The following is a 69729-nucleotide window of genomic DNA, read 5'->3' on the forward strand; positions in this document are numbered from 1 at the left end:
GGACTGATTATGTTTAATAATGTACGGTATCCTCTATACAGAGCGAACAAGTTGGAGCTCCAACTTCGATGGGGGTGGAGGACACAAACATTCTGAACTCATGAGGGGTCGCAGTCGCTCGTGGGTTTATTTACATGCTAACAATGGCCGTTTGCTTCTGTAGGCCCACTGTGGAACATGCGGGATTGCCCATGTATGGATTACCTATGGTTGACCCCGGGGGAACCACCATGTACCGACTGTGTGGAGAGGTCTACAGTGTGGAGAGGAGAGGTCTACAGTGTGGAGAAGTCTACAGTGTGGAGAGGAGAGGTCTACAGTGTGGAGAGGTCTACAGTGTGGAGAGGAGAGGTCTAAAGTGTGGCGAGGTCTACAGTGTGGCGAGTTCTACAGTGTGGAGAGGTCTACGGTGTGGAGAATTCTACAGTGTGGAGAGGAGAGGTCTACAGTATAGAGAGGTCTACAGTGTGGAGAGGAGAGATCTACAGTGAGGAGAGGTCTACAGTGTGGAGAGGAGAGGTCTACAGTGTGGAGAGGTCTACAGTGTGGAGAGGAGAGGTCTAAAGTGTGGCGAGGTCTACAGTGTGGAGAGGAGAGGTCTACAGTGTGGAGAGGTCTACAGTGTGGAGAGGTCTACAGTGTGGAGGGGAGAGGTCTACAGTGTGGAGAGGAGAGGTCTACAGTGTGGAGAGGAGAGGTCTACAGTGTGGAGAGGTCTACAGTGTGGAGAGGTCTACAGTGTGGAGGGGTCTACAGTGTGGAGAGGAGAGGTCTACAGTGTGGAGAGGAGAGGTCTACAGTGTGGAGGGGAGAGGTCTACAGTGTGGAGAGGAGAGGTCTACAGTGTGGAGAGGAGAGGTCTACAGTGTGGAGAGGTCTACAGTGTGGAGAGGTCTACAGTGTGGAGGGGTCTACAGTGTGGAGAGGAGAGGTCTACAGTGTGGAGATGTCTATATTGTGGAGAGGTCTAAAGTGTGGAGAGGAGAGATCTACAGTGTGGAGAGGTCTACAGTGTGGAGAGGAGAGGTCTACAGTGTGGAGAGGAGAGGTCTACAGTGTGGAGAGGAGAGGTCAACAGTGTGGAGAGGAGAGGTCTACAGTGTGGAGAGGTCTACAGTGATAGAGGAGGTTCGGTGGGGACTGTGGATTTTCAGGGACCAGTTGCCGGAGGTAAGATGTGGAAAGGTACAAAAAGCTTGAGGTACAGAGCACACCTCGCTGGGCTCACGAGGAGTGGGGTGACCTGAGAGAGCTGGAGGGAGAAGGATGGGATATACAGTGGGGGGAAAAAGTATTTAGTCAGCCACCAATTGTGCAAGTTCTCCCACTTAAAAAGATGAGAGAGGCCTGTAATTTTCATCATAGGTACATTTCAACTATGACAGACAAAATTAGGAGAAAAAATGCAGAAAATCACATTGTAGGATTTTTAATGAATTTATTTGCAAATTTATTGTGGAAAATAAGTATTTGGTCAATAACAAAAGTTCATCTCAATACTTTGTTATATACCCTTTGTTGGTAATGACAGAGGTAAAATGTTTTCTGTAAGTCTTCACAAGGTTTTCACACACTGTTGCTGGTATTTTGGCCCATTCCTCAATGCAGATCTCCTCTAGAGCAGTGATGTTTTGGGGCTGTTGCTGGGCAACAGAGACTTTCAACTCCCTCCAAAGATTTTCTATGGGGTTGAGATCTGGAGACTGGCTAGGCCACTCCAGGACCTTGAAATGCTTCTTACGAAGCCACTCCTTCATTGCCCGGGCGGTGTGTTTGGGATCATTGTCATGCTGAAAGACCCAGCCACGTTTCATCTTCAATGCCCTTGCTGATGGAAGGAGGTTTTCACTCAAAATCTCATAATACATGGCCCCATTCATTCTTTCCTTTACACGGATCAGTCGTCCTGGTCCCTTTGCAGAAAAACAGCCCCAAAGTATGATGTTTCCACCCCCATGCTTCACAGTAGGTATGGTGTTCTTTGGATGCAACTCAGCATTCTTTGTCCTCCAAACATGACGATTTGAGTTTTTGCCAAAAAGTTCTATTTTGGTTTCATCTGACCATATGACATTCTCCCAATCTTCTTCTGGGTCATCCAAATGCTCTCTAGCAAACTTCAGACGGGCCTGGAAATGTACTGGCTTAAGCAGGGGGACATGTCTGGCACTGCAGGTTTGAGTCCCTGGCGGCGTAGTGTGTTACTGATGGTAGGCTTTGTTACTTTGGTCCCAGCTCTCTGCAGGTCATTCACTAGGTCCCCCAGTGTGGTTCTGGGATTTTTGCTCACCGTTCTTGTGATCATTTTGACCCCACGGGGTGAGATCTTGCGTGGAGCCCCAGATCAAGGGAGATTATCAGTGGTCTTGTATGTCTTCCATTTGCTAATAATTGCTCCCACAGTTGATTTCTTCAAACCAAGCTGCCTATTGCTATTCAAACCAAGCTGCCTTACCTATTGCAGATTCAGTCTTCCCAGCCTGGTGCATATCTACAATTTTGTTTCTGGTGTCCTTTGACAGCTCTTTGGTCTTGGCCATAGTGGAGTTTGGAGTGTGACTGTTTGAGGTTGTGGACAGGTGTCTTTTATACTGATAACAAGTTCAAACAGGTGCCATTAATACAGGTAATGAGTGGAGGACATGGATTTTTTTTCTAATTTTGTCTGTCATATTTGAACCCGAAAGGTAGGTTGAAGAAAGGGCAATGGAACATGAACTTCCTCCAACCCCTCCTTTGACATCCTTCTGGAGATCGACAAGTACAACGAAAAATGGGGCTTGGGGGTGGGTGAGTCCAATATGGACCAGACATAACCAGTTTTGAAGTAGGAGTTAAAGGTTATGTCAGTATATAAATCATTGTTTGAGGGATAGAATCGCTTTCCTTTTGGGGTATTTTGCTTTAGAGGGGATTTGGATTATTTTGCTATTTTACTGCTGTTTTTAGATCAACTTTTTGGAACAAGGCTAACTGACACAGCAACCAGGGTTGGATTACATGTAATCCATTGCATGTAAGGATTATAAATTTAGCTATTTGCGCCTAACAGATTGTCGGTGTTGTGGATTGCTGTTCACCAATCTAAATGTGTATTTGAACCCAATAATGGTTGAATTCAAGAAGTTTAAGCTGCCAATCAATCATTGTTTTTGAAACCAGTGGACAGCCAGTGAAAAATGTGCTCTTGCAACAGCTGCATAGTGCAAATCCAAGCATATAGAATAAAAGTGTTTTTTTTATTGCTCAATCTAATTCATGGTGATAAAAAAAGGAATCCATAGGCCTAATGGACACATGCTCAAATTTGCACACTTTTGATAGACTTAAAGGGGCAATCTGTAGTTGCTACATCCATTTTTGGATTTATCATGGATGGTCAGTCTTTGCATCCATAGGTCTGTCTATTAATCTGAGAGTGGTTACATTTCTCCAGGCCCACCCCTCAGCTTTTTACCAAAACAGAGGCGGGGTGTGGTTTGTTATTTTTTCATCGGTGGATTTACCCTTTAAACAGCTGCATATTATCAAGATATCAAAGTGTCACCAACAAAAAGGTAAACAGTCCTATAGCAAATGCAGCATATGGCATTCATTTTTCACATGTAAACAGCACTTTTCAGTAGTGCTCAAAGCATGCCATTCCACGAGTGCAGCATTTATTTTCAACTCAAATCAATGAGCCAAATCAGTCCTCCATGACAACAAAATCATAAACAACAGAGTAGGGCTGGCTCCTTAGTTTTGGGGTCATGCTCCGGTAAAACAATTTGGCTAATCTATATTTCCATATTTTAATGTCCTTTTCTAGAAGATCAAGAGGTTTAACATTTATTGGAATGACTGGAATTTCTACTACATAATCATATGTAGTAGAAAGCGATGGGTTAGAGGAAGCCTACATAACCAACCCATAAAGTACAATTTAAAATCCATTTATGACCAGCTATGTAAACTTTAACATTGATTTATCCTGCAATAAAATTTATCCTGCAATAAAATTTAATTGGTAACATCCATTTTTGTCTTCTTCTAATGCCTGTTAAGAGGAAAGTAATCTAAAAGTAACAGAATGTAATCAGATTACGTTACTGAGTTTGGGTAATACAAAAGTTAAGTTACTGATTATAATTTTGGACAGGTAACTAGTAACTGTAACGGATTACATTTAGAAAGTAACCTACCCAACCCTGACGGTAACTATACCTCTCATGGAACAGTAGTTCCATTACAGGGAGTAACTCCAGGTCCTCAGGTGAAGGGTTTGTTGCGTGCACCTGTAGGTGTAAAAATTATTTTAATAATGACAGTTGCCGAGTGGAGAAAGTATCTTATAGTCCTAGGAGAGTCTGGGAAACTATTGGTCGTATGAGGGCAGAAGGCGAGACCCAGATGCAAAGACACAGAGTCTTTGTTGTTTTTTATAACCCGAAAGGAGTAGGCAAGAGAATGGTCGTGGACAGGCAAAAGGTCAAAACCAGTTCTGAGTCCAAGGCAGAAGGGTCAGGCAGGCGGGTACCGAGTGCAGAAAAACAGGCAAGGGTCAAAACCAGTTCTGAGTCCAAGGCAGAAGGGTCAGGCAGGCGGGTACCGAGTGCAGAAAAACAGGCAAGGGTCAAAACCAGTTCTGAGTCCAAGGCAGAAGGGTCAGGCAGGCGGGTACCGAGTGCAGAAAAACAGGCAAGGGTCAAAACCAGTTCTGAGTCCAAGGCAGAAGGGTCAGGCAGGCGGGTACCGAGTGCAGAAAAACAGGCAAGGGTCAAAACCGGGAAGACTAGAAAAAGAGAATAGAAAACAGGAGCACTGGAAGAACACGATGGTTGACTTGAAAACATACAAGACGAACTGGCACAGAGAGACAGGAAACACAGGGATAAATACACTGGGGGAAATAAGTGACACCTGGACGGGGTGGAGACAATCACAAGAACAGGTGAAATAGATGGCGTGACAGGTCGCCCTATCTCCTGAGTTAGTTGTCTTGCTGAGTGGTTTCTAATACAGGTTTCTCCCACTCTGGCGATCATTGACTGTAAGGCTGGTGCCGCAGCTGGAATCAGCAGGGCACTTACATCGGGACAAGACCTGTCAAGGCAACACCCGTAGGTAATAAACCTGAAGCAGGGGTAAACTAGGCTAGCTCCCTAATCACAAGGGAGAGGTGTGAGTCGAGCATGACACAGTCTCCACAATAACCATCATCACCGCTGCAAATCCCCATGACAGTACCATGGACAATGCTCCCTAATCTTGTGCATAGTTAGCAGGACAGTGTCTTATAAACATATAGTAAACATGTTTTATTAAGGTACCAATATGTTAACCAACCTACCACACATCATAAACACTACTGCAAAATTGCAAGACTACTACACGCTTTAGTGTAGTAGACGCAATCTTGACTTGTTTAATAGCTAAATAAAAGCATGGTAGACTACATGATGCTTGTGCACCTTACCCGTTGACCTCATAATACAGGCATAACAGCGCCATCATGTGGAAAGTACATAGCCCTGCGTGACACAGTCAGGACTTTGCACAGTTGATTTTATTAATGAAAGTGAGCATAATAATAATCATCATCATCATTTTGTTTGTTGTTTGTGTGCTATGAAAGGAATCCTCCTTATCTCAACTACATCATGTCCTTGTGGTAATACTATAGACTATAAGACATCTGGAAGAGAATCAGACATTTACAACATGAAGAGAATAGGGAGGCAGAAAATAAACCATATCAAACCGTACACATGGCATTTATATACATACAAACTTGTGCAGCATTGCATTAGATAAGACATATTCTAACACAGTAATGTATGTAATGATGACAGAGATGATTTGCATGGCTGACATGGAAGTAAGTGCAGGGCTGTGTTAGATCAGTTAGTATATCATATATACAGATGGGGAAGAGAATTTATACAACCTATTCCTTACGCCTCTGTCTATATCTTGCTTGAAAGCATGCACGCACACCCGCACACACAGTCACTCACTCAGACGCTCCATTGGAAGCCATTCTAGGCTGTCATTGCGATGTGCCATTAAAATTCTTCCCCGGTGCTCTTCCTGTCCTCTCATTTGATGGCCTGCCAGATGATGATAGCCAGGACGGTGACCACCAGAGACACCACCATGGCCAGCATACACATCCTCTTACGGGACTTCTTCTACAGGGGGAGGGAGCACAAACAGGCCGTGATTGGTGATTGGAAATAATAATTTGTTCTTAACTGATTCGCCTGATTAAATGAAGGACGCTGATCATCGACAGATCATTCGGACATATCTACATATCAAACACGGCCCATGTTGTGATGGTGTTGTGTTGATACCTGGTAGTAGGGCTGACACAATAATCGTATAATTGTGTAACCGACAATTATGGACAATAACCAAAAATATTGTCATAGTCGTCTTAATACATTCATTTTAGGAGGGGGGGTGAAACTTTATTTTCATTTACAAATAGTTCACCCAATAGCAGTTTTTCATTATTATATGAAGAGGGTAAAGTTATTTTACGAGCATAACGGCATGCTTGGGAGGAAAAGCTTCCTTTCCAAAAGCTCCAAATGGTCAAAACCACTAGTTTTTGAGACAGGGGTATCACCAAAGCTGTGTTGTATTCATTAGGTATAAAAACAACATTAGGTATATTCTCCATTAGTCAGCACCTCTACAGTCGTGGACAAAAGTTTTGAGAATGACACAAATATTAATTTCCACAAAGTTTGCTGCTTCAGTGTCTTTAGATATTTTTGTCAGATGTTACTATGGAAAACTGAAGTATAATTACAAGCATTTCATAAGTGTCAAAGGCTTTTATTGACAATTACATGAAGTTGATGCAAAGACTCAATATTTGCAGTGTTGACCCTTCTTTTTCAAGACCTCTGCAATCCGCAGTGGCATGCTGTCAATTAACTTATGGGCCACATCCTGACTGATGGCAGCCCATTCTTGCATAATCAATGCTTGTCAGAATTTGTGGGTTTGTGTTTGTCCACCCACCTCTTGAGGATTGACCACAAGTTCTCAATGGGATTAAGGTCTGGGGAGTTTCCTGGCCATGGACCCAAAATATCAATGTTTTGTTCCCTGAGCCACTTAGTTATCACTTTTGCCTTATGGCAAGGTGCTCCATCATGCTGGAAAAGGCATTGTTCGTCACCAAACTGTTCCTGGATGGTTGGGAGAAGTTGCTCTCGGAGGATGTGTTGGTACCATTCTTTATTCATGGCTGTGTTCTTAGGCAAAATTGTGAGTGAGCCCACTACTTTGGCTGAGAAGCAACCCCACACATGAATGGTCTCAGGATGCTTTACTGTTGGCATGACACAGGACTTATTGTAGCGCTCACCTTCTCCGAACAAGCTTCTCCGGATGCCCCAAACAATCGGAAAGGGGATTCATCAGAGATAATGTCTTTACCCCAGTCCTCAGTAGTCCAATCCCTGTACCTTTTTCAGAATATCAGTCTGTCCCTGATGTTTTTCCTGGAGAGAAGTGGCTTCTTTGCTTCCCTTCACCAGGCTATACTACAAAAGTCTTCACCTCACTGTGCGTGCAGATGCACTCACTCCTGCCTGCTGCCATTCCTGAGCAAGCTCTGTACTGGTGGTGCCCCGATCCCGCAGCTGAAACAACTTTAGGAGACGGTCCTGGCACTTGCTGGACTTTCTTGGGCGCACTGAAGCCTTCTTCACAATAATTGAACCACTCTCCTTGAAGTTCTTGATGATCCGATAAATGGTTGATTTAGGTGCAATCTGACTGGCAGCAATATCCTTGCCTGTGAAGCCCTTTTTGTGCAAAGCAATGATGACGGCACGTGTTTCCTTGCAGGTAACCATGGTTGACAGAGGAATAACAATGATTCCCAGCACCACCCTCCTTTTGAAGCTTCCAGTCTGTTATTCGAACTCAATCAGCATGACAGAGTGATCTCCAGCCTTCTCCTCGTCAACACTCACACCTGTGTTAACGAGAGAATGCCAGCTGGTCCTTTTGTGGCAGGGCTGAAATGCAGTGGAAATGTTTTTGGGGATTCAGTTAATTTGCATGACAAAGAGGAACTTTGCAATTCAATGCAATTCATCTGATCACTCTTCATAACATTCTGGAGTATATGCAAATTGCCATTATACAAACTGAGCCAGCAGACTTTGTGAAAATTAATATTTGTGTCATTCTCAAAACGTTTGGCCACGACTGTACACTAAATCATTTTCTCTGGGTGTGTGCTAGCTCATGTTTTTTTATTAGACTAGTATTCATTAGGTATGCCATAGCTAGTTTTCAAAGATGCATTATAAGCTCAAACATTTTTCAATAATGGTGGTCATTCCATAATTGTCACAGCCCTACCTGGTAGTAGGCGGCCCTTTGGAGCTGTCCGGTCCCTCTGTCTACATGGACCTCTGCACTCTCCACGTTAGCCTCAATGCTGTCTGTGAAACAGAGAGGAGAGGAGACACAGTGAAGGACAGGGTCACAGGAGCCAGGACTGATACAGTATCAGATGGAGTTCTAAACCTTCACAGACAGCAACCTTCTGAACCAGCATGTTATAAAACCAGAGAGGGAGAAAATCCATGTCAAGTCTACTAACCGATCATCTCTCCCTGGTCGTGGATCATCACTGCCAGGTCCTTAAAGATCTGGTTTACATCCATGATGTCAGACTGGAGGGAGAGGAGAAAGTCACCACGAGGGTTAGTTAGGCTGAAGTCCAAATCGAACCCTACTCCCTAGCCCCTACCCCAGTCCTGTCAGATCTACAGGAGTGGCTATACTCGGGAATAGGGGCTAAAGGTCAGGCTATACTGGAGACAGTGGAGGCTGGTGGGAGGAGCTATAGGAGGACGGGCTCTGTGTAATGCATTAATTGCCTATATTTGATGTGTTTGATATTGTTTCATTCATTCCATTCCAGCCATTACACAGAGCCCATCCTCCTATAGCCCCTCTCACCAGCCTCCACTGTCTAGAGAGTTTGGACAAAGGGTTGATTTGGAGTTCAACAGTATGCTACATGACTCAAATGTAAATGTAATATGGCTCTGTGATTCCTGTATGGAATGTGAGTGGAGCTGGTAGCTGTGAGTACCTCTAGCTGCCTGATGTTGGTCTCTCTCTCCTTGATGACCTCCAGGTCCTCCTCTGTGACCTCTGGCTCCTCCAGCTGCTGGGTCTGACTCTGACTCCAGTCATCATAATCTCTACACACACACACACCAAACACACACACGCACAAACCCACGGACACAGACACACACAAACACACAACTTTGTTACAACATAACGTTTTTATTCTAACAGTATATTTGATAGGATTCTACCTCCACTGTGTACCTACTTTTCAAATGTCACAAGTTGTTCATCGACGTTCCCCTCATCTTCCTGCTGAAATAAAAACAAACCCATCATTGAAACACTCTCATTCACATTGCATTACACTAATCAGTCATCATACTGTAATATGACAATGAAACTGTGTTTTATTTTGCCTTTTTAATAATACTATTGGTGAGTGACTATGACAGGCGGCTAATTCTAGGCCTATGAGAAAGCAGGGTGTTTACCGTGAGGCGGGACCCGGCCCGGGCCCTGGCCACTGATTCCCTCTCCTTCTCAGCCGCCTGTCGCTGGACTGCCTGGAAGTTGTTGAGCGCTGCAGAGAAGTCATTCATCAGTCGGTCCTTCTGGATCTTCTGCTGTCTCTGGAAGGATCAATCACACAATACAGTAAAGTTGATTAGAGCAGAGTACAGCAAAGTAGAGAGGAGAAGAGTACAGTAGAATGGAGTAGAGTACAGTACAGTAGAATAGAGTAAAGCAGAGCAAAGTAGTGCAGAGCAGAATAGAATAGATTCAGTAGAATATACTGTATGGTGAGATATTCTCACCAGAGTTAGATATGATTTACACATTTGGGTTGTTAGATAAGATGATATACTGTATCAGGAAATAGAACACAAGATTATCGACATACAGTTAGTTAAAATGTTAGCATTAGTAGGACTTTGATGTAGCCTGGTCCCAGATATGCTTACACAAACAGATCTGGGACCAGTCCATAGATGTGGAATTCTTCCAAAGAACTATAAAAAATATACAGTATCTATGCATATAACTTCCACTCACCTGTTCCGAGGGAGGGAGAGGCAGGGAGCCCAGATCTTTCAGGTGTCTGTTGGTCTCTTTGGCCAGCTGGTTGGTGTAGTGCTGTACCTGTTGGCTGTGAGTAGCAAACACACACATTCATATATTTCATTAGTGATGCTCTTGTTGTCCCCATCAGTGGTGGAAAAGGCTAAGTGTTGAAGTAGTCAGTTAGTGTTAGTAGTTACTTAGTTACTGAATAGCAGTCAGTAGTAATAGTCAGCAGTAGTGTCAGTAGTACTGAATAGCAGTCAGTAGTAATAGTCAGCAGTAGTGTCAGTAGTACTGAATAGCAGTCAGTAGTAATAGTCAGCAGTAGTGTCAGTAGTACTGAATAGCAGTCAGTAGTAATAGTCAGCAGTAGTGTCAGTAGTACTGAATAGCAGTCAGTAGTAATAGTCAGCAGTAGTGTCAGTAGTACTGAATAGCAGTAGTACTGAATAGCAGTCAGTAGTAATAGTCAGCAGTAGTGTCAGTAGTACTGAATAGCAGTAGTACTGAATAGCAGTCAGTAGTAATAGTCAGCAGTAGTGTCAGTAGTACTGAATAGCAGTAGTACTGAATAGCAGTCAGTAGTAATAGTCAGCAGTAGTGTCAGTAGTACTCACAGTCTGTCCTGCAGCTCTGGGGTCTCTTGCCTCGTCCCCATCTGGTACAGCATGTTTTTGATCTGCCCAGCTGTATAGCAAAACAAACACTGAGGTGACCTGAACTAAGAGAAGGGGGAACTGAGAAAGCAGGATAGAACAACTCTTCTCTCTCTTTATCTCTCTCTCTCTCTCTAAATAGAGCACTATATACTGTAGGCATACTCAGGCTATTCTTGTCTCAGAAGTTCATTTTTTTAACTTCAGACACCTCTGCCTAATATTAGTTAATCAAGAGAGGAGATCAGAAGTAGGTGGAAGACACAAATAGACCCAAAACATCAAGCCTCCTAGATTTATTTGTGATAGTCAATTGTCCAAAGTGTGGGTGTCTGGTGTTAGGGTAAGTTATAGAATAGAATATGCCTACTTTCTGGTGTTAGGGTAGGTTATATACCATATAGGGAAATGTGCATTGCAACATGTCACTCGCAGCAGTAGAACACTGGGTTCTGTCACTGTGTTGTTCATTTCACCACTCACTATTCTGTGTGATTTTCTGGATGTTGACACTGCATGTCTGGGTGAGGTTGCTGAAGTCTCGCGGCTGCGAGTGGTAGCTGTCTGTTCTCCCGTATGACATCCTTGCTCCTGGCGTCTGTCACACTCTGTAGTGGGGACTGAATTGTTGGACACACCTGTCATACAGTCACATATAGCAGCCTTCATATATTCAAACAATCACCATTGTCAGAGTGTATATAATATCATCACTTGACGCTACATAAGACTAAGTAAGGATGGAAAGACAGAGATAGTTGTGGTTTATCCTCCATCCGACCACATTGGTGGGCTATAATATATCGACGACTTACAGTGCACATTGCCGCATAGGCTAGGCCACATTTCGTCATGAGCGCAGGTTGTTTACAATCGGAGCGAAGGTTCGGCAGGCACCCGAGCCGACTGTAGGCTGGCTATCCATGTGCACATGACAAAAATGCCATTCTATTTGGCGCGCTACTTCATTGTAATGGCCCAAATAACAGTAGCTTACTGTTGCAAAAAAATATCCCAGAAACGTTATTTAGCGGGTCAACCATGACCAAGATATGAGGTCACGTTATAATTTGAACTGATTATTAATTACACAATTCTGTGAGCTGCTCATTTCATGATTGTAGGCTATAGTATAGCCCAATTCAACATGAATGACTATTTAAGAATAGCCTCGGTCTAACGCTATTATTCAGCCATAACATCTGAAATATCAGCTAAAAACTATAAAGTGACAGCGACAAGCCTGTATTACATTAAACATTTTTTATGGAGAGCCCTCAGTCAGTCTGACATGCTCATATAGGCTATTGGTTTCAATGGGTTGTGTAGCATATAGGCCACTAGGCTAATTCAAATCGAAAGGCAGAAGACAAGCATTCAACTTAATTAAGAAAACAGCTACAGCTACACAGAAACAACTGTAACCAGTTCCATACTATGTGTTGAACGCTGTAGATACAACGTAGCCTACCTATCCAGTTGAATCACTGTCAGTTATAGGCACTGGCAGTCGCAAAATAGCCTACTTTCTGGGTGGTTTTACCAGTGTAGACAATCAACATAAATCTGTTTTCTACTTACATATGTAAAATGGTTGATAAAATATTATGATAAAAACCCTTACTTTTCAATGCGATTGCAGTATAATGCGTCGTTTCCCGTTTATGTCTCCGTATTATGAGATTTCATCTAAGACCGAGCCCATAATGTGACGTCACACGTTGGTTGTTGGTCACAGTAATTCAGTGTGCGATTGTGATGTGATTGTGTCGAAGTCGCTACTCGGATCATATTCTGAGGCAGCAGACAAAAACGCATACGCTGAAACAACATACTAGATCTGTACTAAATAAGTAAAATAGTAACATCGGGTCAAGTGTATCCCTATAGAAAAGTAACTCATTTTATGAATTCTGATTAGTTTATGTTAGGTTATAGGCTACTTTCTCTGTTGATGAGAGATTCGTATCTCTGATATGAGGGCTGGGATATGATTGGAGTGCAGCTCAGTCTGCAGGTTCATTATTATCAGACCACTATGAGCAACATCCATCACTCAGTCCTAAAATCTAGGTCAACATAACTAACGATAGAATAACTAAGCCTTTTGGTTTAATAGAGACCAGTAGTAGTAGGCTGCCCTGTGCCTGTCCCATGACTTTCACACTGCTTCTTATAATGGATCCCAAAGGCTGCTGCACTGAGCTTCACTCACATGACCAGCTGGTGTCAGGCCCATTAGTAGGACATGAACAGATTGAGTGGGTAGGATTTTGCAACATGGTCTCAGAGCATTTTGTATTATTCTGTACGTAAATCTGTAACACTCCATTCAGTCAAAATGCAAGCGGAGATCTACCACTGACTTTTTAAATCATGACTTAAAAAACATAAGCCTATGCAACATTAACCAATTAAAACAGTACTGTAGCAATGAGGTTTGTGCAGTAGGCTATAGGCCCAATACATCATCACTGCGTATTGGCAATGCTGGAATTGCCCTGCCAATGTTGTTCTTCTCAGACCATTTTGGTGGGGGAAAAACAGGTAGATGATCAATTTGTTGTATTACTCGTGAAGCACCGCTAAGTGAGCATAATATACATTTATTTTACATTTTTATTGGACTGATGGCCTACATCTGACGGTCAGTCTGAGGGGAAGGACCAGCGGTGAGACTGCCTCTCATCCGACTCATTGTCCCTCTGTCCTCTGTCCTCCTTCCCCTCAGACTGACCATCAGATGAGAAAAGAGGACAGTCTTCCAGCTGATGGCAAAACTCAAGTCACACTGCATTATTTCTGCCTCATGCACCAATTCATGGTGTTAATCCTTTGACCAGAGAAAGTGAAATATTCCTCGATATTAAAAAAGATAAGCCACTAATAATAACAACCCAAGTTTATCGGAACACTTTACAAAACTCATTCATTGCAGCTGCAGTACTGTTTGTAGCGTTTGGAAATAGGGCGAACGCACATTTAATGGCTTATAACGGTGTTGAACAAAGTGTTGACAGTGCTGAATAACAACTTAAACATGAACTTACACATAAAAACAGCAGCTCTTTGCTGTATTCGTTGTCTCTCTCTAGTCCAGGTTGTAAAAGTTTTTAAATGTCAGTATCAACTTTGCTGTGCGTTCAATGCTTCTTTTTTTCCAGTCTATGGCTCGATAAACTGTGCAGACACAGTAATCTGAGCCATCTGATTGGCAAACTGTAGTCCTATAGATGCACTTGATTCGCTCTCTGGGCCTGCCGGGTAGGCAGAGTTCTGCCTTCAGACACATGAAATGGTTCAAAATGGGAACACTTTGCCTTCCCGGTGCTAGGGCTGTTGAATCAAGTGCACCTACCGCCAACAGAGTGAAACAAATACAAAAAATAGGAACACAAGGCTTTATCGTTGGCATTTTTACAGAAATGTTTGGTGATCGACTAGGAATGCCTTTGTAGATTGACCGGTTGGTGACCACTGATTTAGTATATGTTACGTTTCATATGGTATGTATTAGTTTGTTAATGTGCATCATCCATTTCGTATGTTACCAATTGAAAAACGTACAATATGTTGCGAATTTGCAAAACATATGTTACAAATTTCAATTTGTTGTGGCTAACGCTAATGTTAGCTAGCTCTAGGGGTTAAGGATAGGAGAAGGGTTAGCTAAAAGGATTAAGGTTAGGGGAAGGATTAGCTAAAAGGATTAAGGTTAGGGGAAGGGTTAGCTAACAAGCTAAGTAGTTGCTAATTTGCTAAAATGCTAAAGTTGTCCATGATGACATTTGAACATGCAACCTTCAGGTTGCTAGACGTTTACATTATCCACCCACCCCACCCATCCCGACCAACCTACTTTCATTTTTGCCATAAGAACCCTTCTATGTGAGCATACCAAACTAAACATAACATACTCATTTGAGTGTCCCAGATGTACGTACACTATGCTACATCTAGTCTATGAGAACAGTCTGCAACGATAGACACTCTCTGGGGCTGGGTGTGTGGAATGATTGAGGTACCTGGTTGCAACCTGAATGGCTCTGTTTCACTATTGTTTCACTTCAGGATTCTGATTCCAGCTTATAATTGAGGAGGATTCTAGGACGGAATACCCCCAATCTGGTGAATTGAAACTAGTAAAAGATGGATTTTCATGTACATGGAGCAAAAACATATATCATATTTTTTTGTGCTTCTCTACTCTGTTATTACAGGAGCAGGTTTTTAGTTCATCTTTTCAAATAGAGTAACAGATAATTTTAGGGCCCTAAAGTTTGTTTCGGAATTAGGTTGTTCCACATTGTCAAGACATAGCTACACTCCTGAAAAATAACAAATTAAAAGACAAAAAAATGCAATAAATTCACAACCAAATATGTTATATAATTAATTACATGTATCAGAATGAGCTTTTAATACATGTCGGTCTCAGAGCATCAATGTCACATGTATTTATCTTCAAAAGCAAGACATATGAACACTGGTGATGTGAGCTTGTAGATACAGATATTCTTTGCTGTAGTCAGCATGTGGTCTCGGAGCTAATTAACACTGAACAAGCTGATCTGATACTGTATTTCTACTACAGTAATATGAGGTGATCCGTAGACTAGCCTTAAAGAATACCATCATATCCTGCTAAACAGGACATTCCATTTGACATTGATGAAACAGTTCCACTTTATAATAACTCTAATGAATAAGCATTCATAACCTACTTAAAGTATTTCATTATATGAAAACACGAAAAAGCATATATATTAATTTATGAAGCTTTTATAACGTATTATTCATGTAAGTTATTATAAAGTGCTACTGATGAATTGAGAATGAATACACGCACCTCCACATTGTCTTCTGTTGAAGAATATTTACACAAAGCAGAATCAACAATCCTGTCTGTACCACAGCTTTCAAATTATAACATGGAGGAGAAAGGTTTAAAACACCCACTACACAGTCTTCCACTCCACAATAAAAAGCAAGTGACCCTAGATAGATAATCAATAGGTAGAATAGGGTGTCGAATAGGGATTATATTTCAATCTTATTCTATTTTCCGGTGTGGACAATAAATATGAAAAGGAAGCTATGTGAGGGAGGGAAAAGACAGAGGCTCATACTCGCACTGCGGTCCTTTAAGATGATTACAAAGACATCAAGCACCGAAACAAGCCTGTTCATTGGGCAATCAATTGGAGCAAAACCAGTGCCCAATAACCCAAAAGAAATGAGTGGGGGTGAGCAATAAAAATTCAAACATGAGGGGAGCATCCTTTCAGTCACTGGAGCTGGGTTCACACAAATCACACGAATCATACACTGTGGTCTGTTCGCTTAGCTTAGTCCATTGCAAGAGTACCATACACTGAAGACCAGCTACTCTTGGCAGGCAGGACGAGATGCCTTTACCCTTTGAACCTTCACACTGGGCTGTTCCAAACAATCCACATCGAGAGGTTGAGAGAGTCTGACTGTTGCTGTCTGTCGACCAGGGGGTCTGCTAGCTCTACTGTGCCTTGGATGGTGCAACAGCAGTAGGACCAGGAGGCTCCAGGGCAGGCCAGTGGCAGTCTGTGAGGGCATCATACAGCTCCTCACTCTCCTCCATGTATTGCCTGTTGGCAGCCACCACATCCAATGCCACCATGGGGTCTGCAGGAGGCACACACACAAGGCACACAGTCAGGCACACAGACAAAGGGGCACAGCCCGAGAACCTTAAAGATCAGACAGACTGGACAGTTTGAAGGCTATACTCCAGGCCTGGGATCAATACATTATGTCAAATAGTGTCAAATACTTAAGCTGCTTTTTTGAGAGAGAAATGAGAAAGAAAGAGAGAAATGAAAGAAAACAGAGCACTCACACTCCAGTCCATCATCTTCAGTCTCCCCATAACCCTAAAACAAAAAGAAAGGTCTTTACTCACAACAGCCATACCCTAACCCTGAGAACCACGGTTATTAACCTCTAACATCACATATTCAGTGGTCATTAGAATGGTACAGCTTATTTATATGTAAAGAGCGGTAGAGTAGAGGGGTTGGGAGAACACACCTGGTTGCTATAGTCATAGTGGTTGTAGTTGTAACCTCCGTAGCTGCCTATGTTCTGGTCATAGCCCCAGTTGGAGTAGTAGTCAGGGTACTGTTGGTAGTACTGGTTGTTGTTGTACGAGTATGGCTGACTGTACCTGTTGTCTGAGTAACCACCTCTGTTTTTACAGGAAAGAAAAATATCATGTTTATTCATAAAGGTTATTAAAAATCAATATGCTATTAATAATAAGTAATGAATGAAAAGTGTGGATTATTTGGGATATGTCCTACATCTGTGATGGGAGACAACAACTTGAACATACCAAACAAATGGAGTAAAAGCGTCTTCTTTCATCTACACACAACTACCTTTACTGTATGAAGGGAGGCTCTGTTAGTCCCTGGACAAAGTCAGTTCAGTGGCATGCAGTACATACCTGTTCTCTCCTTGCCTTCCGTACGTGGCGCGGTTTAGTTTGAACCTCTTTGGCTGTAGAGAAGAGAGTGTTTTGTTCAGAATGGATTATTCCAGACGTTATTTATCTCTAATAAAGTTAATGGGTATATCAATAGTTCACCATATGCCCTATACATATCCAATCCTCTCAGAGTGCCTGAAATAGGTGTAGTAGGTAGGGGCTATGGGTTGATTCGGGATTGGAAATCAATGTGGAATCATTAAGTGCTGTGTGTGTGTGTGTGGTGGCCCTGTACCGGTGTGGCTCCAGGGAGAGGCTTCCCGTTAACTTTCCTGAGACACCTCTCAGCAGTGGCCTCGTCTGCCAGCTCAACAAAGCAATAGCCTGCTGCACCCCTAGACAAGGTGGAGAAGGACCAAAACACATAGGTGTCGTGTTTGATGGTTGTGCAATTTATTGTTATTGAATAGTGATAGTAATACAGTAGCTACAAGACATCCCCAAAGACAAAAAAATCAGCATCAGTCATAACCCTCCTATTGTAGTAGCCTAATGTTCTCCCGTCTTACCAGTTCATTTTGTTCCGGATGATTCTCACCCCCACCACAAGCTCTCCCATGGTGGCGAATGCACGAGAGATGAACTTCTCGTCCATATAAGGCTCTAACTACAGGGGATGAGAGAAAAACACTAAGTTTAACAGAAAACCTATACTCTAGCTAGCTACTGTAAGTTGCCTACACTCTACACTCTAGCTAGCTAGATAGCTACATTCAACTGAACATATTCTCAAACGGTCAGGGTCACTGACTTGGTGTGGTCTTTATCACCTGGAAATGACAGTCTTCACTAGACTAGAGGCTCTTTGGGGCTTGTCAGTGAGGGTGCATCTATTAGCTAACGAGCTAGTTGTTATCACGGTGGTAGCACTGAGGGGAGGTAACACTAGCTATCCTAAAGTGGGAGTCACACAAGAGCTAGGATATGCTAATGCTTTTCTATGCATGCAAAGTTGTTATAATAACATATCAGGACTTACGTTACCCATCCATAAGCAACTCATTTTGTTTACAATTTTAGTTCACCAACGTAAACACAGCTTCATAACACAAGCTGCGATTGTTGCAAATTTGCAGACTGCCATCTAGAGGATTTGTGGATGGTGGTTGGGGGTGTTCCTTTTACTGTTGCATTGTGGGATAGTAAAGTCCTCCACATTGCGTCACATTTCCTAAAACCTATTGGCGCTTTTGGTGCGTTCAAGACAACTGGGAATTCGAAAAAAAAAAACGTCAGTGATCGGTCGGAATGACCGAGTTCGAGAAGGAGGCCGAAGTTCCCGCTTGGAATTCCGAGTTGGATGACCGTTTTCTCAGGCGGAGTTCGTTTTTCCGAGTTCCCAGTTGTCATGAACGCACTGAAGTCGGAAGTCTGAGATTTCCGGGTTGGCTGTTGTTTGAACACTGCATCGTAAGAAAACTGGAAACGCGGGAAAAAACGAGGTCAAATCATGAAGTCAGTGATATTCTGGTAGGAAATTTGGAGCCCTAGAAAGATGTCCGAGTTTCAGATTTGGAATTCCGAGTTGGATGACGTTCAAAACGATTTTTACAGTTGGAGCTATTTTTTTCCGAGTTCCCAATTATCTTGAACCCAGGGAAGTCGGAGGTTTCCGAGGTCTGAGTACCAGTTGTTTTGAACTGGGCATATCTGCTGCGAACTAGTCATTGGGAAGGTCGTGCCAAACATAAATGTAGCTTGTACCACATGACAAAAACGTGGGTCACTAAAACGCCTTAAAATATGATGTGGTTACTTCAAGTATGTGCCTTTTGGATTCCGGGATTAGATTTTACAGTAGCACGATAGCGTGCGCGTTCAGTTGAATCAATTCGGAAGCATCAAGTAACATTAGCTGACGTTAACTTCTAGCTAAATTCACAGAATAACTAGGTAAACATGAGTCCTGCTACAGGACTTCCTGCTTCTTCGGGATCCCCTGGAAGTAGCACACCTTTCTCCATAGCAGGACATATCCAGCAAGTCTATAGCCATGTCAAAATAGAGAATTTGGTTGCAGGACTCAGTGGAGGAGTCGTGTCAACACTGGTGCTTCACCCTCTTGACCTAGTCAAAATCAGGTTTGCAGGTAACTTATGTCAATGTGTGGCTCTAAAACTCTTAGCTACAAGGTGTTTATTTGTCCTGACTAATGTCCTGACGCAGCTAGCTAACTTCTACCTTTGACAGGTGTAAGAACCTGAAAATTATGCAATCATGGTAATGGTCATGGCACATGGTAATAACATAGGAGTAGCTTGCTACCTGGCTATAACTTGAATGGACAGTTGATGTTCTGTTGTCTGTTGACTCTGACAGTGCATGTTTTCCCCTGCCTTGTATTTTTCCTGCAGTGAGTGATGGACTGGACCTGAGACCTAAATATAATGGCATTATTCATTGTTTGAGAAATGTGTGGCAGCAGGAGGGGGTCCGAGGACTCTACCAAGGAGTCACCCCCAACATCTGGGGTGCTGGGGCATCATGGGGCCTCTACTTCTTCTTGTATGTATAACCAGAGAAGTAAAACTGGTCTACTTTCTCAGGGATAATAACTTTACAATATGACGCTGGATGACATGACAGTCCATTAGCTGACATATATTTTAATTTCAATAGTCTATCCCAGTTTAATTATTATTATTTTTTTTTAAACTTTTCTTCACCAGGTAAACTGCAGACATTTTTATTTTATTTTTACAAAATCAAATTTTCTGCAATTCTACAAATATTTCCATTGAGCTGACATAAAATGTTGAAGATTTGAAGCTAGTTTACAGCAATTCTACACAGTTTGGCATGGAGCTAAGAGACAATTCTGCAGTTTTAAAGCTAATTTCCAGCAATTCTATGCATTTTGCCATGCTCAATGCTGTGTTCTGCTGCTCAGACATTATAACAAAATCCCTGACTGTCTAGCTATTATTGGATTGTTAGTACTCAAATATGGTATTATTTAAAATATATACAGTACCAGTCAAAAGTTTGGACACATCTACTTATCTTTATTTTTTACTATTTTCTACATTGTAGAATAATAGTGAAGACAATAACACATAACACAATAACACATATGGAATCATGTAGTAACCAAAAAAGTGTTAAACAAATATATTTTATATTTGAGATTCTGCAAAGTAGCCACATTTTGCCTTGATGACAGCTTTGCACACTCTTGGCATTCTCTCAACCAGCTTCATGAGGTAGTCACCTGGGATGCATTTAAATTAACAGGTGTGCCTTGTTAAAAGTTCCATTGTGGAATCAAAAAAAAAATGTCTTTCCTTAATGCATTTGAGCCAATCAGTTGTGTTGTGACAGGGGTGGTATACAGAAGATAGCCCTATTTGGTAAAAGACCAAGTCCATATTATGGCAAGAACAGCTCAAATAAGCAAAGAGAAACGACAGTCCATCATTACTTTAAGTCATGAAGGTCAGTCAATCTGGAAAATGTAAAGAACTTTGAAAGTTTCTTCAAGTGCAGTCGCAAAAACCATCAAGCGCTATGATGAAACTGGCTCTCGTGAGGACCGCCATAGAAGACCCAGAGTTACCTCTGCTGCAGAGGATAAGTTCATTAGAGTTAACTGCACCTCAAATTGCAGCCCAAATAAATGCTTCACAGAGTTCAAGTAACAGACACATCTCAACATCAACTTTTCAGAGGAGACTGCGTGAATCAGGCCTTCATGGTTGAATTGCTGCAAAGAAACCACTATTAAAGGACACCAATAAGAAGAAGACACTTGCTTGAACCAAGAAACACAAGCAATGGACATTAGACAGGTGGAAATCTGTCCTTTGGTCTGATGAGTCCAAATTTGAGATTTTTGGTTCCAACCGCGGTGTATTGGTGAGACGTAGAGTAGGTGAACGGCTTATCTCTGCATGTGTGGCTGAAGCATGGAGGAGGAGGTGTGGGGGTGCTTCGCTGGTATTTAACATTCAAGGCACACTTAAGCAGCATGGCTACCACAGCATTCTGTAGCGATATGCCATCCCATCTGGTTTTGGCTTAGTGGGACTATCATTTGTTTTTCGCTAGGACAATGACCAAAAACACACATCCAGGCTGTGTAAGGGCTGTTTGACCAAGAAGGAGAGTTGCATCAGACGACCTGGCCTTCACGATCACCCGACCTCAACCCAATTGAGATTGTTTGGGATGAGTTGGACCGCAGAGTGAAGGAAAAGCAGCCAACAAGTGCTCACCATATGTGGGAACTCCTTCAAGACTGTTGGAAAAGCATTCCTCATGAAGCTGGTGGAGAGAGAATTTAAAAAAAATATTTTATTTAACTAGGCAAGTCAGTTAAGAACAAATTCTTATTTACAATGACGGCCTAGGAACAGTGGGTTAACTGCCTTGTTCAGGGACAGAGCAACACATTTTTACCTTGTCAGCTCGGGGATTCGATCTAGCAACCTTTCGGTTACTGGCCCAACCACTAGGCTACCTGCCGCCCCAGAATGCCAAGAGTGTGCAAAGCTGTCATCAAGGCAAAGGGTGCCTACTTTGAAGAATCTCAAAAATAAAATGAATGTTGATTTCCTTAACACTTTGTTGGTTATTACATTATTCCATATGTGTTATTTCATAGTTTTGATATATTCATTATTATTCTACAACGTAGAAAATAGTAAAAATAAAGAAAAACCCATGAATGAGTAGGTGTGTCCAAACTTTTGACTGGTACTGTATATATAGTTCAATATATTTTCTGCATGTTTTCTATCTGGTTTTGGTTGTTTAAGTTGACACTGAAACAGTTTTCCTGTCCTGAATATGACCACAGCCCGCCTAAGAATTTTCTATACAGAAAAAAACGAATTAGCTCCAATTACTGTTATTTCCTCAATTTTAAAGGGGTAGTTTGAGATTTTGGCAATGAAGCCATTTATCTACTTCCCCAGAGCGGGTTGAACAAAACAGTTAGCATGCTAACTGTTAGTGTAATCTTCAAGTCATTACGCTAACTCTAGTTGGCAAACTGCCTCTAACTTCCTTCATACTGGACACGGAGACGTAATTTTTTTTATCCATGATGGTATTCTGTTGCAGCTAGCGATATTCATAAAATAATTATTTTTCACATTAAACCCCCCCCAAAAAAAAAAAAATCCCCTGATCTATCCAATCAAATACGAACTCATAACTTAACATGACTGTTGATGATAGCACTTTTAAATAGCAATGGTAGCTTAGGGATTTGTCTATTGAAGTGTCCAATTAATTTTCTGTACTGTCTGTGTTACCTTCCCCCACAGTTACAATGCCATCAAGGAGTACACTAAGGAAGGGCGTCAGTCTGAACTGAGTGCCACAGAACACCTGCTGTCAGCCGCCCAAGCAGGTTAGTACTGCCTTTGTCTAGACCCCAGGGACACACACACTGATGGTGGCGTGAGGTCAATACAATGTCTATAACCATAACTTCGAAGGTCAACACTGTTTGATCTATCCGCATAGGTCCAGTGTGGATCGGTCCATGCTTTCATTCCAATCAAACAGTTACCGTTACACAGCTAAATAAACATATCATAGTCTGCTCCTCTAGTCCAGACTTTGATTAGTTGAATCAGGCATGTGACTGACTGGTTGGAACAAAATATTTGACTCTTCTGACTCAGGAAAAAGTACATATGTATACAGTTACTGGTCAATTTTCTGACCTTTTATTATTATTTTGGCTATATACAGTCATGTGATTTGATTTACCCTAGCCTAATGATGTTAGAGAGCTCAGTGGAAGTAACTAATGCACTGCACTCATTGCCAGACAATGGTAAAGGGAAGAAAGACACGGACTGCTCTGTGTCGTGTTCTACCAACCTCAAGTGACATTAATTCAACTTAATGAGATAGGGATGTCTTCACCAGCTCCATGCTTCACAGGCTCCATGTAATGTAGCGTAGAGCTTGTAGTTTGGTTTAATTCATGTTGTACACTTATGCAGCTGTGTGTGTGTGTGTGCGTGCGTGCGTGTGTGCTCGCGTGTGTGTGTGCGTGCGTGCGTGTGTGTGTGTGATAGCTCAGAAACTCACCTCTTCCTCTGTCTCCAGGTGTATTGACTCTCACCCTAACCAACCCTATCTGGGTGACTAAGACTCGCCTGGTGCTGCAGTATAACGCTGATCCCACCAGGAAACAGTATAAAGGGATGATGGATGCACTGGTGAAGATCTACCGGCATGAGGGGATACCTGGACTGTACAGGGTGAGGCTCAGTATAACCCAGGTTTTGTCATCTGTATGTATGATGGCTGTATCCTGAATAGAGCTTATTAGGACTCTTGTCTGCTTACAGGTCAGGTCCAGTGAATGTGCAGGACATGTGAATGGTGTCATAATTAAACATGTTTTCTCCTTATGATCCCTCACAGCCTAAAATTAGGCAATGTACCATAAAACTTCAATTTAACGCTGTCTCAAATAGCCACCTGTCCTTTTTAATAGCCGGATATCGGCAAACACTTCAGCAAATAAACGCCTGTTTCAAATCAACGCTGGGTCTAAATGAATTGTTTACGAGGTCACCATGGACAAAGCTCCGATCTTCCCACAGTCAACATTTTTTACATTTATTCTGTCATTGTTGCCAGCCATGGCGCCACCAAAACGAAAACACGAGATCAAATGGAGCTCTCTATGGAGCTGATGCGTGAAATTAGGGTGTATGATAGGCACGCTAGTCTTTGCAAGTCTGATCTACAATGAATTTGTTATTATAATGTTTATACTCGTCATACTGGTCACAATAAACAGTGTGGTAGTCCTTTCAACTTTTGATTGAGCAAAAGCTGTGTGGATTAAGGACATAGTCGCCTGGCTCAGATAGAAACCTCTCTCTAATAAGCACAGATTGTGTTCAGTGATTGAAGCAAATAGACACCACGGCTATTAAAGATGCAGAAATCTCTCTGACATTTCTTGGTTGCTCAAATTCTAATAGTTCTAATAAGACTCCTGAACAGGTAATCAAATGGCTACCCGGACTGTTTGCATTGTCCCCTCCCAACCCCTCTTTTACGCTGCTGCTACTCTCTGTTTATCATATATGCATAGTCACTTTAACTATACATTCATGTACATACTACCTCAATTAGCCCGACCAACCAGAGCTCCCGCACATTGGCAACACAGACTATCTGCATTGTGTCCCACCACCCGCCAACTCCTCTTTTACTCTACTGCTACTCTCTGTTCATCATATATGCATAGTCACTTTACCCATATCTACATGTTACATACTACCTCAATCAGCCCGACTAACAGGTGCCTGTATATAGCCTCGCTACCTTTATAGCCTCGCTACTGTTATTTATCACTGTCTTTTTATGGTTGTTTCTATTTCTTTACTTACCTATTGTTCACCTAATACATTTTTTGTTGTTGTTGAAATTACACTGTTGGTTAAAGCTTGTAAGTAAGCATTTCACTGTACGGTTGTATTTGGCCCACGTGACAAATAAACTTTGATTTGATTTGAGTTAGCCTGATTTAATTTAGTGTAGTGTAGAGAATAATTGTACCATCTAAACCGCTGTGAAATAGCTTTTCCATACCCCAAAATATTGTATTTTCAGATGTTTGAAGCTGGTGTACAAAACCGAAAGTAAAAGACGCAAAACAAAACTTAAGAACAAGAAGCATAGAAATAGCCACATAGAACAGATGTACCACTTCTTAGACTTGCTTTCAATGAGAGACATACCTATAACTCAAATTTCTATGTGAATTTGGTAATTTGCTTTTATTGAAGTTTTACAGAATGTACTGTAGTTGCATAAAATTTGAATGTATGTCTTGTAGACTACCACAAGGGGGCAGTACATCCATTTTACATTTGAGCAATTTAGCACACTCTTATCCAGAGGGACATACATTTAGTGCATTCATCTTAAGACAGCTAGGTGAGACAACAACATTTCAGTCAGTGGTGGAAAAAGTACCAAATTGTGATACTTCAATAAAAGTAATGATACATTAATAGGGAACGACTCAAGTGAAAGTCGCCCATTAAAATACTACTTGAGTAAAAGTTTAAGTATCTGGTTTTAAATATACTTAAGTATCAAAAGTAAATGTAATTGCTAAAATATACTTAAGTATAAAAAGCTAAATAATCAGTCATTTCAAATTCCTTATATTAGGCAATCCAGACTGCACCAAACCAGTACAGCTACCCCAAAAACTACTTAAGTAGTATGTTAAAGTATTTTTACTTAACTACTTTACACAGCTGTTCACAGTCATAGTAATAAGTACATTTTTTCCTCAATAAAGTAGTTAGTAGTGTTAGTAGGAGTAGATCGTGCACAGAACAGGGCTGATCAATGTCAGTCCTCTAAGGCCAAAACACTTCTGGTTGTCATCCTCTACTTCTAATAAGGGACTAATTCAGACCTGGGACACCAGTTGAGTGCAATTAACTACCAGGTAGAAACAAAAACAGAAGTGTTTCGGACCTCCAGGACTGGAATTGAACAGCCTGGGTAGTCGATTGGATAAATTGTCTTTCAAGATATTAGTGTCTTTAAATCAGCTATAAGTCTTTTTCAATATTATAAATACCATGATCATATCAATTGGATTTGGAAGTTAATATATAACATTTAATTTCAAAGTGTATTTGTCAGGTACAGATAATGACCCCAGTGTTTAATCCTCCAGGGGTATGTTCCTGGTTTATTTGGCACGTCACACGGGGCATTGCAGTTCATGGCCTATGAGGAGTTGAAGAGAGACTACAACAAATACAAGAAAATGCCTTCAGAAGCTAAACTGGTGAGTGCAGACTGCAGAGTGAGGAAACATTAAGACTTCTATACACCTAGTTTTAATGACTCAACCATATGGGGAGTAAACCTTTAAAGTACTTATAAAGAAAACCCACATCTAAGTGTTGCAGGATTTCTGGAAGAATTACCGTAATGCTTATGAAAGAAGTGACTCACAGGCATCATTCCTCCAACCTCTCTCTCTCTCTCGGTCTGACTAGAATCCATTGGAATATATCACAATGGCAGCTCTATCCAAAATATTTGCTGTGGCTACCACATACCCTTACCAGGTGGTGCGGGCTCGTCTGCAGGACCAGCATAATAAATACAATGGAGTCCTGGATGTGGTCAGGAGGACATGGAGGTAGGCCAAGACCACACTGTTGGTTAACTGTACATACAGGGAAAACAGCTAGTTTTAGGTTAACTTTCCAAAACTTGGTATAATTGACTGTTAACTGGGCATATAACCATGTTCATGGGTTAGGTAACATAACAGTGTGAAGCAACAAAGATCTGCAGCTTCAAACTCTAACCCTACAGAGAGCCATGAGAAAGCTTGCTAACGCCCATTCCAATGCTGCCATTTCAGTCTGTTTTTTCCCCCTCCCATAGTGACTACTGTGTTTCTTTTGGCCCCTCCTCCACAGGAATGAGGGAGCTGTAGGGTTCTATAAAGGCATGGTGCCCAACCTGATCCGTGTCACCCCAGCCTGCTGTATCACCTTCGTGGTCTATGAGAACGTGTCTCGCTTCCTGATGGGCCAGAAGTGAGGAGGATTAAGGAGACAGCCATGGAAGGACCACAAAAAGGAAGGGACTCAGACAGTGTATGTGGCGCTAGATAAGATAAGCCATGAACTGAAATCTCCAGAACTGTCACAGCAGGTAACTGGACTACTGAAGTCTCCAGAACTGTCACAGCAGGTAACTGGACTACTGAAGTCTCCAGAACTGTCACAGCAGGTAACTGGACTACTGAAGTCTCCAGAACTGTCACAGCAGGTAACTGGACAACTGAAGCAGACATGTCACCTGGATGCACCTCTGGCAGCCGAGTCAAAACATGATGTTGACAATGCTGATAATTAAAGACTGGTCTCTGTCTCTTCCTTGGATGCATCAGAGAAGAACAGACCTCACTGGAGGTACTATACAGGATGTCGGTGTGAAACATCAAAGCAAAATGAACCATTTCAATGCTGCTGGCTGTGATGTGAGTACTGTGTGTGTGTGTGTTAAAAGAGCATACTTGCTATTTTCAGGGTACTAATGTACACCCAATTTGTTTTTATTTAATGTATTGGTGTCATACTGTAGTACATATAATTATGTCATAGGAAATGATCAAAGATGACTGATTGCACCGTTTAACATCTTTGAAATAACGTTAATTTCAGAAGTCTTAATCTGAAATATCAGTGTTGAATTGGCATTAGTTCATTTTCAGGTCAAATGTTCTACTAAAGTTGAATGCTTTATGTTGCTTTTGCATTTCAGATAATTTTACATTTTGCTGTGCTATGTTCACTTGTCATTTCAAAACGCTAGGAACACATTAACATTTGTTAATGAATTCACCTGGTCATGCATAAACCAATGTTCAACAAAACTTCTCTGATAGACAAACATTTGTTAATGAATTCACCTGGTCATGCATAAACCAATGTTCAACAAAACTTCTCTGATAGACAAACATTTGTTAGCTTTTTGTAGCTTCAGATTACATTTAACAGCTGTCCTGTGTTCACTTTTCACTTGGAAAAAGATATCAACACATGCATTTCTTTATTAATTTACCTGGTAATGCATAAACCAATGTTCAAATGATGTTCTTCTCTGATAGGAAAACATTTGTTAGCTTTTTTTGCTTCAGATGAAATTTTAAAGCTGTGTCGTGTTAACTTGTCACTTGAAAAATATATCTACCCATGCATTTCTTTATGAATTCACCAATTTTCAAAAAACATATATCCGATAGGAAAACATGTTATAGTGTAATGAGTAACACAATGCATGATTCATATAATACATGACTTAATTGACAGTAATTCAAAATCTTGCCTTATTAAACAGGAATGGGACTAATGAGGAATAAATCTAATTTCATGTGGCCAATAAACTAGACCCTACCCAGGTGCTGTAGTACAAAAAGTGAACATTCAAGTGAACATCAGTGATACTGTAGTAGGATTTAGCCACAACTGAAGTTGTCTGATTGGCCAGAGGACATTGTCAAAGACTAGGAACCCATCCAGAAACTAAACTGATATGTAGTCAAAGGCTTCAGAAGGATTGTTAGGGGTTCTTTCTCTATGGGGCCTGGTCCCATCACTTAATAAAGAAGGCCTCATTTGGGCAGCTCCTCTATGAAGACCCTGGATACAGAGTTCCACCCTGTAGATGCGTCTCCTCTGGGGTAGTCAGCACAGGTCCCCACCCAGATAGCCACGTCCACCAGGCCTGCCCGGATCCCCTCACACAACCCTTCAACTGGGACAAGACAAGAAGAGGAGTTACTCTAACGACTGTTAACAAAGTGTCGTTTCTACAGTCATTAATGCATAGTTAAAAGGGTATAAGGGCAACTTAAGGCAAAGTGTCACTGAGAAAAGTACTAAGGTCATTGAGGTATATTTACAAGACAACTTCCTGAGTTACATTGAACACACACACTGCCGTATGTGTGCCAATACAAGGGCTGTTAATGGCTTTGTTTTGGTCTTGCTACACTGGTGAACTTGGCAGCTACAGAAAACTATGAAGTGGGCATGCATATGCAAAATGTCTTGCTTCACATTAGAATTTAAACAGTAATAGTAGATATTATTCATATTTTAACAGCTACAATAAATTTCACATTTGAGATATATAAGCAAAATACCACCAGAAACAAATGGCTACTACTAGCTACAATAGCTCAGTTTAGCTCCGTTCCACTTACCGGATGAGCTATACATGTTGGTGGTATAATCTGTAACCAGAGGTTCTGTATATAGTGAGTGTTAGGTTGATTACCAGATGAGGTTCTGTATATAGTGAGTGTAAGGTTGATTACCAGATGAGGTTCTGTATATAGTGAGTGTAAGGTTGATTACCAGATGAGGTTCTGTATATAGTGAGTGTAAGGTTGATTACCAGATGAGGTTCTGTATATAGTGAGTGTATTGAGTGAGTGTATAGGTTGATTACCAGATGAGGTTCTGTATATAGTGAGTGATTAAGATGTTGATTAGTGAGTGTAAGGTTGATTACCAGATGAGGTTCTGTATATAGTGAGTGTAAGATTGATTACCAGATGAGGTTCTGTATATAGTGAGTGTAAGGTTGATTACCAGATGAGGTTCTGTATATAGTGAGTGTAATTACCAGATGAGGTTGATTACCAGATGAGGTTCTATACAGATGAGGTTCTGATATAGTGAGTGTAAGGTTGATTACCAGATGAGGTTCTGTATATAGTGAGTGTAAGGTTGATTACCAGATGAGGTTCTGTATATAGTGAGTGTAAGGTTGATTACCAGATGAGGTTCTGTATATAGTGAGTGTAAGATTGATTACCAGATGAGGTTCTGTATATAGTGAGTGTAAGGTTGATTACCAGATGAGGTTCTGTGTATGTTGATGGTGGAGTTGAGCTCAGGGCTGCCTTGGTCGAGGTAGATGATGAACTCGATGGGCAGAGGTCCTGTACACTCAGCTCCGTTGAAGGTGAAGTACCAACGCTGGCAGCAGGCTGTCTTACACTTCAGCCTCAGGGAGCCGCTGAAGAGCACACGCAGGGCACTGTCTGAACGCAGCTTGGTGAATGTACAGTCCTACAGGGGAGACACGAGAGGTGGAGACACTAGCATCCAATGATAGCATCTTCAATGTTTTATGTTTTGTATTCATGTCTGGTTTCAATTCAGTGTGAATAATACAATGTTGTTAACAGTAATTATACAGTTAGTACAGAGGCTTAAGAGCAAATGAAAATAACATGTTAACGAATGCTTTTCTCTAAACGAACACAATCAACATTATTATGGATGATCAATATAGTAATAATGCTGATGTAACTATATTACTCTGTGCCCCCGATCCTGTCTAATGAGCATTGCCAGCCACTTACAGCTATCTTGCCCAAGTCGATCCCATAGTTGAGTGAGTTCCAGGCACACTGCTTGTAGTTGGGTTTCCAGGGCTCCTCAAACACCTCACTCACACACTCTCCTTTCTCCCCCTTTATGCCATCGCGCCCCGGGATGCCAGGGGTCCCAGGGATGCCATTGGTGCCAGGGTTACCCTCCCTGCCAGGGGTGCCAGCCGGACCCTGGGGGCAGCTGTTGTACTGGAGAATGAGAGAGGGAGGGAGAGGAGAAGAGATGGAGGGAGAGAGAGAGACACTGTTATAATGGGGAACAAGAAGGAGAAACGGACTGTTCTAATAACCACACTAATAACATACCACCTAGAGATAAGAAATACCAGGTTGTCATCTAAGCATCATATGAACTACATCAAATGTATGTGCCCACATTCATGATAATGGACATCTAGACCTGTAATGGATAATGGTGGGCACAGACGTCAGTTCAATGTCTAGTTTTGATTTACAGTTGATTGAGTTGTCTAATGTGAATTCAATCTGAAATCAACAGAAATGTGAACCTTGTCATGAATTTAGGCTAAAAGTTGCGTGAAAAAAAGACAAACATTTATGAAATTCCTTTATGTTGATGACTTTTTGCAAATTAAAATCACATTGATTTTTGTTTGTTTAAATGATGTGGAAACAACACTGATTTAACCAGTTTGTGTCCAGGGGGACTTGACTCCCAATCACAAAAGTGCAAAAGAAGATGTCAAATGTCTGGGCCTTTTGTGACCAAAATATGTGAGTGATAGAGTGAATGAATCAGGAACTCAGAGTGTAAATCTGTGTTTCTGTGTTTGTGGTCAGTCAGTGACTTGAGACAGACAGACCAGCATGATTCAATGTCCAGTTCTGTTTTGTTTAAACAGATGCTCCCTCTTACTCACAGTGACTCAAACACATACAGACAGGCTGGCTGGCCAGAGTAACCATACCACACACAGAGAGAGAAACCATGCTTCTCTAACATGACTGTTTATCGCAAGACTCTGATACGTAGATATACTTGGTGAATCTGCAACTGAGTAGATGTAAATCGGGGGAAATCAGGAAGTATTTTTCTGTGCTGTTGTCTAATGTACTAGGCCTAGAGTCCAGTATTTAACATACAAACTTGTGATACTCTTAGCTAAGCACAATGTATCAGAATAAATAATGTAGCCATGTTCTCAGATCAAGAACATTCACTCAAAGGATATAAACAAACATAGGAAAGAATTTGCCAGTGCTCAATGAAGTCATAAGTAACCGTTGATAATCGGCTAGGAAAATGTCCGCTTTTTATTAGTCATGCAGCTGTGCTGTGCAAAGCCTGAGTCTTCTATAACAAAAAAGAAACCAAAGACAACTTCAGCTTATATTACAGTGAACTGGTTATTTCAAGAACTAACTTGAGCTGATATTGTTCATATTACTTTTAGACAATGAGAATTTCAGGAATGGCAAAATCAAATATAAAATGGGGTAGACTATGGAATTACATGTCGCATTTAAATTCCAGCTGTCGAGACACAAATGGTATAGTGAGCAATATACCAGGCTTGAAGAGACCTGGGCCCGGTTTCCCAAAAGCATCTTAAGGTTAAGTTCATTGTTAGAACCTTCGTATGAGCATCTCCGAGCTGTTTCCCAGAACCATCGTTATTAACGTTGCACTTGAAAACACTCGAAATCTAACGCCTGCCTCAGACCACTCATAGAACAGCTAAGCGAGCCGTAAGATGCTTTTTTGCATTCCCACTTCACTTTATACACAGAAGATCTCCGCTAAACATAGAATAAATCACATCTGTCTCTGTGAGCATGATAACTTCAGAACAAAAATTCAAAGTTGCCACTGTCTTTGCAAATGATACAAGCTAGCGACCTATAAAAATGTGTTTCAAATGAGAGATGATCGCATTAAAATATAAACAGTAAGCTATAGGCCTATTTCAATCATATTGAAATACATTTCATGTTTAATAAAATGTGTTATATTTTGCTGTCTTTAATTTGTCTCAACATATTTTATGATGTGTAGCCTAACATGTGTACAATGATCTGCCAAATCAGTGATTTTGTGCAAATGTATCATTAGAATAATACCCCTCAATATTTCCAGCCATAAGTAGTAATATCTCTCTAGGTCTAGGAACTGTTCCGTCGTCGGTATTGTGAAATCATTATAACTTTAAGGAAAGATTTTGATGGAGAAAGCTGATCCGAGAGCAGCGAGAGCAGCACTCGCTTTCTTTCGATCCTAACAGTATCAACATGTGCTCCAACGATACACTTAGCGACGATTCTCTCTGTATGGTGTTTAGGGAAACGCCTGATAAATCTTCGGCCTTTGTAGGAAAGATGCATCGTTAAAACACTCGCCTACATTCCATCGCTATTGGAAAACGAGACCCCGGTCTATTTTTGTCATTAAGTGGCAATGATGGAGTCACCTGGGGGTCTGTTCTGACTGGGGGAGTGATGTGTCTGGGTCCCACAGTTTACCAAACAAAGTACCAGGGTCATGCTGTTGAAATGACAGATTGTGACTAAGATAAACCAAGTATTCTCCTATAAAAGCACTTGAGCACAGGCATGGGATTTGAGATACATAATACAGTAAGTAGCCTATAAGTGACAATATGTAAATCTGCATCTGTGACTATACATATATTTGAATGTGGTTATTATCCTTTATTAACATATGCCATTTAGCAGACACTTTTATCCATGCATTGTTACATATGGGTGGTCCAGGGACTCCAACCCACAATCCTGGCATTACAAGCGCCGTGCTCTATCAACTGAGCCATACAGGACTGGATACAATATCATTATAAGACCACAGTTGAGGGAATGAATGTCTCAGATGTTTATTCGGGTTTCATTTATTTCTGGAGAGAATTCAAAAGCCATGAAAGGAACCTCTGTTTCTGAAACGTGCTGAACAAACTGCAGTAGCCTACTGTATAATATACAGCGTTTATACTTTACACAGACAAACATACTACTGCTGTGATAACAGAGAAAGTGACTGTTATTGCAACTATGGACTAACATTGGGAAATCCCCAACACACCACACACAGATCCAAACTTTTCAAACGAGCTGGACAAGAAGACCTAAAATAGCGAAAAAAGTGATGTCTCAGCAAACAGTGTGCAGACTTCAAGCCAATATGAGAGCATGCTGCTAAAGACATACAGAATACACAGTAACGTTGCATTGGCAAGAAAAAAAGCTATATGATCTGGAAAGGATGAGATTATTACCATGTTGTTCAAATAAGAGGTTCTTGAATCGGATTCAGCAGCGATTCTGGTGCAGTTTGGTTTGTCTGCATCGTTTCCAGTACACTAGACAGATAATAACAAGATGCTGTTCATCAAATCACATTACTCAGTTATTACCATGCAGTCCTTTACTGCTCGTCAGATGTCAGACTAGGAGGACACCAAAGGACTCACCCAATCTTTTACATTAGGCTAAACCTAATGGGCAAAAACGGGTTGAAAATGTCGTTTCCATGCAGTTCCAACCACAACTAAATCAATGTGAGGAGTTGAATCAACGTGGAAAACTCATTGGATTTGCAAAAAGTCATCAACATAATGGAATTTCGTCTTTTTTCCCCAAAAAAAGTTTAACCGAAATCCAATGACATGGTGACATTTTTGTGGATTTCACGTTGAATTCACGTTAGTTGACAACTGAACCAAATGTAAATCCAAACTAGACGTTGAAATTTCGTCTGTGCCCAGTGAACAAACAATGAACCCGCCAGACCACTCATGACTTCTGTCTGGGTCTTTGTTATTCTTCTGCATGCTGGACCTTTGTCAACTTCTTGTTTGCATCAGTTATGCCCAACATGCCATATAATATTGAAAGAACATTAGCGAGTGGCCACTGGTCAACGTGGCACCAATCATCCATAGCACATTCAAAATGATGATAGTAGGTATAGAACTGAAAATCACTAAAAAGCAAACATCTTTGAAAAAAAAACGTTTTAATATTCTAAAGGATGAAATAATGAAAGGAAATTGCAACAATTAAAGGCTTAAACATTGGTTAAATTAATCGGGATGAGATTCGGTAGTTGCGGCACTTTGAGTGATGTGTAGCTTTAACCCACAATAGTTGATTTGAGATGGGGTTTTTTTACCTTTTCGTATTCAACATCCTTCCTGTCAAGTGCCTTTCTCAATTTCTCTGCTCCATGGAAAGGTAGAATCACGCAGGTGATGAGCAGCAGACGAGTTAGAGCTGATACCATCTTTTATTTTCCCAAAAGATCGAGAGAGACCACAGCACTTCCCTGCTGCTCGGTGCTTCAAGTGAGTGTGGATGAGCGAAGTTTAGAGCGCGCCTATGCTCTGCCTATAAATGTGTTCTCACATAGCGTATGATTCATGAGTTTTTGTCACTAAACTTTGTCAAATGTCTGGACCTTCTCATTTGTTGTCATGGGCGGGAAATAACATTTTATTTGAAAATATAAATTATCCTAATGTGAGCCTACTGCGTTTCAATTGGTCTGGAACTGGAACGTGTGTTAACCACGTGGTCACTTGTTCAAGACCCGTTTTAGGCTATTTGTTCCCCCTCAATTGTTTCACTATAACAAAGGGCTCCAGCGAATTTGGAACTTTTACTGTTGAAAAGCGATATCTCAAGTATAAATAACGTAAAGTGCACACACTAAAGGGAAGAAAAAAAACACTTTTGAGCAAAATAGTGTTTTTTCCCATCTTGAACACACTGAAGTCAGAAGTCTGAGATTTCCAAGTTCCCAGTTGTTTTGAACGCGACAAATAACACAGACATGACAACATGGTTCAACGTCTGTATGGGCGATACAAAACCAGGCATCCATTCATGAGACAAATTACATTTCAGTTTATTCTATTCAATAATCTTTTATTAAAAGGAAATACAATTTATACAAAATATATATCAAAATAGTACATACAACATAACACTACAAAAGTTCACAAAAATGTATAGGGAATTTAAAATAAAAATGTTCTACAGCCTAACAAGTCTATATGCAATCAAGGATGAGTAGTGGTTATATTATTAATGTGTGAAGGAGTGGAAGCAAGATAACACATTCCCTTTAGCTGGAACCTTTGTCTTCTGATGGCCACATAATAATATACAATAGATATGGATGAAGATCAAGGACAGGGTCAGATTAAATACAATAAAACAATACAGCATGGAGGGATTCAAATACTTATCAAATTATTGTGAGTATGTATGGATGGATAAATGGTTTTTATTAATAGTGTGCAAGACTTATTCCCAACAGGCCTTTCGGGAAAATGCTTGCAAGAAAAATGTGTAGTCAAACACAGTTCATGGATTATCGGTAAGTATCATGCCAATTGAAATACTGAACAAAACCCACACATTTGTCAAAAAAGATCAACTCAACTAGGTACATGCATTGGATTGGATTTCGTCTCTGATTTTTCTACTGGTGTTTTCATATTGTATCATCAGTTATGTTAGGTATATATACTACTATATTTGGTTTAAAGATAATTGCGTAGCAGAAATATAAACTTCAAAAAAATACATTATCTCAGTACAAATTGTACAGTATCAATCCATCTTTGCACTGGGTTCATCTTTAAGTGGTAACTCCTCTAGTGTAGTGAGATGTCCAACTACAACAACTTGTTGTTCAAGAGCCAGAAATATGCCTGGTTACTTTGTCCACATATTTCACTGGAGATGAATGCACACATGGAACGACTATGTCACACATGTAAAGCATCTGTAGGTAGACAGACAAAAAGTAGGTTATCTGAAGACCATGATTCAGTTCATGGGGCACATTCTTCAAGGAACTGTAGTATAACAAAACACATGCTCCACTCAGATTCACAGGAAATTAAGTTTATGAGGAGAGTCAGCAAAATTGAAAAATGCTTATGTAACTATTTATAAAAATACTGAAAAACACTGTAATGGAAATGGAATGAAAGTAGAGTAGCATACTGAGTGTATTGGTAGTGAGAACCTCCTGTCTACTGCAATTACTTTAACTACAGAACTGCTATGCTTGCTTCTCATTGTTTCATGATGGAATTGTCTACATTCACATGACATTGACCATTTGAATACAAAAATAAAATAGATTTAACCACCAAGGCTAGATATCGTTGAAGTTCTGATTGTTTGGTGAAACCTTCACGATTTTCAGATTTTCAAGCGCTTAAACTCAGTGTAAAGACTAGTCCAGTGATAGAAAATAAAATAGTTTACATAAATATTGCCAGTGTATATTCTACACACTTTACATATCAATCTACCCTCAGAAAAGTACAGCTTTCATAAGTAAATAAACAATATGTAAATTGACTGTTTTCCAGCAGGGAAATGCAACCATTGGTCTGAAGAGCTGCATGATTCTCTAACATCATTCACCTTGATGTGGCCAGTGATCCAGTCAAGCTAACTGATGTACAGTAGCTACACCTGTTGGGTCGGTCACTGAAGGGAACTCTCTAGGACCCTAGTGGCCCACCTAGTCTCTTCCTTCCTGTCTCTGTGGTGTGAATGAAAACTCCTGTCCTCTGAATTTTCTCGACTTCCTGCTGGTTTTCTCTTCTCCCTCTGGTACTTAATCGATCCACTAATATCACTGATTGTTCTGAGAGTTTACACATCTGGTATGGTATGACAGGCTAAATCAGTTGCTCATTTGAAAGGAAGAACAAAAACCAGCAGACACTCAGTCCAGCCCCTGAGGACCAGAGTTGCCTGTCTCTGTTGGTGTTAAGTATCATAGGACCCTGTTGATTGGGCTCAGCAGCTGTTATCCTTCTCCTTTTTCTCCTCTGGTAACTGGCGAACCAGGTGAGGGACGGAGCCTTTCGCACTACCGCTGTGGGAGTGGCTTAAAGCCAGGTGCTGTCCACTGGGCATCTGTCTCATCTCTGATAGTTCACTCCTGGGAGTTATCCTACAAGACAAGTTTGTAAAAAACAACCTGTAAATAGTGGAGCGGACAAAACCTTTTGAAGTACGTATGTGTAGGTCAGAAAGTACTTGAGCAAAAGGGTGAAAGTATCTGTCTTTACCTTCCCTCTGGGACTCTGTGGAAGCTCTCTGAGCGGCTGCTAACCTTGCTGGAGCTGCCCTTCTTACTACGTCTCTCTGCCCTCTCTTTCCCTCCAGACAGGGCCTGTCCACTGGGCTGCCTCTCCCTGTCCCTCTCCCCCAGCCTGGAGCCACGGGTGGAGCTGCCCCTCTCCAGCTTCTCCCTGGCAGAGGCATCAGATGAGCCCCTGGCCTCAGAGAAAGAAGCCTGGCCCCGGATGGCCTCATGGTTGCCCACTGCTGAGGTGCAGTGGTTGCCTGTGGCTGAGGCACCGGTGCTGGTGCCCATGGACTTGGAGATGACCTTCAGTTTGTGGGAGCCGGGGTTGTAGTGGTTCTTCTTGTGCTGGACACGGCTGTTGTGTTTGAGGAAGAACTCACAGGACTCCTGGAGAACTCTTCGGCTCTCACTAATGGGGCTGGATAGAGAAATAGAATTAGAACACAGTAGAATTATATCGATCTGCAATCTGGGAATGTTGCATACTGTAAAAAAACAAGTTGCTTCCCAAATGGCACCCTATTCCTTATATAATGCACTACTTTTGCCTTAGGGTGCCATTTGGGATACAATCCATGGAAGAATATGATTTGTTTCAGCAGATGAGAGACAGGCATTAGTGAAGTGTCCTTACTCTTTCTTCCTGGTCCTGTTGAAGAAGAAGGCCCATTCTGAGCAGGTCTTCTTGCTGCTGACCCAGAACACAGCTGAGATCCCAACCACCAGGGTCATCAGGTATTTAATTAGGAATAGGGACAGGTCTGGACGACCAGACTCTGTAGTCTGAAACAGACATTACAGTGTTATAAACCGGGTGGCTTGAGCCCTGAATGCGGATTGGCTGAAAGCCATAGTACATCACGGGTATGACATAAAAATACTTTTTACTGCTCTAATTACGTTGGTAACCAGTTTATAATAGCAATAAGGCACCTCTGGGGTTTGTGGTATATGGCCAACCCCTTAGTGGTGAAATATTAGACATATACTACCAGTCAAAAGATTTAGAACACCTACTCATTCAAGGGTTTTTCTTTATTTTTACAATTTTCTACATTGTAGAATAATAGTGAAGACATCAAAACTATGAAATAACACATATGGAATAATGTAGTAACCAAAAAAAGTGTTAAAACAAATCAAAATATATTTTATATTTGAGATTCTTCAAATAGCCACCCTTTGCCTGGATAACTGCTTTGCACACTCTTGGAATTTTCTCAACCAGTTTCATGAGGTAGTCACCTGGAATGCATTTCAATTAACAGGTGTGCCTTGTTAAAAGTACATTTGTCGAATTTATTTCCTTCTTAATGCGTTTGAGCCAATCAGTTGTGTTGTGACAAGGTAGGGGTGGTATACAGAAGGTAGCCCTATTTCGTAAAATACCAAGTCCATATTATGGCAAGAACAGCTCAAATAAGCAAAATGAAACGACAGTCCATCAATACTTTAAGACATGAAGGTCAGTCAATGCGGAAAATTGCAAGAACTTTGAAAGTTTCTTCAAGTGCAGTCGCAAAAAAACATCAAGCACTATGATGAAACTGGCTCTAATGAGGACCACCACAGGAATGGAAGACCCAGAGTTACCTCTGCTTCAGAGGATAAGTTCATTAGTTCCAGCCTCAGAAATTGCAGCCCAAATAAATGCTTCACAGAGTTCAAGTAACAGACAAATTTCAACATCAACTGTTCAGAGGAGACTGCGTGAATCAGGCCTTCATGTTCGAATTGTTGCAAAGAAACCACTACTACACCAATAATAAGAAGAGACACCAATAATAAGAAGAGACTTGTTTGGGCCAAGAAACACGAGCAATGGACATTAGACCGGTGGAAATATGTCCTTTGGTCTGGAGTCCAAATTGGAGATTTTTGGTTCCAACCGCCATATCCTTGTGAGACGCGGTGTGGGTGAACGGATGATCTCCGCATGTGTATTTCCCCACTGTAAAGCAAGGAGAAGGTGTTATGGTGTGGGGGTGCTTTGCTGGTGACACTGTCTGTGATTTATTTAGAATTCAAGGCACACTTAACAAGCATGGCTACCACAGCATTCTGCAGCGATTATGCCATCCCATCTGGTTTTGGCTTAGTGGGCCTATCATTTGTTTTTCAACAGGACAATGACCCCAAAACACTTCCAGGCTGTGTAAGGGCTATTTTACCAAGAAGGAGAGTGATGGAGTGCTGCATCAGATGACCTGGCCTCCACAATCCCCCAAATTCAACCAAATTGAGACGGTTTGGGATGAGTCGGACCGCAGAGTTAAGGAAAAGCAGCTAACTGTGGGAACTCCTTCAAGACTTCAAGCATTCCAGGTGAAACTGGTTGAGAGAATGCCAAGAATGCCAAGAGTGTGTAAAGCTGTCATCAAAGCAAAGAATCTCAAATATATTTTGATTTGTTTAACACTTTTTTGGTTACTACATGATTCCATACGTGTTATTTCATAGTTTTGATTTCTTTTTGATGTCGAAAATGTCGAAAATAGTAAAAATTAAGAAAAACCCTTGAATGAGTAGGTGTTCTAAAACTTTGGACCGGTAGTGTACATTTACATTTGAGTCATTTAGAAGATGCTCTTATCCAGAGAGACTTCCACTCATCTTAAGATAGCTAGGTGGAACAACCACATATCACAGTAAGTACACTTTTTCTCAATAAAGTAGCTATCAGCAAAGCTAGAAAGAAGGTGGGGGTTCAAGAACAATTGTGTTGTTTCAGGATTATTTTATTATTATCCTTTTTGGGAGGGGGATTATTTAAGATACTCTATGAAGAGGTAGGGTTTCAGGTGCTTTCGGAAGATGGGAAGGGACTCTGCTGTCAGGGGGAAGCTGGTTCCACCATTGGGGTGCCAGAACAAAGAAGAGCTTGGACTGGGCTGAGCAGGAGCTGGCCAAGAGACCAGAGTTGGCAGAACAGAGTGCTCAGGTTGGGGTGTAGGGCTTGAGCATAGGTAGGGAGAGGCAGTGTTCCGAAGGCAAGCACCATGGTCTTGTAGTGGATGCAAGCTTTGACTGGAAGCCAGTGGAGTGTGCTGAGGAGTGGGGTGACATGGGAGAACTTGGGAAAGTTGTAAAACCAGGTGGGCTGCAGCGTTCTCAATAAGTTGCAGGGGGTTGATGGCACAACAGTGAGTTGCAGTAGTCCAGACGGGAGAGGACAAGTGCCTGGATTAGGACCTGCGCCGCTTCCTGTGTGAGCTAGGGTCGTCCTCTACGGATGTTGTAGAGCACCACACCCCCTCGTGCCTTATTGCTTAATGACACCATTTCCATTTAAACATCTGTCAATATATTATATTAAACATCTGCCATATATTCATACATTTTACTGTGGCTGAAAGAAGGCATAAGAACAGCAATGATTTTTAACAACTATTAATTTTAGATTAATTTTGCAGTGGCATATCTTCATAGAGATATCAAATTATTATGAAAAAGTTCTAGTGCTGAGCGTGTGTTACCTTGTGTGAGCAGGGAATGCTGTACTCCTGGCAACGGTCATTGATCCAGGTGTTTTCCCAGGTGGAGCGCTGGCTCTGTTCATAGATATAACACCCCTGCAGAGTGACCAGGGGCACCAGGTACAGACCACTGAACACTCCGATACGGATCATAAACTTCTTCAGCTTCTCCTGGTTCCTCTCATCGTGCTGGATCACCTGACGCACGTTGTTGAGCGACACGATCCCAGCCAGGAGCAGAGACAGCCCAACCACAACCCCGATACACAGTGGCGCCAGCACAAAGTACCGCAGCGCATCCAGATCATAGAGCCCCACAAAGCACACCCCACTGATGTTATCTCCCTCCACCTTGTTGAGAGCCAGTAGCATGACAGTTAGTGCTCCGGGGATCCCCCAGGCGGCAGAGTGGAACCACACCGCCTTCTTCTCGATGGCCTCGCAGCTCCACTTGGGCCCGGCGGCCAGGAACCAGGTGATGGTGAGGATGACCCACCAGACGATGCCGGCCAGGGAGAAGAAGTAGAGTAGCATGAAGAGTAACGTACAGCCTTTACTCTGGGAGCCCAGCACCACCGTGTCCATGGCAGCCGGGTGCACCGCCTGGGATGAATGAATGATTAAATAGATTAACAAATGAATGATAACTTTTATGTCCCGTAGAGAAGTTTTCTAGGAAAAGAAGAGGTATACCTGGCATACATATAAACATCACAATATATAGCTACATGACTTCAGATATCATCACAGGACATACATCACCAGACATGGGCTGTGTCCCAAATGGCACCCTATTCCTTACATACAGTGCATTCGGAAAGTATTCATACCCCTTCACCTTTTCCACTTTTTTTTTTTACATTACAGCCTTATTCTAAAATGTATTCAAATTCATGTTTTTCCTCATCAATCTACACACAATACCCCATAATGACAAAGAGAAAACAGGTTGACATTTTTGCACATTTATTAAAAATTAAAAACAGAAATATGTTATTGACATAAATATTCAGACCCTTTGCTATGAGACTCGAAATTGAGGTCATGTGCATCCTGTTTCCATTGATCATCCTTGAGATGTTTCTACAACTTGATTGGAGTCCACCTGTGGTAGATTCAATTGATTGGACAGCCTTTCAAAAGGCACAGAACTGTCTAGATAAGGTCTCACAGTTGACAGTTCATGTCAGAGCAAAAACCAGGCCATGAGGTCAAAGGTATTGTCCATGGAGCTCCGAAACAGGAGGATTGTGTAGAGGTACAGATCTGGGGAAGGGTACCAACACATTTACGCAGCATTGAAGGTCCCCAAGAACACTGTGACCTCCATCATTCTTAAATGGAAGAAGTTTGGAACCACCCAGACTCTTCCTAGTGCTGGCCGCCCGGCCAAACTGAGCAATCGGGAGAAGGGCCTTGGTCAGAGAGTTGATCAAGAACCCGATAGTCACTCTGACAGAGCTTTAGAGTTCCTCTGTGGAGATGGGAGAACCTTCCAGAAGGACAAACATCTTTGCAGCCCTCCACCAATCAGGCCTTTATGGTAGAGTGGCCAGACGGATGCCACTCCTCAGTAAAAGGCACATGACAGCCCGCTTGGAATTTGCCAGAAGGGACCTAAAGGACTCTCACGACCATGACAAACAAGATTCTCTGGTCGGGTGAAACCAAGATTGACCTCTTTGACCTGAATGTCAAGCATCATGTCTGGAGGAAACCTGGCACCATCCCTACGGTGAAGCATGATGCTTTTCAGTGGTAGGGACTGTGAGACTAGTCAGGATCGAGGAAAGGATGAACGGAACGAAGTACAGAGAGATCCTTGATGAAAATCTGCTCCAGAGCGCTCAGGACCTCAGACTCGGGCAAAGGTTCACCTTCCAACAGGGCAAAGGTTCACCTTCCAAGAGGACAATGACCCTAAGCACACAGTCAAGACAATGCAGGAGTGGCTTCGGGACAAGTCTCTGAATGTCCGTGAGTGGCCTGAAAATAGCTGTGCAGCGACACTCCCCAACCAACTTGACAGAGCTTGAGAGGTTCTGCAGAGAACAATGGGAGAAACTCCCCAAATATAGATGTGCCAATCTTGTAGCGTCATACCCTAGAAGATTCAAGGCTGTAATCGCTGCCAAAGGTGCTTCAACAAAGTACTGAGTCAAGGGTCTGAATACTTATGTAAATGTGATATTTATATTTTTTTAATACATTTGCAATTTTTTTTAACCAAAAATGTTTTTTTCTTCGTCATTATGGGGTACTGTGTGTAGATTGATGAGGGAAAAAACAATTAAATCAATTTTAGAATAAGACTAAATGTGGAAAAAGTCAAGGGGTCTGAATACTTTCCGAATGCACTGTATTACAATAGTTTAGACCAGGGTCCATAGGGCTCTGGGGGAACTGGTCAAAAGTACTGCACAATACAGGGGATTGGTTGCCATTTCAGACACAGACATAAACAGACCTTGTTGCAGGATGCATTGTTCCCCAGCAGGAAGCCAATGAAGTAGATGAGCGACACGAAGCTGTAACACACGGCGTAGAAGATGATTGGCCGTTCGGGGTAGCGGAAGCGTTTGACGTCGATGAGGAAGGTGAGGAAGGTGAAGAGCGTGGCGCAGAGGCAGACGATGGAGCACACCCCGATGAAGGTCTTGGCGAACTCGATCTCATGGGGCTTGAAGTACATGTTGGAGCAAGGGGGAGCGCAGTCCCCGGCACCCAGGAACGTGGATCCCTGGCCGGGCCGAGTCTTCAGCTGAAGGGGGCACCAGAAGCCCATGTCCCTCTTGGCAGACAGAGAGGTCTTGGGTGTGGTCAGTCTGGTTGGTGGCAGGGCTGAGCCATCAGGAGAGTAGAGGCAATACTCCAATCTAGAGGAGAAAACGTAGGGTAAAGTGTCAAAACCATAACTAAATGAATACCATTTCAAAATGTAGTGCTGATAAATGTAATAACTGGTCAACTGTCTGTTTTCAAGCAGTTTATAAACGTTTACTATTTGGTCACCTGAAAAATGTCAGGCATGTGCCTTTTCATCTATAAAACTTGGCACAGTACAACACGCCTATGTATGTAACTGATGTTGTGGTTCAGTGAACCTCGCACACGTGATGAGTAACCTTGCCTGAGACCTGGAGAATTGAGTTCAACTCAGTCAGTCACATTTACCTGTCGCACTGCAGCTCCGGAGGCCAGGTGATGCCAAAGGTGCCAATGTCCTTCCTGCAGTCTGACCTCACTTTCTCACACAGGTCACGACATGGCTGGATCACTTTGGTGTCCTCAGTGCATGCTGGGATAAAGGCCTGACACAGGAAGTGATGTACGTCTGGAGAGCAGCGCAGATTGACCAACGGCATGAAGGGCTAAGGAGACAGGAGGGAGGGAAGGGGAGAGGGGGAGCGAGAGAGAAAGAGAGAGAGGGAGAAAAAGAGGAAGAGAGAAAGAAAGAGGGAGAATGAGGGAGCGAAAGGGAGATCAACAGTGAGAGTGAAAGATAAAAATCAGAATTTATCTAATGTCTATGGTTCAAGAACATACAGTAAATGCTAGGGTTACAAAATTCCAGTGTATTTTCCTCAATTCAAAGGGTTTCCAGAAGTCCTGGTTGTAGTTTCTGGATTTCTGTCTTTCTGTCCTAATTCTAGGAATCTTCCAACCAGGATTTTGGGAAAACCTGTGAAAGTGACCTGAATTTTGCTACCCTAGTAAATACTAGCACTGTAGCTGTACCTGTAAGAATGGAGCTGAACAAATGGTCAGACATGTTTTTAATCCAACAACCAATATTGATTTCAACTAGATTCATCTAGACATCACAACAGTTTGTAATTAAAAGTCAGTCAACGTGAGGTTAATACTGTCACCCACGGCCACAATACAGTCCATGCAGTTCCCTTGCCATGGGCAGATCCAGAAATAGAATAGTCTAATTTTCCTGTACACGTGACTTGGTTGCAAAAGATTAAAAGGCCAGTACATAAGAGGCTGTAATGCACAGTATTATGGTGCCACACAAAGGATTCCTTTCACAGGCTGACTCATTTTATTTCCTTTCAACAGATTTGAGTAGGGGGGGGGCATCAGGAAATGACTCTGGGACTATTTGGAAACAAGGAGAGGGATGTTGACTGGAATGGACAGAACTGTTGGGCTTCTGCTCAGTATGCATTCCATCACACTAAAGCTGCAGCTCTGATCTAACAACCGTTCGAGTTCACAGTGATTTCTACCAAAGCATGAATGGTTATATGTGGCATTGTTGAGTGACGCTAAACAGAGTTTATCCAAATAAACAGATCTTGTCGAAGTAATGACCATATCACAAAATCTTAAGATACCATCTGTAACGAATGCCGCAAATCATTCAACAAAACAAGTATAACTGGACCATTCAAAGACTACAGACTGTATCATGTGGCCATCTTAATCTAAGGGCCACTTGGTTTGGATCAGATACACCATATTATCAAACAGTCCTGTTCAGTTTACAACGCAGTTATGCAGAAAGAACTATGACTGTTGGAGGCAGTGAATCCAGACCATGTTTACACTGTATAAGCAACATTTCCCCATCAGCACAGGACCAATCTAACAACCACACTATTCAACGTTCTCTCCCTGACGGTTTCCCCAGCTCCAGGCTGGCTGCAGCCCAGATCTAGACGGGGGCTGGGGAACTGGCTCTCCGACTGTATGAGTCCTTGTTTCACTTCTTTGGAGGTCCCAAACTCGGAGGTCCCAAACTCCATCTCAAAGAGCTCGTCTACAATCTGCCGTTTCTTGTATTTTTCTGTGGAGCCACTGTAAATAGTTAGACATGTATTATGTATTGGAATTGTGGCCTCTGTATGTCCTCATTCAAAAAGAATGATCCCTCTACTGTGGATTTCCACTCAAGGTCCCTCAACTATGGATAACAATGACTCAATGAACCTTTTACTGCAGTGGGCTAAATCAGGGTCACACAGAATGTTTCTTGGTAAGACCTTAAACAAATCTACTTTGAAACAAAAGTATACACCTCACACACATGGTTATGGGCTTTAAAAAACAAAAACACCTGTACCATGTCAGATATAGAGTTGAAATGTATTCAATTTAAATTTTGCATCCCAATATTACACTTTATATACATTACAGAAAACTGAAATATAACAAAAACGTTGACATAGAAACACCGGATTTCCTTCAGTTAAAAAAAAATATGTTTATTAATTATTAAATTATGAAAATATGAATAACATTTCACCCATAAGGCTACTAGACGGCGATTTGGTCATTTGACTGCAGGAAAGGGCTGGCTACGCAATATGGCATCCTAACTTCCAAATGCAATGGTTGAGTATGTAATGTATACTAAAAACATATACTAGTTTTCACTCTATTTAGGTCTATTTCCTTACAGGTGCTGAAAGTGTTACCACTAAGCTGCCAAATACTAGAGGAATATTGGCACATTGATATCGTAACAGGAACAATGCCCCTAAAGGAAAGGGCTAGTCCTCAACCCGGAAAATCCTATCAAATAATACTGAACAGAAGAGCAACAGGAGAGTCAACTTCATAACAATACCTAGATCCCATTATGGCACACTTTCCAACAGGCCATTTGGTCAGATTGTCTGTCAGCAGTAGGTACTGCATGCATCTATTACTTTAGATACCTAACACTGACATTTTTAAGTGAAGTGAAGGAGTGAAAGACAAAGAAAGGAAGTGAGGGGGGTAGAAATAGAGAGAGAGAGCACAGTGTAGAAGGAATGCTGGCTAGTCTTTGTGTGAGGTAGGTGTGTCTCCCTCCCCTTCCTCTCCTAAATCAAAGGACGCCCCACACGACAAAGTACCCAGAGTTCCCTGTGGCTCCCTGAGGTTGTCCTGAAATAAGAGGAGCACCTCAGCTCAGCCTGATAGATATACATCACACAAAGAGTCCTCCAGCATATCACTGTCTGCCCCACACTGATTTAAATAGAGTACAGGCTTAACTGAATTAACCATAAAGATGGAATGCAATATGACATTTTATGAAATAGTTTGAGGAATGGCCTTGTCTCTGAGAGAAGATCATCAAAGCCAGATGATGTGATGGCAGCTTGCCAAAGGATACCGACCATACCATTACGCTTGTTTACAATGAGGTTGGAACTCAATCATGGTTACATGAAAACACTGTGGAGCCGGTGTGAGATACGGGTCGGAAAACGTACCTCAATGCAGGGATAGGATATACAATTGTAGTCAAAATTGGACCTTTATCCACACTGTTCCATCAAGAAGATTGAAATACTGCTACTTTTCCTGGAAAACTGCCATTTTTTGTCTTCATGCTAGCTACCAGTAGCCACAGCAGCTATTATAGAATGAACAACAAAAGGCGCTGTTTGGCTGACACTGCCATTCCAAAATGGCTGCTGTGACTACTGCTAGCTAGCATGAGGTCGGAAAGGAACATTTTTTGGGAGAACTAGCAGTATTTCAATCTTCTTGATGCATCAATTTGGATAAAGGTAACATTTGGAGTACAATTTCAAAGCAAAAGAGAACATTCACACGGTAGCGACTCCTCTATTGAAGTTGAGGTATATCCCATCCCTGCATTGAGGTATCTTTTCCAACCCATATCTCACGCCGACTCCATGATGTCTTAATGTAACCATGATTGCGTTCTGACCTATGTGCTGCTCTGTGTAAAAAAAACATAACAGTGGGGTCTCTTTTGGCAATGATGGCAGGTAGCCGGGACAGCTGACATCGGAACCCCCCACTGGGGGAAAGGAGTTCCAATGACGGTCCTTAAGGATATTATAGCTGGTGGTGGTGGGGAGGTGGATGGCTGTCGAAAATTGTTGCTGAAAAACAGCAAGTGAGAGAACGAGGGTAAGTTGACATATAAATACCTTCCTAGATTTACACCCATTGGTTGAGAGAGAGGAAGGTGATAATTGCAAAAGTGAGTCCATAGGTTAAACAGCAAGCATGAGGAATGTGCATTATTGTGCCGTGTTTATAGGCTATTAGGTAAATGACATTCCACACATGGCTAATAGGAAAGAGAAGAAACAAGACGCTATGCTGACGATGATACGTTTGTACTCACTCCCAATATGCCTGTGGAATAGGAAACAAAAGCGAATTATGTTATGCTTACTGGATGAAGTTAAACAAGCATTCAGTCTTCTGATTGAACTTTCGTAAACTACATTACTGAACTGAACCCTGCAGCTACAGTGAGAGAGGATGGAAGACCTTTGAGAATGCTAAGACACACAAGCTTCAATACTCAGCTATCAAATCAAACTTTATTTGTCGCATGCATCAAATACAACAAGTGTAGACCTTACCGTGAAACGCTTACTTACAAGCCCTTAACCAACAGTGCAGTTCAAGAAGTTAAGAAAATATTTATCCATTAAAAGACTGCATTTCTCTACATCTTAGCAAGTTCATAGAGAATGGTTTGAAAATAGTTATTTTAATACACAATTATCCTTTTGCACCTGTTGGATTCATGGCACACATTTAGAGGTTTAAAAAGGCTTTTGTAGGTTGTAATTTCCATTTTGACATTTTAGACTTGATTTTCCCTTACGAAAAATGTATCAAACCCTACAAAAATGTCCATTAATTATAATCGACATAATAAATCATTCACATTTCCTGTTGCTGCAGGATTATTTTGGGATAATTTTCCTGCTGTAGCAAATTGGCTCAAATTAAGATCCTACATCTGTAACAAACTGCAAAGTCATTTTTCCCTCTATGCTCCAAGTCTGATGGGAAATCTAAGGGTTTTATCACAGTGAGAAACACTCACCTCCATCCTGCTGGCTGCTATGTCCTGGTCATAGTGCGCCATCATGTTGGGGAAGAAGGTCATGTTGTAGAGCATCCCCAGGCAGCGATGCACCTTGATGGGTTCACAGGTAAACAGACTGTGGGCGTGGCAGCTCCTCGCCCCTATCAGTGCCAGGCACACCCAGACCAGCCTAGGTATCATTTCGGTGGCAGCCAGTTGCTAGGCAAAATTATTTGTGTATAAACAGCTCTATTTGGTTCAGTGGAGGGATAACTTTATGTTGGAGGCCGGATCACTCTTCATCCACATTCCTCTAGGCTTGCTGGGGTCCTATCCATGGAGACAAAAGGAGTAACGACAGGTAAAACATTCCCCATCAGCCACCACGGCATCAGCACGGTGGCACATTCGGAAATCCCAAGCTTTAAAAAAGAACAGAGTATAATTTATCTGGTGTGTTTTGAAGGGCTAGTATGGAGTTTGGTTCCAAAGCATTAAAGGTCCAATGCAGCAGTTTTTATCTCAATATCAAATAGTTTCTGGTTAACAATTAAGTACCTTACTGTGATTGTTTTCAAATAAAGTGGTCCCCCAAAAATGATTAGCTTCTTAGCGAAGATATTTGCTAGGACTGTCTGGGATGGGTCTCAGTGGGGAGGGGAAAACTGAAAACTAGCTGTTATTGGCAGAGAGGTTTGGAACTCTCTTTCTTATTGGTCTATTAACTGTTGATTTCACCAGGCAGGCCAAAACTCCATCCCATGAAAACAGGCTGAAATTTCAGTCGGTGTTTTCAAACAGCCCTTACACTAAAAGGGCATTATCATAATTTTCACAATCTCACAGTATTATTCCAACCTTATTATGTGGAAATATGTATGAAACACAGGAAAATAACGTTATCTCACTGCATTGGGCCTTTAACGTCAATATTTGAAAAATTACTGATAAACTTGTCCTTATAAATAAGCATTTGTTCTTAACTGACTTGCCTAGTTAAATAAAGGGTACACACAGATAATTCATATTGATCTGAGTGGATTATTGCTAGTGAGAAATAAATACCTCTGTCCAGTCTCTTCTGCAGTGGGGAAAAGATTATGTGGTGGAATTGCACACTGAATTGCAGACTAATTTAATAACAACATCAGCTTGTTGATACATGCTTGAAGCTTGGTATGTAACCATGTCTGATTGGAGCATGCCATGTCATCTAATTTCACACAGGTAATCATTCACAGAAAGCACTGTCTGGAATGCATGCAGTTTGCATTCAATAAGTGTATAATTTGCTGTACCTCAGAACATAAATCACTTATTTCACTTTTTAATCTGCTGCAATAGCCATTTGCACTTTTGTATGGTTGTTTATTTGTTGTTTTATTTAGTTTACATGTGCTTGAGCTGTGGAGAGAATTGCTTTAGAAATAAACAAATCAATCAAAACTGATGTAATGATTATTATTATGACTTCACCAAACAATCGAATGTTTTGCTACTGTATCGATTGGCATATAGCGAACCATACGAACCCCTTCATGACTTTTTCCATTATGTTCAGTAGCTTAGAATAGTTCAGCCAGCAAAAAAACATATTCGATTCCCAAATTAGGCTACTAACAAAAATAGTACTGAGAAAGGGCTATTGAATAGTAAAATGTTTTGACTTGGTCACAAATCACGTACACTCCGGTCAATTGAAAAAAAAAATTTAACACAGATTTTTCATTTTTTATGTAAAAAACAACTACTTCAGAATAAAACCTATTATCAAAGGTTTAAGAAAATTACTCTAAGAAAAAATACTTAGAAAAATACTTAGAATAGGTATATTTCCTTCCTATGTGTTTCCCCTAAATGGGAATTCGGAAACTCCATTTGTCCAACCATTTCTGGCAGCCAACTTCGGGAAGTGCGACTAGTAAATATCCCTGTCTCAATGCCTTGGAAAGGGCCTCGATAAGTTTAAAATGTAACATTTGTTTAGACAAGGACAGAAAAGTTACATCAATTACACTTACCCTTTCGTTGTTAGTTTTTCCTAAATAAAGGACATCATTCCATTGCAATCCTTTCGGATTTTGCGACGTTTCCAACGACTTTCAACTATTCTCCGCCTTCTTTCTTTCAGCTCCACATCCTGTCTGTCTCCGTATTCGATACAAGACCCATATACAGTAATTATCCGGGGAAATATTGGCCGTTGTTATTTGCAGGTGCTGTTATCAAGCGTAGACAGTGTAGCCAAAAACATGATGTATTTTATAATGGTACTATTCCAAGATGGATAGTCCTCGATCTCAGATAATACATGCATCATAACGCTGTATCAACTTTGTACAATTAAATGATGACGTTTCTTACATTATTATATTTTTCACAGTAAGGGGAGAATTCAAGTTGTACATTAAAGACACAAAATTCACGTAAAAAGGCTACAGATGAAATGTCACAAATAAATGCTGATCATGGCTGTATTATGTGATTGATTGGGTTCACCAGCAGATGGCAGGAATGGTTCTACGAAGCATAGGCCTACAGTGTATCATATTGTAGCCAATTTTGGGGACAAAAATCGGTTACAAAAATCTAAATGTCATGCATAGGACTCAGCCATCATATTCATCTTGATGTCTGGAGACATCTAGACACATAAAGATGAGAAGTCTTGAGTTGAGACACCTTGCGACTAGGTAGTAGGCCTATCAGGTTATAAAAAAAAACAAATGAGAGGCAGTGCACTACAGTAACTGAAGTCGTGTTTGGAGGGTCACATGTTATCACAATAATTGCGTACAATCTCGGCTGCATTCTATTCCTTCTAATTTTGGTCAAAGGTGCTGCCCATTCACTTTTTCCTGAAATCGGGGTATTGGGTCTTGCAGCATAGCACTAGACTTGCCTTCAGCAAATAAATATTTACTAGAAAACCTTTTACTTGAAAAACACTAATATTCACGCTGTCCCATCAGCAGCTGTTTCTTTCACCCACGTAGCCTCCATCATGTATCCCTAAGTGGACGACCACTGAAACATGATCGTACAACATTAAAGATACCTGGCTACCGGAAGTCCTTACTCCGTCGAAACGCTACGCCACGCCCACTGACGTTGGTTTGTAGGAACAATGGAGTTGAATAATTCAGTTTGTCATCAGGGAAACATTAGTGATGCTCCAGAACTTTTGGATTATTTCAACCAGTAGTTTTGAATGCGGTGCTCACAAGCCAAAAATGGTCTACGTTTTTTTTGTGTACTATGGAATCCAATGGTGTACTTTCTCATTCATTTCATAAGATATGTTACATTTTTGCAATTCGTATAAAAATGTTATGAATCCAATTCGTACAATGTCACAAATGTGTTGTGCATAAGATCCCGAACTGCATCTTTAACTTAATCACACATGTATTTCACTCTTCTGATTATCCCACTGGATCTTGGAGTATGTCCTGTTTTCTCCATCTATGTCCACCAACCCTATCAAGTTTCTTCAACATTGAGACCTAATTGAAATGTTTTAATCAGCGATATCATAAAATTAAAGATATAGTAAGTCAAGGCAGAAGCTAGCAGATTCATTACTTACCAACAACAGCTGCAAATTCCAATAAAACATCATCAAGTTTTGAAGTTTACTTTCCTTGCTTTGTCTAACAACACTATCATGAATCTAGCAAATAATGTTTGTGGGTCCGCGTGCTGTATTTATGTTGTTTCATAGCACAAATGTTTAATGGCACGTTTCTCACATTGGCTTTAGCCACGAAGGGAGCAGGCCACCTGCCCCAAGTGCAGGGGGTTGCCTAGCAACACCGGCCTCTGGGAGTCAGTCTGCAAAGCACCATACATTCCCATGATTTGTGAATCAGTTTGAATCAGTTCAGACCAAACAGCTAATGCCACAGCCGACAGCTAAAATGACTTTGAAAAAAATACGATTTCTGCTAATAGGGTGAAGTATCTAACAAAATAGCTACATTATTGCTTTCACTAATCATAAAATATTTACATATAATAGAAATTTCAGTACATTTGTGGACAAAATTCTTACTTAGCCTATTCAACCTACCTGGAGGGTGATGCATCATATTTTATATGTTATAAAGTTATAAAAAGCATTATATGAGGAAAGGAAACAGATAACCAATATTTTAGATTAAATCAGAAGTAACATTTTGCTCTCTTGTTGTTTGAAATTAACCTTTGCTCATTTACTTTCAGTGCCATGATAACTCTGCATCAAACATATTTTCCTTGGGAACTGATGGATTCAACAGAACAGGCTGTTCTCATTGGGAGGAATCCAAGTTAACTGTCATTGCCCAATACCAGCTTACTAAGTTTCAGCCTCACGGCTAGAGGGTAATGCCAAAGAACCCACGCCATAGCCTGTGACAGCTTGTTCATTTCATTTTCCATGTGAAGTTGGGCTGAAGAATTGCTGATGTATTTGAAGTACTAAGCTTTATGACACCAATGTAGCTTCCTGGAGCAATGCATGATAACAGCTGCAGCACCTGTTGCTGACAATGGCATGTGGCACTGAATTATGACATAATCAACTTTGGCTGTTCTGTTCCTGAATCACCGATAGTACATTTTCAAAGCTGGAAAGAGGGTTGGTATTGAGGTATGCAGAGAATGTCAGTTCAGGGAGGCATCGTCAATCTTCCATCACTGTATCAATCATTGCTCACATGCCTACCCGCTGAACTCATGGCATGAAGCTGTTTCATCATAGTGTCCTTTTCAGTGGGACGGAAAGTGAATAGCGCAGAGGCTTGCTGGGACATAGCTTCAGAAAGTGGCTGGGGCTGGGGAATAGCTGCCGAGGTTGACAGCCAAGGTGTCTGTTTCTGAGGCTGTGTTGATCTGGCAATGACTCTGAAACCTGACCATGCACCTTACAGAATGACCCCAAATAATTTCCCCAATGGGCACTTGATGTTCCTCAATCTTAAAGAGGTCGTTATACTGTCTCATAGACCCATCAGCCATGATTTATCAATGTATACTGAAATATATATATATGCAACATGTAAAGTGTTGGTCCCATGTTTCATGAGCTGAAATAAAAAATATGCACAAAAAGCATATTTTTCTCAAAATCTGTGCACAAATTTGTTTACATCCCTGCATTTCTCTTTTGTCAAGATAATCCATCCACCTGACATGTGTGGCATGTCAAGAAGCTGATTAAACAGTATGATCATTACACAGGTGCACCTTGTAGTGGGGACAATAAAAGGCCACAAAAAATGTGCAGTTTTGTCACACAACACAATGCCACAGATATGCCACAGTTTTGAGGGGCAATTGGCATGCTGATTGCAGGAATATCTACCAAATCGGTTTCCAGAAAATGTAATGTTAATTTCTCTACCATAAGCCACCTCCAACATCGGTTTAGAGAATTTGGCAGTACGTCCAACTGGCTTCACAACCACAGACCACCCCTGCCCAGTCATGTGAAATCCATAGACTAGGTCCTAATTTATTTATTTAAATTTACTGATTTCCCCATATGAGCTGTACCTGTATATTTTTGTTCAGTGTAGTTTGATTGGTATTTGTATTCCTCCCTAAAACTATGATTAGAAGAAAATGATCACATCTAAATAGTCAGTTCATAGTTTCGATGATTAATCTACCATGTTGTTATTAAAATGGTGTAAAGTAAAGATCACATTTAACAGAAAGGCACTATATACACAACAACTTGCTTGTGAGACCCACAGTTGGTCTATGACCAGTGTAGCATAACATATTGTTTGTCTAAAGTGATGATTGGTGATCAATAAAGACACATAAACTTGTACAATTCTCTGTTTTCTTTAGAAAAGGATCTAGATAACATGTATGGCATCTCTATAAAGGCCCTGATGTTGAAAATATCTTAAATATATTCTTTACTACTCAAATCTGGTCAAATCTGTTCAGTGACAAAATAAGTATTGTTAAAGGACAATGTAAAGAGAGGTCCATCTATTGCAAAACTTCCAGATAGCATGCTAGCATTTCCAGGATCTATACCTCAACATCATCACATGGAATTATTGTACTAATATAACTACAGGGCAACTCTTACTGAGGAATGCCTGGGTAATCTGTCCACTAATACATGCACTGATAATTGCAACTTTGACGCGTGATACAAGAACAATGGACTCCGAACATTACTCTAAGTCTCCACCTAGGTTTATTTATACAACTGTACAATTCTTTGGGGGAAAAAATAGATGATGAATGAACGTTAAATACATTCAGATGAAGGTGAAAATGTTCCCTGTACTTTGGCTCTGACATTTGGGTGAAAGATGAAATACAATGTATACTATGTGCGCAATTCTGCCACCAGAGGTCATATTACATTGAGCAATATCCTGAAGCATTTACCCTATGAGATATCTGAGAAGTCTGAGGAGCATGACTGACCTTTAACCTCTTTGTGTGGTTTGGACTGGCTAATACAACGCTAATACAACTCAATGAAATTAAAGTGGTGTTCGTCACTCTTTCCACTGGTCGCCTTCCTCACAGGACAGCTGTAAACCAACCTGAAACGCCAAATAACCTGAGCCAACCACGGTGACAGCATTGGCAATGTTATGATGTAGTAGGGTAAAAATAGAACCTTAACATTATAAGAGGCTCTGGAGAACCACAGTACAACACACAACCGCACACACAGACCAACTGTCCTTCATCTCCATCCAAAATCAAGTCCCAGAGAAGCCTATAGATTAGCACATCTAACAGGTAGTCAGTCAACTCTCTCATCTCTGTCTCCACTATGCTCTACACACACAAGATTAACAGTCTAAACAGTGGGGATGTGTATCTGGTAAATGCCCACTGCGATGTAAAGGAGAAGGACCAGGAGAAGAAGGAGTCCTACCAGGCCACTTGGTTGGACTTGGTGATGGAAACAAGACCAGAACAACAGTATGTATATTAGCATGTTTCATCAAATTTAGCTTTTAATCACTGTTCCAGCCGAGTGCTGGTGGTCATGTTCAATGTGTGCCACAAATTCATTATCATCATTCACTAAATGAACACATTTTCACAAAGATTATATTGGTCTTACAAATAAAGTGACTAAGAACAGCAACAACAGCAGGACACTTTCAAACTGCTCTTTAAAAAATGCTATTGCTTGATTCCAGGACCACATTGTTTGAAAACGACTCCTCGAGAAAGGAGACCTACAAGCAGAAACAGGTGGCTCATTTCTTGGTCCAGAGAAACCCCAGTCAGAGGATCAAGATGGGCACAAGGGGTGGAATGCTGAAGGAGTACCAGCTGCCATACAAGAACGCCATCCGTGTGCCCATCTTCACTCCCAGCAAAGCCGTCCCATCCAAAGACCTGTACAGATCACCTTCTCCATCAGAGTACAAGTCTATCATGGAGTTTGAGACGATCGCCAAAGGAGTATGTTCAGATAAACAGGAGATTTTCGAAATCACTAAGGACTTACCTAAGGTCTCCCAACCTATCCGTGTTAACTTCAGGGCATCTAGTCTTATATCCCCAACACGTGAGTTTTCACACTCCTTCAGGGGTTGAAAGGGAAGAATGAATGTAGGACGTTGGAGGTAAAATGTAAAATCAGAGGAAATTATATCAGCAATGTGTAAATGGAAAAAGGGAAAGTTGAAGGGAATTATTAATTTATTTATAAAAGAGACTTAATTTTAACATACTTCTGGCTCTGAAAGTTATGTTGAGGGAGCTGTTAAAGTGTGGAAAGGATAAAGTGAATTTGAATGGAACAGTGCATGACACCATTTTCTGGGTCAGTATCATAGACATCATGGTCAGTATATTCAACCTAGGAAAGTTTTTTATTGGCAAACCTCTTAAGGTATTTTCATGGACATTAGCTGGTGCTGCTATACAAGGAAAAAGAAGGTAATGTCGCCATCTAGGGGTGAAGCATCAGCATGGAGATGTATATGCCTTTCTTATACTATATGTAACTTTTTGACTGGTGTACTGTGATGTGATGTGATCTGTAATGTAATAAATAAATCAAATAATAAAAATGAATCTAAACAAAGGATTTATTTATGGGATCTCATCCCCCACCCACCAATTCAGTATGTATTTTCACAGGTGTGTTTATTTTATTTCATTAACAGACAGACTTGCTCATAGTGGACATCAGTAAATACCATTCTAAAGGTTCTGTGTAATAGAGCCCCACAGTGGAGGTGTTGTAACACCCATAAAATCTAGCGGTCAAACAGGGAAATGGTTCTAATCGTTTTTCCACCATTTTTCCCATAGGGAAATAAGGGCTGTGTTTCATGTAGGCTTACCCTGCCTGGCAAGACGTTTTGAAAACAATGTAAATATCTCTCGAACAACTTTTATCAATATATTCGGCATTATTTACTCTCAGTTTCGAAAATGCTAATTATCATCAAAGTAGACATCATGCAAGACTACAAATCCCTGCAAGCTCCTGCAGGTCATATCTAGCTGACACCTTTTCTAACAGGTATTGTGCCAATTTAAAACTTGCACAAGACAGTTCACAGGATTGTCAATTTAAAGAAATGTAGCCAATTTATTATTTACTACATTTAGCTAACATTAGATAGTTAATCCAGAGATTACTACCTCAGGGTATGCCTACACAATACACAGCCCTTATTTTAAGTGTTTCAAAAATCCCTATGGGAAAAATGAACGGTGGAAAAACGATTTCCCTGTTTGACCGCTAGGTTTTATTGGTATAATGACTCATACTATAATACTCTATACTAATTCATTTCTGTGGTAATGTTGTATTTGATGATGCAGTTAAACATCTACGCCACCAGGTGGCATAGTGAACATACAGTTACTACAGCAAAACAACTTGGTGTCACACAGTATACACTGAGTGTACAAAACATTAGGAACATCTGCTCTTTCCATGACAGACTGACCAGGTGAATCAAGGTGACAGCTATGATCCCTTATTGATGTCAGTTGAAAAATCCACTTCAATCAGTTTAGATGAAAGGGAGGAAACAAGTTAAATAAGGATTTTTAAGCCTTGAGACAATTGAAACATGGATTGTGTGTGTCATTCAGAGGGTGAAAGGGCATGAAAAAATAATTAAGTGCCTTTGAACTGGGTATGGTAGTACACTGCTGGGTTTTTCACGCTCAACAGTTTCCCGTGTGTATCAAGAATGGTCCACCACCCAAAGGACATCCAGCCAACTTGACACAACTGTGGGAAGCATTGGAGTCAACATGGGCCAGCATCCCCGTGGAACGCTTTCAACACCTTGTAGAGTCCATGCCTTGACGAATTGAGGCTGTTCTGAGGGCAAAAGGGGGTGTAAGTCAATATTAGAAAGGTGTTCCTAATGTTTGTACACTCAGTGTAGTTAACCCACTCTGCAGAGTACTGCTGACCAAATCCAATCAAATCAATCAAATATCATTTTATATGTCACAAGAAGAATAAAATACAAAAGAATGAAGCTATAGACAGGGAGTACCAGAAACATAACACTGTGCATGGGTACGAGGTATTTGCATGTATGTACATAAAGGCAGGGTAAAGTGACTAGGCATCACAGTAGCAGAAGCTGAATGATCTCTAGAGGTCCCGTCCACGGTCCTCCTAGTTCAAGTTCAGTTACAGTTCCACACCTCTGTCCCACCTTCCCACATAGGAACATTGGGCACCCCGGGCTACTGCTTCAGCCTAGAACTAGCACCCTTGTCTGAGGTGGGGGGAAATGACTTGTTCCTGGCGGTAGATACAGCAGATAGAGGATTACTATGCCTCAAGGATTACCATACCTACCCGAATGTAGTACTAAGGTTTATGAAATATTGGCAGGGGGGCTGTTTTGAAGCCACCACGCAGCCATTTCGATGCTATAAAATGTATTTATTCATGTCTGTATTTGTTTTTGACAAGTATATTCTATTACAGACACCATAATGCATACTTTTAAATGATATTTAGTGAATTGAACCTGAAAATTCAAAATAAAAACATTAAAAAATATTCCTGATAGCATTTTTGTTTTACAAATGTTACTGTCCCCACTAGAACAAAGAAATACTTAAATACATGTCATTTTGTCCGTGAAACATTTAAACAAAATATAGTACAATTCCATTAATTCCTATGGAGGACTGCTCCTTCTGGGGAGTACCAATATGGCAGCCAGTAGCTTCAAAGCCTCTCATTGGCCATTACATGGCATTAGCATTCCAGGGTTTATACACATTGCTGTCTATCTCACAGCCACACAATGAGTCTCAACAGAACTTTGCAAGTTTTTTTCAGGAAGCTGATAAAGCATGGGCAGACACACCTGTCTTATCTATCCTTATCTAACTCACTTTATTGGGCTGGCAGGCCAGATCTTGTTTCTTGGGTAAATATTTGTCTCTTTTGAACAGTCTGACATTATACACCACTATTATAAAGGCACTGCCTCTGAAATATGGGTGCACAGTTCTCTAGTCATGGTTCACATGGTTCATATTCACTAATCACTAATTGTCACTATTGTGAAGGGTTGCGCTGATCAAATCTGGTATCAGGATAAATATGACACTGAGTCACCAATTTTATGCTATGTATTTTTTATTAGCTAAGCAATAAGTGGTAAATGCAATTTTCGTATATACAGGCTCTCTGTCACACCTCGCAGGGCAAACAGAGAACTGGCCAACACCCTAAAGATATCTTCTTTAAATACTCTGACAGTAGTAGTTCCTGCTTCCGAGCTGGCCTGTCAGAGTAGAGATCAAGTGTGGTTTAAACTTACTCAACCTATGTTGATTGTTGGCGCCCTAACTGGTCCCAGCCCCCGGGCGCTCCCATTGGCAGGTGTAGTTGTTGCTGGGCAGAATATCTATGCGCTCATACCCTAAATACCGTTATCTCACATCTGGTTCTTGTTACTGCTAAGTTTGAGTTCTAACAAAAGACAGTCTGTTTAACTGCCTACATGCTGTACGTGTCTCCCACAACTCATGATAGCTGCCTACACCTCAAGGCCAGCCACAGCCTTTCCGCTAGTCACATCATATGTTGCAAAATGTTGCTTTTAACATACACAGATACCCTCATGATAGGCAAAGCATATTTTCAATCCTCACACTATTCACTAATTGTCTCAAACGTTTATTGAAAACAAATAGGCATACATTTGCACAATGAGCACTATTTGTCTCTCAAATACATACACTACCATTCAAAAGTTTGGGGTCACTTAGAAATGTTCTTGTTTTTTAAAGAAAAGCTATTTTTTTGTCCATGAAAATAGCATCAAATTGATCACAAATACAGTGTAGACATTGTTAGTGTTGTAAATGACTATTGTAGGTGGAAACAACTGATTTTTAATGGAATATCTACAAAGGCATACAGAGTCCCATTATCAGCAACCATCACTCCTGTGTTCCAATGGCACATTGTGTTAGCTAATCCAAATAATACCCGCAAAGCACCAGTCTCAACGTCAACAGTGAAGAGGTGACTCCGGGATGCTGCCCTTCTGGGCAGAGTTGTAAAGAAAAATACATATCTCAGGCTGGCCAATAAAAATAAAAGATTAATATGGGCAAAAGAACACAGACACTGGACAGAGGAACTCTGCCTAGAAGGCCAGCATCCCGGAGTCGCCTCTTCACTGTTGACATTGAGACTGGTATTTTGCAGGTACTATTTAATCAAGCTGGAGGTGGGGACTTGTGAGGCATCTGATTCTTTAAACTCGACACTAATGTACTTGTCCTCTTGCTCAGTTGTGCATCAGGGCCTCCCACACCTCTTTCTATTCTGGTTAGAGACAGTTTGCGCTGTTCTGTGAAGGGAGTAGTGACAGAATAACCCACCTAAACAGGACCAAGCAGCGTAAAAAGGAGGAACAGCGCTTAATGGGGAAATGGACCTGGGAGGAGATATTAGATGGAGCATGACCCTGGACACAGCCGGGGGAGTATCGTCCTAAGGAGGAGATAGAGGCAGCGAAAGCGGAACGGCGGCGATACTACGAGGATAAATACCGGAGACTAGAGGAACTGACCTGAGCCAACTCCTCGTGCTTACCGTAACTGGTCAGGCACCGTGTTATGCAGAGATGCTCACGGTGTCTCCAGTGCGCTATTCTAGCCCGGTGTGCTCTATTCCAGCTCCTAGCATTTGCCGGGCTAGAATGGGCATCCAGCCAGGACGTATTGAGCCAGCTCTATGTTCTGGATCTCCAATACGTCTCCACGGTCCAGTGTATCCTGTGCCTCCTCTCCGCACTCGCCCTAAGGTGCGTGTCACCAGCCCAGTACCGCCAGCACCAGGCTTCCAGTGAGCCTCCAGGGTCCAGTACGCCCTGTTCCTGCTCCTCGCACTCGCCCTGAGGTGCGTGTCCCCAGCCCGGTACCACCAATGCCGGCACCACGCACCAGGCCTACAGTGCGCCTCGGCAGTCCGGAGCGTTCGGCGACAGTACCCAGTCCGGAGCGTCCGGCGACAGTACCCAGTCCGGAGCGTCCGGCGACAGTACCCAGTCCGGAGCGTCCGGCGACAGTACCCAGTCCGGGCGTCCGGCGGTCCCAGTCGACGTCTGGCGACAGTACCCAGTCCGGGCGTCCGGCGACAGTACCCAGTCCGGAGCATCCGGCGACAGTACCCAGTCCGGAGCGTCTGGCGACAGTACCCAGTCCGGAGCGTCTGGCGACAGTACCCAGTCCGGAGCGTCTGGCGACAGTACCCAGTCCGGAGCGTCCGGCGGTCCGGCGACCGTACCCAGTCCGGAGCGTCCGGCGAGAGTACCCAGTCCGGAGCGTCCGGCCAGAGCCTCCGAGTACCCAGTCCGGAGCGTCCGAAGGGGTTGCGGATAGATGCCCACACAGACCCTCCCATATAGGTTTAGGTTTGTGGCCGGGAGTCCGCACCTTTTTGGGGTTACTGTCACGCCCTGACCTTAGTTATCTTTGTTTTCTTTATTTCGTTAGGTCAGGGTGTGAGGAGGGTGGTATATGTGTTTTTTGTATTGTCTAGGGTTTTTGTATTCTATGGGGTTTTGGTATGTCTAGGTACATGTAGGTCTATGGTGGCCTGAATTAGTTCCCAATCTAATTCTGATCAATTTGATATTTTAATGGTCAAAAAAATGTGTTTCTTTCAAAAACAAGGACATTTATAAGTGACACCAAATGTTGATTGGTAGTGTTGTTACAGTTGTTAGCTAGCTAGCTCATTTTAGCCATATTAGCATTGACATGAAATCCGTCAAACCACCTCAAAACAAGATATGGTATCAAGATGAAACAAGCTGAAACGACCCACTTACAATTCCCCACAAGGCAGTTTCATGTCACATTTACCAACAGATGGCATCACTGTGCCATCTTACACCCATAACAATTGTTGCTAGCCATCTGGCCATCCAGAATCACAACAACTCATAGACTTCTGCCCCATTAAGGGAGTGCGCGCTATTTATAATAAGGGTTACATGGAGAAACTCGTACCTCTCTGAAATGAACATGACTGGCCCTCTCTTCAGCTAAATGTATTTACCTAAACCCTTGTTTTATTTTCTTCTTCTTAAGCTAACAAGGGGTGGGCCTATTCTCTCAGTTTGGAGTATTGGTGTCGAAAGTTGTACATGTGTTTCCCCAACTTCTCTTTCAATCATTTGGAGAAGTCCTCCAGTAGAATATGTAGTGTGTCTCACACCTTTTCTTAAACTGTCAAATGTACAGTGAACTTTTCCATGTTTCCCTCCTTGTTTTTCCTTCTCTCTCTCTCCAGCTCTTCAGATATTTAAGCTCTTTGGCTTGGCAAAGGGAGAACTCTGTGTACATGCAGTCTTTCTTCAGGTTCTCACAGCAGAAAGACTCATTAAGGTTCTCATTGTTGTTGCAGCTTATCACTTTGTGATACTGTAGTTTGTCCACCATGAACTGGAGGTTGGCGTGGGTTTTGCAGAGGCATGTATCCCCATCTTGGACTGTTGGCTTGACAACCCAAAAAGGACATCTTTTGCAGAATTCACAGCCACTTGTTTGACCTTGGCACTGCACTTTAAAAAAAAAAAATTTGTGTTAACTCTACAAGGATGGTATTTTGAAACAAAAAAATCCTCCTCAAGTTCTTCTGAGTTCCCTTCATTTTCTGTTTTGTCTTTGGGAAATCGTGTCTCTCCATTTTGTTCATCAGTCGATCATACTTTTTTTGTATTTCTCAGCTTTCCGTAAAGTATTATCAAGTTTGACATTTGTCATACTAAGATCTCTGTAGGCTTTTGAGCGATCTCTTCCAACCTTTTTCCTTCCAGCAAGTATTCAACTTCTCATTCCTGTTGCAGACCATGAGGAAGGGGTATCAGGGCAGGTGAGTTAGGGGCAGGTATGTTAGCCTCATGTTCTGGATGCAAGTCATCTGGTGACTGAGGTGGTGTGTTGCCTGATAGGTAGGTCTCCATTGCAACTGTTCTCTTTAAAGTCTGTCTTCTATTCCGTTGGTTACGTTTCCATTGCCATCTCTTGTTTCTTTGTTCTCGCTTTGTAAGCTCAGAGATAGATTTCATTTCTCCCTTCTCTTTTTTTTCTCCAGTATCTCTCCCTGTCTTTTTGCAGATGTCCCTGGTATCGTAGATAATCATTTTTTATTCTGTTTCTATGTCTGTGACCTCTGTGCTGTTTTATGTGGCATCTTCTAAAAATAAAGACACATACTACTTAGTTTTCAACTTGTGCACCCCTTGGAGCATTTTCTAGATTAAATTAATTTCAAACATGGTTAAATAAGCCTAAAGTTAAAAAAAATAAAAATAAAAAGGTAAAGTAAAAACAAGTAAGATAATGGATTAGTCTTATTTCCACCACTTTCTGTAATTTTCACCACACTTAAGTTTGGAAATGACTGTGATGCAAATGACACTTCTACAGTTTCTGGGGAAAATTAACAGACTGCTTAGCATGCTTTGGTTAGTATTACAGCTAGCATATCATTTACACTAAATACATAAAATATCAAATTAAAGAATAACAAATTAAAGAAATTAAAGCCTGTTTGGAAATGACTGACAATTAAAATATTCTCTACACAAGCAATATTTACCTCGATTTTTCTTCATCTTCTGGACATCACATCTGGAACAACTGTCCACTGCAGCCATGTGGGTCAATGTCACAATATGTTTCTATGGTAACTAAATTAACATTCTCTTGAAAAAACTTTATTTAATGAGGAATTTGTGAAAATATCAAATTAAAGAATAACAAATTAAAGAAATTAAAGCCTGTTTGGAAATGACTGACAATTAAAATATTCTCTACACAAGCAATATTTACCTCGATTTTTCTTCATCTTCTGGACATCACATCTGGAACAACTGTCCACTGCAGCCATGTGGGTCAGTTTCACAATATGTTTCCATGGTAACTAAATTAACATTCTCTTGAAAAAACTTTATTAATGAGGAATTTGTCCTCAGTGGTGGAAATGACACCACTCCCAAAGGACAGGTCTATTTTGTGTAAAAAAAACAATATAAAGGGCATACTCACAAATATTAATATAGATTTAATTTAATTGACTCTTTCTGTAGTACATAACATTATATAATGTGTAATTATTAATGTTTTCTCATAGAAAGACATAGTAGAAGCTTAAAAGTCTGGGTCAGGGACAAGGGCAAAATAGTGAAATTGAAGTATAAAATGCATCTGAAAAGTAGCTAGAATACTTGATAGAGAGATGTTTAAAAAATGATGGGGTGATTCCAATGTGAACTTAACATACAAGTATTTGTTTTATTTTGATAAAATCCCCAAAATTGACCAGAGGACATAGTAGTGCCCATAGTTGCATAATCACCCTAAAATTCTACCTGAGTAAAATCATAAAGGTATTTGGTTTTAAATATATAGTACTTAAGTATACACAAGTAAATGTAATTTGTAATGTTTTTTAAATGTATGGATAGCCATGGGCACACTCCTACACTACTTAAGTACTTTACACCACTGGGAATGAGGGTGTGCATATACCCTGTCTGCTTGTTTTTGCTCATGGTTTCTTGTGTTGAAAATGTGCCCTCATTTATAATATTGCTTTGTTAATGTTTCCCTTAATAGTTTACTCTCCATTATGTTGGATGTTGGGGAGGCTGTTGCAAAGATGAAGTGAAATATTGTAACAAAATGTGTTTTTGACGTCTGATTTGCTATTTTTATTTAATTTATGTTATGTTTTACCCCACTGTTTCCCTCTTTATGAACTTGAACGGTATTGATGCAGGCACTATAGCCTACATTTCACTTTGAAAACGTAATCTAAGGAAGGCTCTACTGCGCATGCTCTTGGGGGCGGGTGACAGATGACGATCGACTTCACTGTACAATACTTTGTGAAAGCCCGCTCTCCGCTCTCCCTGGTTGACAAACACATTTGTGTTGAAGAAGAACCATGCTTCGAGTTGTGTTATCCCGAACTTTTCCTCGGATCTCTGGCATTTCCAATTGTCAGTATTCGGCGGCCGCCATCCCGGTTCCAAGCGCACAGCCCGAAGTCCATTATAACAAGGTAAGCGATAAGCATTGACCTATTGAATGACCTGTTGAGTAGCTATTATCATTTTTGCACACTACTGAAATGATCGGTTTAGTGTATTTCTGTCATGTGCAATTCATTGCAAGGCAACTAGGCATACGTGAGAATTGCAATATCTTTTGGACTAGCTGCATTATTATTAACTCTTGTTGACATTAAAACACTTGACCTGATTGAACCTTGTGAGAACGTACTTATCCGATACATTAGGTCAACTGAATTACATATACACTAGATAATTGTTGGGTATGATGGTGTTATGCAAAACTGTAATGTGGCAGACAGCCAGAAACCTTCCTGGGTTGCATTAATACAACTTTTCCCAGAGTTGAAAGACCAGCTTGTACATAGAGAGCCACAACACACATAATGTACATGCATGTGTTTCTGTTCAATTGTTTTGGAGAAATGTATAAAGAGACTTCTAATCCATTGTAATATTATGTCAGAGACAGTATCTTACAATACTGCACAAATAAAAACTGAAGGGACGTAATGGGATGTAACTGGACAATAGTGTTTATACTGGCTCCCAATTTATTTTCAGTCTATTGGATCAAAGAGTTGTGATAACATATGTAATCTAAACATAGAGCCTAATCAAATCTCCTCTGTCTCATTACAGCTGTTCATCAATAACGAGTGGCAGGATGCCGTCAGCAAGAGGTCCTTCCCCACCATCAACCCAGCCACAGGAGAGGTCATCTGTCAGGTGGCTGAGGCAGACAAGGTCAGTGGCTGGAACTGCCTTGAAACCTGGCCCTGTTCTGTCTAATTACGAGACTTACATGCTTGGTTCCTTCTAGTAATCACTGATCTAATATAATTGGATAGGTGAAAGCAGGTGTTCCACTAGCCTACATAGCTTGGACCTATTCAGTCATAATGACTGTCTCAAGGGAGGAAGGAAGACGGCATTTTTCAAAGCATTTGAACAGGCCCCTCACTATTTCCGTATTCAACAACACTACATCCTTGGCATGCTAAGACAACAACAAGTTGCCTGAAGCAGAAGCATGACAATTAGGTGTGGTAGGAGGACGAGAGGGTAAAATAAACATGGAAAAAGTTAACTGTAACAACAGGTGTAATTAGAGCACAATTGCAGCAGTGTGCATTGTTTTCCTTTCTGTTTTCCATTTTTTAAATTATATAATCTAATATTTCTGATTTGGTTTGCTTGTCTTTTCATCTCCCTCTGTTTTCCCTCTGGCCTCCTCCCTCTTTCCAGGCAGATGTGGACAAGGCTGTGAAGGCTGCCAGGGAGGCCTTCCGGTTTGGGTCACCATGGCGACGCATGGACGCATCGGACCGCGGGCTGCTCCTGAGCCGGCTGGCAGACGCAATCGAGAGGGACACAGCCTACCTAGCGGTCAGTGGAAATGATTAACCTGAAGTGGTGTTATGAGCGGCTAATTAGATGCACAACATTCCTGGTCTGGCACCCATGCCAAAGAAAGCAGTTGTTTGGGTTGTATTAGAGTTTACTTGTGTGGCACAGTGCTTTGTCTGATGACAAATGTTACCTTCCAGTGGTGGAAACGTTTTACTCAGAAATATTATCTTTAAAAAAAGTATGTTCAGATAGATTTATTTGGCTTGTAAAACAGCAGCGCCATAATTTGCAGAGTCACTGTTAGTCCTGTATTCCACAGGTTGCTGACCTGAGCAGCTCCCACGCTGAAGTCACATGGCAGAGATAGAGACGCAGGGTCACGGCTAGGTCACATGATCAACACTGAGAAACCGCTGAGGAAGTGGAGTAAAATAATTCCTTAGTGCTGCTCTTACAAGACATACACAAAACATATTTGTTGGTGTTGTTTGGTGAAAGTAATAGGGGGAAGGCTATAGTCGTGAAAGGGTTTTCTCTGGGCTTGTTTTGATAGAAGAATGAACAGCTTCAGCATAGGAAGCTGCCCTACTTTGCCTGGTAAATGAGGCCCTGCTAAAATCAGATTTCCTTTTGTTTATGCAAGGGATTGGTTCTTGGAGAGAGAAACAAGCTTCTTAGTGTGTGTGTGTGGTGTATTACAAGACAGTAGGATTGTTAGTACAGTATTTAGATTGGACTTGATTAACTACTGTCAGATTGGCTTATCAGGGGTGCAAGGTCCATCAGGACTGGAAATAGCAATGATTCTGTCCACTGAACCGGCTCCACCTACATGTTAAATATGGATATGGTGTGTATTTGAGAGGGATTCTGTCCAGAGCCAAGCCAGTGACTCGTCAGTACTTGTAAGACTGGCCAATCTGTTTAAGTAAGTTCAGTCCAATGTCTTCAACATGAACTGTATGTGGCTGTAAATGTTGTATCTAGATACGTTTTGTCGTGTGTGTTATGTTGACCACATATACCCTTTTGTTCCCATTTGCCAAGCCAAATAAATGGTGCGTGGACAATGATAATCTTTGATTCACTCTGTTGGCGATGAGACAAATAATTACCCGGGTTTTTGTCTTGCTTTGGATTCTAATGTGAGGGGCGGCAGGGTAGCCTAGTGGTTAGAGCATTGGAATAGTAACCGAAAGGTTGCAAGTTCGCATCTCCGAGCTGACAAGGTACAAATCTGTCGTTCTGCCCCTGAACAGGCAGTTAATCCACTGTTCCTAGGCCGTCATTGAAAATAAGAATTTGTTCTTAACTGACTTGCCTAGTAAAATAAAAGTAAAATAAAAAAAATATATATAATTTAAAAAAAAATGTGACCTAACTAAAGTGAGGGTTACTGGTGTTTAACTGGACTCTGAACTGATTAACACCCTGTAGCAGTAAATAGTCCCTGTAATTTGATATGACAATGTTATAGTAAAACATCTGTTTAGCCCATTAGCAGCATGTTACAGAGCCTACCTCGAAATACATACTGTATGCTTCTGTGTACAACACTGGATATCTATTAGCTCTTTCTAGGAAGGTATTGACATTTTTTAAATTAACATTTTTTTAAGGGGTAGATCAGCTTTATTATTGCAGATGGCTTCCAGCAATGTAATTGTCTGCATTGTTTCCAATCCCCCATATATTTTTTGGGTAAAAAACAACAAATGTATGTATGTATGTATGTATATATACACTAACGTTCAAAAGTTTGGGGTCACATAGAAATGTCCTTGTTTTTGAAAGAAAAGCTCATTTTTTGTCCATTAAAATAAAATAAAATTGATCAGAAATACAGTGTAGACATTGTTAATGTTGTAAATGACTATTGTAGCTGGAAACGGCTGATTTATTTTTATTTTTATGGATGATCTACTTAGGCGTACAGAGGCCCATTATCAGCAACCATCACTCCTGTGTTCTAATGGCACGTTGTGTTAGCTAATCCAAGTTTATCATTTTAAAAGGCTAATTGTCATTCGAAAACCCTCTTGCAATTATGTTAATACAGCTGAAAACTGCTGTGCTGATTTAAAGGAGCAATAAAACTGGCCTTCTTTAGACTATTTGAGTATCTGGAGCATCAGCATTTGTGGGTTCGATTACAGGCACAAAATGGTCAGAAACAAAGAACTTTCTTCTGAAACTCGTCAGTCTATTAATGTTCTTAGAAATGAAGGCTATTCCAACAGTGAAGAGGCGACTCCAGAATGCTGGCCTTCTAGGCAGAGTTCCTCTGTCCAGTGTCTGTGTTCTTTTGCCCATCTTAATATTTTCTTTTTAATGGCCAGTCTGAGATATGGCTTTTGCTTTGCAACTCTGTCTAGAAGGCCAGCATCCCGGAGTCGCCTCTTCACTGTTGATGTTGAGACTGGTGTTTTTTTCGGGTACTATTTAATGATGCTGCCATCTAGATCCTCTGAGGCTGTGGAGGGATCCAAATTGTGGACTTAAAAGAAAACACGAATCATCCGTGTACAATGACACCTTTGTTTGACAATGTTACGTAATACAGAATACAGCCTTGCTACTATCTGTCCTCAATCAAACTTCATCAGTTAGGCCATGGCGGAACTCTGACACTTTGACCTTATTTTGCCATAGGAACTGGAGACACTGGACAATGGGAAGCCCTATGCCGTATCCTACAGAGTGGATGTGCCCATGGTGGTCAAGTGCCTCAGGTCAGTCACAGTAAAATACATTGCAGTGTGTATGTGTGAGAGCAGTGAAATGCACGCATGCATTTTATCCTTGGGGGATCAGGCTTTCAGCTCAACTGCCCCCGGCCTCTGGAAGGCCCCTTCTGGATCAGCTGAAGGCACTACAGACTCTGGGCTCCTTTAAAACGGGCCTAAAAACCTTTCTCTTTAGGAAGGCTTTCTGTTGATAGCTGTGCTCCTTGGTGACCTTGTCATTTGTAGTCAGCTGTGTTCTTTGTGTCATTTGCCTTCTAACATTCTATTTGGTTTTTATTTTATGCACTTTGATATTATTCTGTATATTGAAAAGGGCTTTACAATTGTAATACATTTATTATTATTACTTTCTGCAAACCAAATTGTATGAGTTGTCATGAATCTTAAGTGCCAGATGTGGCGTTA

General features: G+C 41.3%; 7 protein-coding genes across 13 annotated transcripts in view; 3 read left to right on the forward strand and 4 right to left on the reverse strand.

Annotated features, from left to right (window-relative positions):
• Nucleotides 1–5529: 5529 nt before the first annotated feature.
• Nucleotides 5530–12548, reverse strand: LOC112245883 (syntaxin-12). Of its 3 annotated transcripts, none has more exons than XM_024414054.1 (10): nt 12442–12548; nt 11301–11437; nt 10779–10848; nt 10153–10246; nt 9591–9728; nt 9365–9408; nt 9116–9227; nt 8618–8690; nt 8374–8456; nt 5530–6173 (listed from the first exon to the last, which is right to left on the reverse strand). In XM_024414054.1, exons 2-10 carry the CDS (start codon nt 11398–11400, stop codon nt 6081–6083), a joined length of 807 nt encoding a protein of 268 aa, XP_024269822.1. In that variant the 5' UTR covers nt 11401–11437; nt 12442–12548; the 3' UTR covers nt 5530–6080. The 3 variants fall into 3 exon arrangements, with proteins under 3 accessions (XP_024269822.1, XP_024269820.1, XP_024269821.1); XM_024414052.1 differs by having other exon boundaries at nt 9365–9411; XM_024414053.2 differs by having other exon boundaries at nt 9365–9411; nt 11301–11455; nt 12442–12537.
• A 3130-nt stretch (nt 12549–15678) lies between these two features.
• Nucleotides 15679–18466, reverse strand: LOC112245898 (tRNA selenocysteine 1-associated protein 1). Its single transcript, XM_024414073.2, has 7 exons — nt 18323–18466; nt 17853–17950; nt 17579–17678; nt 17302–17354; nt 16884–17040; nt 16693–16726; nt 15679–16478 (listed from the first exon to the last, which is right to left on the reverse strand). The coding sequence occupies exons 1-7, from the start codon at nt 18344–18346 to the stop codon at nt 16333–16335; spliced, it is 612 nt and encodes a 203-aa protein (XP_024269841.1). The 5' UTR covers nt 18347–18466; the 3' UTR covers nt 15679–16332.
• A 56-nt stretch (nt 18467–18522) lies between these two features.
• Nucleotides 18523–28078, forward strand: LOC112245896 (mitochondrial folate transporter/carrier). Of its 3 annotated transcripts, none has more exons than XR_002952830.2 (8): nt 18523–19432; nt 19698–19848; nt 22614–22699; nt 23410–23564; nt 26021–26134; nt 26349–26494; nt 26781–27096; nt 27136–28078. XR_002952830.2 is itself a non-coding variant. In XM_024414070.2 (7 exons), exons 1-7 carry the CDS (start codon nt 19243–19245, stop codon nt 26902–26904), a joined length of 966 nt encoding a protein of 321 aa, XP_024269838.1. In that variant the 5' UTR covers nt 18523–19242; the 3' UTR covers nt 26905–28078. The 3 variants fall into 3 exon arrangements, 1 of the variants encoding a protein (XP_024269838.1); XR_002952831.2 differs by having other exon boundaries at nt 26781–27057; XM_024414070.2 differs by having other exon boundaries at nt 26781–28078.
• Nucleotides 27902–34724, reverse strand: LOC112245897 (collagen triple helix repeat-containing protein 1). 2 transcript variants are annotated; one of them, XM_024414071.2, is made up of 5 exons: nt 34419–34724; nt 33523–33606; nt 30245–30463; nt 29732–29948; nt 27902–28623 (listed from the first exon to the last, which is right to left on the reverse strand). In XM_024414071.2, the coding sequence occupies exons 1-5, from the start codon at nt 34527–34529 to the stop codon at nt 28481–28483; spliced, it is 774 nt and encodes a 257-aa protein (XP_024269839.2). In that variant the 5' UTR covers nt 34530–34724; the 3' UTR covers nt 27902–28480. The 2 variants fall into 2 exon arrangements, with proteins under 2 accessions (XP_024269839.2, XP_024269840.2); XM_024414072.2 differs by lacking the exon at nt 33523–33606 and having other exon boundaries at nt 34419–34721.
• A 413-nt stretch (nt 34725–35137) lies between these two features.
• LOC112245895 (frizzled-6) lies at nt 35138–50849 on the reverse strand. Of its 2 annotated transcripts, none has more exons than XM_024414068.2 (8): nt 50669–50849; nt 48666–48977; nt 44018–44214; nt 43311–43719; nt 40844–41446; nt 38002–38150; nt 37348–37785; nt 35138–37229 (listed from the first exon to the last, which is right to left on the reverse strand). In XM_024414068.2, exons 2-8 carry the CDS (start codon nt 48846–48848, stop codon nt 37073–37075), a joined length of 2136 nt encoding a protein of 711 aa, XP_024269836.1. In that variant the 5' UTR covers nt 48849–48977; nt 50669–50849; the 3' UTR covers nt 35138–37072. The 2 variants fall into 2 exon arrangements, with proteins under 2 accessions (XP_024269836.1, XP_024269837.1); XM_024414069.2 differs by having other exon boundaries at nt 48666–49069.
• A 4459-nt stretch (nt 50850–55308) lies between these two features.
• Nucleotides 55309–56705, forward strand: LOC112245889 (telethonin). Its single transcript, XM_024414060.2, has 2 exons — nt 55309–55595; nt 55820–56705. The coding sequence occupies exons 1-2, from the start codon at nt 55444–55446 to the stop codon at nt 56220–56222; spliced, it is 555 nt and encodes a 184-aa protein (XP_024269828.1). The 5' UTR covers nt 55309–55443; the 3' UTR covers nt 56223–56705.
• Nucleotides 56706–64993: 8288 nt separating this feature from the next.
• The window catches only part of LOC112245903 (aldehyde dehydrogenase, mitochondrial), a 12006-nt gene continuing 7270 nt past the window's right edge, over nt 64994–69729 (forward strand). The window contains exons 1-4 of the mRNA XM_024414084.2: nt 64994–65214; nt 65867–65971; nt 66473–66613; nt 69230–69309. Coding sequence (XP_024269852.1) covers nt 65098–65214; nt 65867–65971; nt 66473–66613; nt 69230–69309 — 443 coding nt within the window. The 5' untranslated portion in view covers nt 64994–65097. The remainder of the gene's footprint in view (nt 65215–65866; nt 65972–66472; nt 66614–69229; nt 69310–69729) is intronic.

The sequence above is a fragment of the Oncorhynchus tshawytscha genome, linkage group LG23, assembly GCF_018296145.1.
Source record: "Oncorhynchus tshawytscha isolate Ot180627B linkage group LG23, Otsh_v2.0, whole genome shotgun sequence".
NCBI classification, from domain to species: Eukaryota; Metazoa; Chordata; class Actinopteri; order Salmoniformes; family Salmonidae; genus Oncorhynchus; species Oncorhynchus tshawytscha.

Excerpts from the sequence above, each read along its gene's own strand:
- LOC112245889 (XM_024414060.2), top strand. The coding sequence starts at position 55,444 with ATGCTCTACACACACAAGATTAACAGTCTAAACAGTGGGGATGTGTAT. Across the intron at positions 55,596-55,819 it reads GAAACAAGACCAGAACAACA|GACCACATTGTTTGAAAACG; the intron begins GTATGTATATTA and ends GCTTGATTCCAG.
- LOC112245895 (XM_024414068.2), bottom strand. The coding sequence starts at position 48,848 with ATGATACCTAGGCTGGTCTGGGTGTGCCTGGCACTGATAGGGGCGAGG. Across the intron at positions 37,786-38,001 it reads AACAGGACCAGGAAGAAAGA|CCCCATTAGTGAGAGCCGAA; the intron begins GTAAGGACACTT and ends TTCTCTATCCAG. Across the intron at positions 37,230-37,347 it reads CACAGAGTCCCAGAGGGAAG|GATAACTCCCAGGAGTGAAC; the intron begins GTAAAGACAGAT and ends CTTGTCTTGTAG.
- LOC112245897 (XM_024414071.2), bottom strand. The coding sequence starts at position 34,529 with ATGGTATCAGCTCTAACTCGTCTGCTGCTCATCACCTGCGTGATTCTA. Across the intron at positions 33,607-34,418 it reads AGGATGTTGAATACGAAAAG|TGTACTGGAAACGATGCAGA; the intron begins GTAAAAAAACCC and ends TTATCTGTCTAG. Across the intron at positions 30,464-33,522 it reads CCTCTTATTTGAACAACATG|TACAACAGCTGCCCCCAGGG; the intron begins GTAATAATCTCA and ends CTCATTCTCCAG.
- LOC112245898 (XM_024414073.2), bottom strand. The coding sequence starts at position 18,346 with ATGAGTTGCTTATGGATGGGTAAC. Across the intron at positions 17,679-17,852 it reads ATCCGGAACAAAATGAACTG|GGGTGCAGCAGGCTATTGCT; the intron begins GTAAGACGGGAG and ends CACCTTGTCTAG. Across the intron at positions 16,727-16,883 it reads ACTATGACTATAGCAACCAG|GGTTATGGGGAGACTGAAGA; the intron begins GTGTGTTCTCCC and ends TTTTTGTTTTAG.
- LOC112245883 (XM_024414052.1), bottom strand. The coding sequence starts at position 11,400 with ATGTCATACGGGAGAACAGACAGCTACCACTCGCAGCCGCGAGACTTC. Across the intron at positions 10,247-10,778 it reads CCAGAGCTGCAGGACAGACT|CCAACAGGTACAGCACTACA; the intron begins GTGAGTACTACT and ends TGCTACTCACAG. Across the intron at positions 6,174-8,373 it reads AAAGGGCCGCCTACTACCAG|AAGAAGTCCCGTAAGAGGAT; the intron begins GTAGGGCTGTGA and ends CTCCCCCTGTAG.
- LOC112245896 (XM_024414070.2), top strand. The coding sequence starts at position 19,243 with ATGAGTCCTGCTACAGGACTTCCTGCTTCTTCGGGATCCCCTGGAAGT. Across the intron at positions 23,565-26,020 it reads GGATACCTGGACTGTACAGG|GGGTATGTTCCTGGTTTATT; the intron begins GTGAGGCTCAGT and ends TTAATCCTCCAG. Across the intron at positions 26,495-26,780 it reads GTGGTCAGGAGGACATGGAG|GAATGAGGGAGCTGTAGGGT; the intron begins GTAGGCCAAGAC and ends CCTCCTCCACAG.